Source organism: Antennarius striatus, chromosome 13 (assembly GCF_040054535.1).
Source record: "Antennarius striatus isolate MH-2024 chromosome 13, ASM4005453v1, whole genome shotgun sequence".
In the NCBI taxonomy this organism is placed as follows: domain Eukaryota; kingdom Metazoa; phylum Chordata; class Actinopteri; order Lophiiformes; family Antennariidae; genus Antennarius; species Antennarius striatus.
Window position 1 is genome coordinate 14,185,123 of NC_090788.1, and position 72,089 is coordinate 14,257,211.

The 72,089-nt window shown below is 41.8% G+C and overlaps 1 long non-coding RNA gene across 2 annotated transcripts; it reads right to left on the reverse strand.

Annotated features, from left to right (window-relative positions):
- Window positions 1-18,775: 18,775 nt before the first annotated feature.
- Window positions 18,776-36,895, reverse strand: LOC137606574 (uncharacterized). 2 transcript variants are annotated; one of them, XR_011037865.1, is made up of 7 exons: window positions 36,864-36,895; window positions 36,660-36,724; window positions 36,480-36,561; window positions 24,005-24,184; window positions 23,081-23,150; window positions 21,041-21,748; window positions 18,776-19,212 (listed from the first exon to the last, which is right to left on the reverse strand). It is a non-coding gene; the product is annotated as an uncharacterized lncRNA (long non-coding RNA). The 2 variants fall into 2 exon arrangements; XR_011037864.1 differs by having other exon boundaries at window positions 20,844-21,748.
- Between the last annotated feature and the right edge of the window lie 35,194 nt (window positions 36,896-72,089).

Genomic DNA, 72,089 nt, shown 5'->3' on the forward strand with positions numbered 1-72,089 from the left:
ATCGATCATTGACGCACTCCATGTGTTCATCACCCCGTCACCTATGGAAACCGACCTGAAGGGCGTCAAAACTCTTCATCAATCATCAGCTCGACAAGACGTTATGACCTCATAGGTGCAGTTCCACACGATTCCACCAACCCTGAAGTTAGACAATCGTATGGCACCCGATCTGAACTTCCGTCCTCCACAGCAAACAAGTCTCTAATTTTATTGTGGCTTTCGAAGCTTTGTTTGTTCTTTAACGATTCAAACAAAGGCCATCCTCGGGCTTTTACCGCTGTGTCCCACCAGGACGGAAAATGTCGGACATTAACAGTCGAACAAATAATTTATGTGTACAAATAGACTGTCAGCCAATCACCAAAGACCCATAATTTACCAATTCAATATTGGATCTGACATCTTCACAAAACTTTTTCGCCGAATAGACTGTCTTTTAAAACCTCAACCTTCACCTTTTATTTTTGTTTTCTAAAGTTTATTGATAGTCACCCATTTAATAAGAGAAAAGAGTAGACAAATATTTTCATGCAAAGCAAACAGATATTAAGCAGACAAACAACATATATTCAGACAAATACTCAACCCACGATGACCCACACATGTAGTTTTGGGAAGACTAACTAAACAAATTTATTTTAAAATTATGTTTAGAAAACAGATCTCACCAGAATCCATAGCATCTCTTCCAGGCAGACAGTAATGCAATTTTTAAGCCAAAAAGCTTCCTTCATATGTGCGCACAGTGCAGTCTGTCTGCCTAGAGGAGGGGCAAATGGGCGGCGGATGGAGTCTTGAAACCCTCGCTGTTCGTGACGCCACTTTGTGGTGGGGGTTTCGTTTTTCTTAAGGACAGGAGACAGTGTAAAATACAAGATATTTATTTGTCAATTCAAATCATGTTTAGGTTGAGTAGCAGTACAATAATATCATCAATAGGTTGAGTATGAGTCCAATAATATCATCAATGATATTGACAGACAGACAGACAGGTTCAACAAACAGACAAGTTCAAAAAATACTTATCTAAGCATGATGAGAGCTCTGGGGACGATGGAAAAGTCCTCTGGTGTATTGTTGCAGAGTACTCTGCGTACAGGAAAAACTTCAAGTACAAACTAAAAAATGGATCACATCTCTTTTTATACTGTAAAGGTGTGACTAGGGGGAGGTATTAACCTCGGCCCATCTGCTTTCAACCAGTTCTTAGTGGGCTTTCAGTTGGTACGTCATGACCTCCAGAAGTTACCAAAAATATCAAGTCAACAGTTTCACAAAACTATTTGATGACATAATATAATCAGTCACGTGAACCCTGTGAGGATCTGCTGCAGACTTTCTCTGGATGACCCTGTGCAGAAACATACATGCTAATTTCAGGTACAGTGTATGAAATGATCTGGCTAGCTGCTCTGTCAGTGTCTAACTTCTTCCAATGATACCCACAGTCATGCAAGCATTTCCAAATATGGTCTAACAGGAATTATTTTCATGCAGCGTCTTCATGACCTCGAGACATCGTGGGGCCACCTTCACAAGAGCTGAATAATATGACACACACAACAATCCAGGTCTTTGGTTCACTTAGATGATATTGTTTTACTATATTATTTTATTGTATAAAAAACTTTCCACCACAGTACCACACACCCCTCCTGTACCCAGTTTCTCTCCAATTTACTGTCTGCGTTCTCTTTTCAACATGAATTTGTACAAGTGTGTAGGTGTGCCAAAGAGAGAAAAAAGGTTAAGTGATCAATAAAAAGAGTGTGCATGTGAAAAAATGTTAAGAATATTTATTTTAAGCCAATTTACCAATTCTTGAATCTCTCTTAAGAAGGTTCTTTATGAATGTATAAAAAGTAATTTACTTGGTTGAAGATATCTTGCTTTTTCATTTCAATTTCTGAATGATGCAAAATGCTGTGGCAATATAGACAAAGTTTTATTTAAGACTATAAAAGTGACTTGTTATTGATCACTGAAAAAATAAATAGCGAGAAATACATATTTTCATTTATCCTCTACAATACCGAAAAGGGGCGGCACGGTGGCGCAGTGGGTAGCGCTGTCGCCTCACAACACGGCAGGTCCAAGTTCGAGTCCCGCTCTGTGCGGAGTTCGCATGCTCTCCTCGTGTCTGCATGGGTTCTCTCCGGGTTCTCTGGCTTCCTCCCACCTCCAAAAGCATGCGCTTCAGGTTGATTGGCCGGTCCCAAATTGACCGTAGGAGTGAGTGTGTGTGTGAGTGATTGTTTGTCTCTATGTGGCTCCGCGGTACACTGGCGTCATGCCCGGAGTGTCCCCCGCCTCACGCCCTGAGACTGCTGGGATAGGCACCGGCTCCCCCGCGACCTGTGTAAGCAGATTAAGCGGGTTAAGAAAATGACTGACTGAATACTGAAAAGAAGCTCACTGCACCTTCATGTTGCATCATGTACTGTGTGTTTCTGTCCAGGCTAAAAGATATGAAAATGTAGTGGTGACAACAACACAAAAGTTCATTTTCACAATTTATTTTCTTAAAGAAAAATGACTAATTATGTCATCTTCAGCTGCTTATCCAAAGTTACAGGTCACGCGGCAGCGGGAGCCTATCTCAGCTATCTATGGGCCAGAGGCAGGGTACACCAAAATGTGACACCAGTTTATTGTAGTGCAACAAAAAAGATAAACAGCCATTCATACTCACGATACCGACGATTAATTCACCCAAATTAAATGCAATTGGTGTTGAGCCGGAGAGAACCAATGCAAACACAGGGATAATATGTAAACTCTGCACAGAAAATCCCCAGGTAGAATCCAACCTGGGATCTTTTTGCTGTGAGGCAACAGCACTACCATGCTGCCAACACATTAGGATGCCCTGGCCCACCGACTTGTCGGGGGCGAATTTGCTACCCTGCCCTGGTTTGATGTGGGGGCCACGGTGGGCATGGGCATGCAGACCGGATGTCGACGCCGCTGTAACCCCGGGTATGGGCTTGGCGGCTCACCTTGCATCGGCCTGGTTTTCTGTGGGTCTGGGGGTCTGGGGTACTAGCTGTACGGATACGGCAGGGATTCTGGTCGGGCCATGTTGCTGTTCGCAGTGGGTGGTCGTCTGGATGCTCCTGGGGTTGGCGCGCTGCCGACTGGTGAGGCTGGCTTAGGGTCGGGCTCTGTTGGTGGTCCGCCGTCTTCACTCAGCTCGTGGGGCTGCTTTGCTGGGCCTACGCCTGGCCTCTGGTTTGGATGATGGACCATTTTGGATGGGCTTAGTAGTACCTCAGTGCGGCAGGGATGGACTGGCTGCTTGCTGTGGACCGCTGGTGGCCAGTTGGCTGTGGTTGTTGGGTGCATGCTGCAGTGCCGGGGTGCCCAGACGGATGTGGTGAGCTTGCTGGCAGGCGGTGTGGTGCCGGGTGTTGGATCGGGGGTCATTCGTGGGGGGGGGGGGGGGCTTGCTGTTTGACGGCTGCCACCCCTGAATGGTTTGATGGCTTTGGGCTGCTGGCTGGCCTCGGTGCTGTTGGCCTGGCCCCCTGTGGCCCGATGGCCGGACCTGGTAGACTGGGCTACGCGTCGCCTTCCTTCCCCGCTGTGCTGCCGTGACGGTGCATCTCTGGGTCGGGCTGATGGCTTGGACCGGTTGCCGGTGGTCATTGATCGGTGGTCGTCGATTACATTGGTGATCACTCTAGCCGGGCTGGGGCCCTGGTGGTCATGGCCGGGCCGGGTTGTGGGCTCGGACTGATTGGCCGGCTGTGATTCTGGTCCCCCATACAGCCCTATCCATGCGGGCCGGATCCACAACAGATTGCTCTCTAAGGTTCACCTCACGTATCTGCACTGCACTGCATATAGAAACTTATAGGCACAAAAAGGGACTGTTACGGCCCCCACTGTGCACTCGTTGTTTAACCCTCTGTACATTGTTTGAATTGTGCGAAATGCAGTGTGTCACCCCCAGCTCGTGATTGGATCCAGCTGAAGGGGCGTGGATCTCGGTTTCCCGCTCTGGCAGAGTTCTGGCCTGCTGAATGGTCTCGTCCAGCATCCGTCCGCCAATTGTTGGAATGCAGCCGGAGCCTCAGCTTTAAAAGCCACAGTTAGGGCAGCTACCACTTCTGATACACAGCTTGCCACGTGCCTCTCGACCTAGTACAACTGCCTTTTGTTTTGTGATAACTGAGACACTTTAGATTTATGTGAGGAGACGGGCCAGGGTTACAAGATCGAAAACTGATATCGCAACGGACACTAGTAGGTAATCCTTCATTCGCAAACACTAGGCTAAGGGGTGCTGATTCTTCTTGTATTGTTTTTTTTTAGTACAGATTAAATAATAATTAAGAGTTCTATGTTTTGTCCACCTTGGTCATTTTTATTCTTAAGAAAGTATCCGCTCCATCGTGAGTCTCCTTTTGTTAGTTTTTATCTTTGTTTTGAGCACCATTGGTCCGTCTATCTTAGTTTATTTTTTACACCTCGTGTTTTTTTCGTTTGTCAATTTAACTACAGTACATTGTATTAAATAAATAATGTAGCCGCAAGAGGACACAAGCCAGTGTCTTATTGTGCCGGTCCCAAGCCCGGATAAATACAGAGGGTTGCGTCAGGAAGGACATCCGGCGTAAAACTTTTGCCAAATCAAAGATGCGAATCAAACCTATGACTTCCATACCGGATCGGTCGAGGCCCGGGTTAACAACGACCGCCATCGGCGCTGTTGACCTACAGGGCGCCGGTGGAAATTGGATTACTGTTGGTCGAAGAAGGAGAGGAGGAAAGTGCGTTCGCTCGAAGAAAGAGAAGAGGAACACCAAGAGTATAGGACTAAGAGTAGGGACGTTGAATGTTGGAACTATGACAGGAAAAGTTAGAGAGTTGGTTGACATGATGCAGAGAAGGAAGGTAGACACACTGTGTGTCCAGGAGACCAGGTGGAAAGGTACCTAGGCTAGAAGTTTAGGAGCAGGGTTCAAGTTGTTCTATCATGGTATAGATGGGAAGAGAAATGGAGTAGGAGTTATCTTGAAGGAGGAGTTTGTTAGGAATGTCCTGGAGGTAAAAAGAGTGTCGGATAGAGTGATGAGTCTGATAGAGTGAGAAGATGCCTGAGGAATGGAGGAGACGTGTGCTGGTGCCCATTTTTAAGAACAAGGGAGATGTGCAAAGTTGTGGCAACTACAGAGGAATAAAGCTGATGAGCCATACAATGAAGTTATGGGAGAGAGTAGTGGAAGCTAGACTAAGGGCAGAAGTGAACATTTGTGAGCAGCAGTATGGTTTCATGCCAAAAAAGAGTACTACAGATGCAGTATTTGCTTTGAGGATGTTGATAGAGAAGTACAGAGAAGGCCAGAGGGAGCTGCATTGTGTCTTTGCAGATATGGAGAAAGCTTACGACAGGGTGCCCAGAGAGGAACTGTGGTATTGTATGAGGAAGTCTGGAGTGGCAGAGAAGTATGTTAGAGCGGTGCAGGACATGTATGAGGACTGTAAGACAGTGGTGAGGTGTGCTGTAGGTGTGACAGAGGAGTTCAAGGTGGAGGTGGGACTGCATCAGGGATCAGCTCTGAGCCCCTTCTTGTTCGCTATGGTGATGGACAGGCTGACAGACGAGGTTAGACAGGAATCTCCATGGACTATGATGTTTGCAGATGACATTGTGATCTGTAGTGAGAGCAGGGAACAGGTGGAGAAGAAGCTAGAGAGGTGGAGGTTTGTCCTGGAAAGGAGAGGAATGAAGGTTAGCCGCAGTAAGACAGAGGGCATGTGTGTGAATGAGAGGGACCCAAGTGGAAGAGTGAGGTTACAAGGAGAAGAGATCAAGAAGGTGGAGGATTTTAAGTACTTAGGGTCAACAGTCCAGAGCAATGGAGAGTGTGGAAAAGAGGTGAAGAAGCGTGTACAGGCAGGATGGAACGGGTGGAGGAAAGTGTCAGGTGTGATGTGTGATAGAAGAGTTTCAGCTAAAATGAAAGGAAAGGTGTACAAAACTGTGGTGAGACCAGCGATGTTGTTTGGTCTAGAGACAGTGTCACTGGAGAAAAGACAGGAGACAGAGCTGGAGGTAGCAGAGATGAAGATGCTGAGGTTCTCTCTGGGAGTGACCAGGAAGGATAGGATCAGGAATGAGTACATCAGAGGGACAGCACATGTTAGAGGTTTTGGAGATAAAGTCAGAGAGGCCAGACTGAGATGGTTTGGACATGTCCAGAGGAGAGATGGTGAATATATTGGTAGAAGGATGCTGAGTTTTGAACTGCCAGGCAGGAGGCCTAGAGGAAGACCAAAGAGGAGGTTTATGGATGTAATGAGGGAAGACATGAAGGTAGTTGGTGTGAGAGAAGAGGATTCAAAGGACAGGGCTAGGTGGAGGAAATTGATTCGCTGTGGCGACCCCTGAAGGGAAAAGCCGAAAGGAAAAGAAGAAGACATTGTATTAAATAAATATCTTTACTTGAAACACCTCCTTACCCCATGTCCCCTAGGCTTGCCCTGGTGGTGGCGGCCGCTGCCTCCTCTGGTCTCTGGGTCTACGTGGTTCTCGGCTCCCCCAGATGGCTTCTGGACGCTTCTGGATTCTCCTGGCTGCCGGGGTTGGGGGTACTCAGCTAGTGTGGCCCTTCTGAGTTCTGGTAGCCTCTCTGGGCATTGGTTTCCATCACACATGCATGTTGGTTCAGGGCCTACCAGCTTCTGTCAAGTTGAGAACCGTTGGGTCCTGTCAGAACGTGATGTCTCTCTCTTCAGACATCACACCTATCTCAGATCCTCTATCTTCCTTCTGCACTGTTTTCCTCTGGTTGCCTACTCTATACTGTCAGGCCCTCCACTAATCTGGTGCTCTACAGTATAATATTGGTATTACGGTATCAGTTGTGATGAAACAGCTCAAATCTCTTCCACTTCAACAGCACTCCTTGTTTGTGTTTTCTCTCTCTGTCTGGTTTCCTTAGTAACACACAAAGGTGCAGCACTTCCTTCTCTGGCTCTCAAAAGGAAATTCTAATAAAGACTGTCAATTTAGTTCCCAGAGAGGACCGGTGATGGTCACATGCACGCATTAAAATATATAAAACATTTTGCTGCAAGACTAAAACGAGTATTGATCTCATAAAAAGTTTACCCCCTTTTATGAGAATACATGCAGTCAAAAAAAACAAAAGTCATTGAGTTGACAGTGTGTTCATCACACATTATTGTCTTTTACCACAGATAATTACTCCCATTAGCCACCCTTTATTCTGGCCTCAAGGTGATGGATGCCTCTTTCCTCCTACTGATAGCAGCCTTGTTTGCTTTCTTATGCTAGTAATGCTCTGAAATCCAGAATGTTGTATTTGCAATAGAAGCTTTGGAAATCGTTTAGTCTGCAGCCAGATTTGTAATTGAGAACGTATCAAAGACATTGAGTAAAAAATGTTTGAGAGCTGCTCTCTCATTTAGTCCTCTCCATTTAACTATATAATGCACATTAAATATGTAAATAAATGCTATGTGCATGTAAAGCTCAGTGACACCATTTGCCTCTAGAGCTTGCACCTTCATCCAGCCTTCCGTCCATCTTCAACTGCTTATCCTGGGCCGACCGGGGGCAACGGTCTCAGGAGGGGTGCCCATACTTTCCTCTCCCCAGACACCTCCTCCAGTTCCTCTGGGGGGATCCTGAGGCGTTTCCAGGCCAGCCGAGAGACAAAATCCCCCCAGCGTGTCCTAGGACTTCCTCGAGGTCTCCTGCCGGTAGGACATGTAAGGCACCATCATTACAGAAGCAAAAGGCACAAAGTGCTTTTCTGTCCAAGTATGATCTACAGCCATGCTTTCTAGTGCTCCAGTGTTCATATTTGTGTATTTGGGAGGAAGTATATGCATGTGTGAAATTATGCGTGTGTCTGATTATTTATGTGAGTGTGTTGGCAAAATTGCTTGGCAGCTGTGTGTTATGCTGTGATACATCATGGACACAAATCTTTCAAATTCTACTCATTTTACAGACTTCAAAAATTATAGAAACCATCTGTCCTACATCCCTTTTCCTTAAGAAACCATGTTTTACCAAACCCACTGTAGTGTGCCTCTAAGCATCTTAAATCATGCAGATTTTAATTCAGCAATAGTTCACATCAGGCGGTGATATATTGTGATCCTATCACACCAAAGGAGCACTCCTTACACTGAGGAGAATTGTACTGAAAGAAAGAAAGTGGATGTCATTTTATTATACTCTGGCTAACAACAAAATCAATTTCATAATTTGAATTTTTATGTCCAAAATCCAAGCCTTCATGAAATTGGTGCTCGATCAATATTTAGGGTATTTTATTGCAGTAATGCAGCAGACAGAATCTGACAATTGAAGTATCCACAGAGGAAAGGGTTTGCAACAGTAACAAACATTTGGACAGCAGTAGCTCAGTCCACTAAGCCTGGGACTGGGGACTGGAAGTTGCTGGTTCAAGATCTGGAGGGCCAAAAATATTAGGATTGTGAACTGGCAGTGGGAGGTGCCACTGCACCTCCTGAGCACTGCCAAGGTGCCCCTGAGCAAAGGCACCATCCCCTTACAAGCTGCTTATGGTACACCCCATGCAAGAGCTGCCCACCACCCCACCTCCCATCATCATCATGCCCATAGGCATCATTTGTGTGTGTATGGGCTTACACTTTATATAAATGTGTGCATGCGAATATTTGGAGTGGAGAAAAAAAGGATTTATTTATTTGTATACTATTATTATTATACTAATAATAATTCCAGTACATCTCAAATATACGTCCTCTGTATCTGAATACTGACTAAAATATCTTCCTAAGCAAAGATACAACAAAGAAGAAAAATGTCACCCAGTGAATGCTTTCAAATGTGCAGGGATCTAAGGAAATATAGAACCAAACAAAACAGGAAGAGTCAAGTACTCGGAAGCAAAATGGAGGATGTCTGATGCCAGAAGTCTCAAAACTCTTTTCATATGATGCACTGTGCAGAAACAAAAAACTAGAAAATACAAAAAAAGGCAGAGTAGATGTTTCAGTCACTCCACACAGTCCTTTTTATACTTTCTACTTTCTTGTGTGAAATGAAATGACATAGGAAATAAAATGAAATTAAATCTAACCTGAAGATTTATATTTTGTGTTAGTCTCTTCTTTGTGCCACAGTCAGCAAATTGAGCCACAAACAAGTGAAATCTGCATTGCAGTTTATCACAGATGCACATATTCTACAGTTCCAGTTGGCACAAAAATACAAGTAATAAATCAAAATCCACACATATGTACTGGTAACTGGTAACTAATCACATATCCAGTCAGCAGCTGTGTCTTTCCTCCCCTTCACACCCTCAGCAAACCCACCCCCCTACCTGTTGAGGTAATGGACAGAACGGATTATTCAAAGGTAAAGTTCAAACCTGGAAATTGACTATCTACTCAGATATGCAGAGGCTGCAAGTTTTCATTGATCTTCAATTGTATGCACCTTCAGTTTAGTAGTATAGAAAATATTTTCACCCCTAAAAAAGTGAAATTAATGTGTTTTAAAATAAGTTTATGGTCCAAAAACTTGAATTCCACCCACTAGCTACATTGAACAATTTTCTGTTTGGTTTAGTTTATTTTGGTGCATTGTTTTTTGTTTTGCTTTTTATTTTACAATTTAACACAAAGTTTCTTGATGTTTTGCAATTGTTGCAATGCTTTGCTTTTGTAAACCAAAGAACTTCATCTCATTTCCCATCTGCAATATTTCATGGCTACAATTTGCTTTTAAGGTACACTGTTGTTTTAAAAACGTAAATTTTGCTATGCAGTACATAAAACCCACTCAGTAAAGACAATCATTAACATTGTTTTTCTTGCCAGCAGATTTGAATGTATTCATCATTATCAAATGCCAGCAAAGTCTTGCCAACACAATATCTTCAGACTGCTGATCCAGGTGAAGCACAGCAGTTAGAATAGCAAACACTTAATTTCCTAAGTCTGAAAGGTGCACTAATGAACAGTCAATGTGGAGGACTTTCACATATGATATAAACTCAATTGTTCCGTGGCCAGGCCTTCTGTGCTGCATAATAATTCTTCAGACTGCAGTGAATTGCCTCAGCCCCAGCTGGTCCATATCTCCCTGATGAGTCTCCAGGTGCTTCCCATTGCTCCAGAGTATTTCAGGCATCCTCTCCAACCACTCTTCATTAAGATGCTCTAATGGTCTAACCATATGCTGGAAGTTTAGATTTTCTTAGAAGTTGTAGTGACTTCCACAATGTATAATCAGAAGCCTGTTTTCTCAGCACTGTTGGAATCCTATCTTTATCTTTCAGTTTCCACCTCATACTCTGCAGTTACCTGCCAGCTCTCTGCTGTGCTGTACCCTCTTGTTTGCCATCCTCCAGTCAGCATTTCTTACTGCAGTCTGCCTGCTGCTTCAAGTCTGCAATTTTATCCTAATGACTTCTGTCTTAAACTTATTTCTCTATTGTTGGGGTCAAATGTTCCACATTCAAACCAAGTTTCTGCTACAGGAGTTTTGAAATCATGACTGATTTTGAAACAAAGTCTTTCAAAATTGGTCATGATTTTGAAACATTTGCTGGGGGGTGGGGGGAAAGCAGATGTGCATGTCTCACATCTCAAACATTCAAACATGCACATGCTTACAATTAAAAAGAATATGCTGAGTCACCCCCCCCCCAGGATTCCATTTATTTTTTTGTGTCCGAGTGAGAGAAGATTGCATCGCTTCACACGAGCTCAAGGAAAGCATCTGGGTAATATAGACAAAATGAATAACGTCAATCCTCTGGTGTGAGCCATTCTTCAGTTTCAGCAGTTCTTTTTCAAATTGACATTTGAAACTTTGAGTAGATTAAAATGAGGTTTGTGTGATTTCTTACAATTACAGAGATTGCAATCTGTAATCCATAGGTCAGGCTTCCTAGAGAGTTCACAATGCATACAATTTATAAAAGTCAGTCTGCAATCTTGGGTTTTAACATGTCAATCAGGTCCAAACTTATTTTCTTTCAGCCAGACTAATTTTTGATAGGTTAAATTTAAGACAGTGCTTCTCGATTATTGTCTGTTGCTGCCACACACACACACCCCAGCAAGAAGAAAACAACCCCCCCCCCACACACACACACACACACACACACTTTAGCAACTATAAATGATATCAATTGTCTATAAAATACACCTTTGCATAACATTGTATCCTTATTAACATTTAAGAAAACAAAAAAGAAAAAAAAGAAATATAGTTCAATTTATAACAAAGAGTAATTTTATTAACATTACTTTTAGACTATAACAGAAAGGTTTTATGTGCATCAATTTGCCTTAAATTAAAAAACCTTGTTTAAACTTTAAACATTTTTGACCAAATTATTGCACCATTTGATACTGAAAAATAAAATTAAATAAAACCAATAAATAATAACAAAAATTCAAATTCAGTTCAGCATTATTAACTGAGGAGCACAGTATATAAAATACCCTGATATACAAAATAAAAATGAATAACAAAATTTGTGGTGAATTTTTTTTTCTTTTTTTATCAAAATGAGGACGACAGGCACCAGAGACCTTGTGACCACAGCTCCGAGCAGCCGCTTCAACAATGGATGTGGAAAACATGGTCCACTCATACTCAATGTTCCCAGCCTCCTTAGAGGCTTAGAGAAGCTCACTGACAGTTGAAGTGACAGAGGGTTCTACCAGATGTTCCCAACAGACTCTCAAAACACGTTTGAGCCTGCCGAGTCTGTCCCTCTGCTCTGCCAGTGGATCCAGCTCACCACCAGATGGTGATTGGTTGACAGCTCTGGCCTCTCTTTACCTGACTGTCCAACACACATGGTCTGAGGTTTGATGATACGACAACAAAGTCGATAATCAACCTAGGGTGTCCTGGTGCCATGTGCACTTATGGATATCCCTGTGGTTGAACAAGGTATTCGTTAAGGACAAACTGTGACTAGCACAGAAGTCCAATAACAAGACACCACTCGTGTTCAGATCGGGGCCGTTCATCCTAATCACCCCTTTCCAGGTCTCACTGTCATTGCCCACATGAGCATTGAAGTCCCCAAGGAGAACAATGGAGTCTCCAGTCACAACACTATTCAGTACCCCTAGCAGGGACTAGAAGCCGGGTATTCCGCACTGCTGTTTGGCCTGTAGTCCGAAACAACAGTGAGGCACCTGTCCCCAACCCAAAGGCGCAGGGATGCGACCCTCTCATTCATTGGGTTGAATTCCAACATATGACGGCTGAGCTGTGGGGCTATAAACAAGCCCACACCAGCCCACCACCTCACAATTTGGGCAAAATCAGAAAAATGGAGAGTCCAGCCCCTGTCAAAGGTTGGATTCCAGAACCCAAGCTGTGGGTGGAGGTGAACCCGACTATATCTAGTCGATATGTCTCAACCTCTCTCACCAGCTCCGGCTCATTTCCCCCCACAGAGGTGACATTCCATGTCCCTAGAGCTAGACTCTTTGTCTGGGGATTGGGTCGTCGAGCCCCATGGTGATGACTGCCACCTATTCCACACTGCATCCGTGTCCTACGGTTTTCTCGGCGGGTAGAGAGTCCACTGGAGGTTGGGCCCACATCGTCCTTTTGGATTGAGCCCAGCCGGGCACAGTGGGAAGAGGCCCCGCCACCAGGTGCTCGCATACGAGCCCAAACCCTGGGCCTGGCTTCAGGATGGGGCCCCGGTTGTGCCATACCGATCGATGTCACGGTCCTTGATGTCTTATTTGCCATAGGGGTTTTGTTACTGCTCTTAGTCTGGCCCGTCACCCAGGCACTGTTTGCCAGGGAAGTTTGCAAAAAGTCCCTTACAACGTAGTTCCTGGGATCATTCAGGGACTCAAACTCCCCCTCCACGATAAGGTGGCAGCTCTCAAGGGAGTATTAACTATTTATTAATTAGTTGTCAACTGCTTTAATGGATGCCTCTTTTACCATCTCTCCATCTTGGAAGGACTTCTTGATGTTAACAATGAGGTAACTCACCCGGAATGATGATTCGGTGGCAGCTATTGCTTTTGAAGTTGGCTGTCAGAAAAATGACTGCTGTACGGACATCTAGTTGTTGTTTTTTTAACATTTTATTGAAGTTTTTTGATTTTCCATTAACAAACAATACAGAAAGTAAATAATAAAGAAAACAAACACATAACTCAAAATGCTGGTATTACCCCACAATTACATCAGTATTTTTTTATACTTGACTCGTTTGATCCCTAAGTCACTGTTCCAGATAGCCAGGAAGTAAAAGGACCCCAGGTGAAATATACTGGTCAAGTTAGTTAAGTCGAGAGTAAGTTACTCTTTCATAAGCAACCAGCTGAGTCATTGTTGTAGCCCATTATTCATAAGGGGATGTTTTTTTTCCTCCAATATCTCTGAAGCATCCGTTTAGCTGTTGTAAAAGCCAAAACAATCCATCTGTTAAAAGAGGAAAAGTCAGAGTCTAAGTTCTATAGTTGAACCCAAAATGGGCAGTGAAGCCGAGACTTGAAAGCTCTTCTTCAGTACCTCAAACATAACCGGCTTGATGTTCTGCCACCATTCCTTAAGAACTGTTCATGTCCATAGTGTGTGCCAGATAGAAGCGCCTTCTCCATCACGTCTCTAGCAACAATCAGATGATAACAGTTTCCATTTATACAATTGCTGTGGTGTTCGATGCCATCTATTATTTCCGGTTGAACCAATCTAATTACAATTTCCTTGTACAATATTTTACGCCCTCCTCTGATGGTCAGGCCACCAGCAAGGGTGTGAATGAAGGAGGCAGGACAACCAATGTTACTATTAACAATGATTTTTTAAAAAACAACAACTCCCTTCTCCACAGGACACAGATCACAGACACACATAAGACCCCAACCCCCTAAGCTATGCATTGGTCACTCAAAAAAAGCGCCCTAAAAGAAACTAAACCTTTACTCTCAAAATAACCCCAAATCTAACCCTAAAGAAACAGGCACCATAGTGTCCCCAAAAATACAAGGGTTAGTGCCAGCACTCTAACTGATTTATCTAACAGGGTTGACTAAGTGAGGTGGGAAACACGATGTATACCTGCAGGTGTCTAGCTAAGTTCCCTGCCTCTTGGCTCTGGCCCAAACATACATAACATACCTCCACCTGTAACAAATATGATTCCCAGTCTTCAGGAGATAGTTCCACTGCCATATCCCCCTCCCACTGTTTCTTAACTTTGATCAGAGGGTCACTTAACTGTTCCTGCAGCAGCTGATACATTTTTGAAGTACAGTAATATTTTTACTTGGCGATGACTCGGTTAGCAAAACTTCAACTGGGCTGCGTGTAGGACAGGTTAGAAGGCTTCATAACCATTTAGACAAGGTACTCTGCATTTGGACATATCTCCAGAACTGGTTATTTGGCAGTTTGTATTTATTTACAATATTGTTGAAACTCAAGAATTGCTTTGTAATATCATCAAATAAATATGAAAGATAAAGTAACCCCTCTTTCCGCCACAGTGTCCAATTAACCATTTTATCTCCGATTAAGATTCAAATATTATTCCATAAAGGTGCTTGAGGAGATTTAGAAAAATCCCAACGTCCATCTCCTCTATTTTTAATGGTGATTCTGAAAAATTTCTATCATAATCGGAGAGTCGTGGGAGGTCAAGATCAGCAAAAAATTCATCCAACTTTTGTTCATCTAAATGATGTTTGTTTTTTTAATCTTATATGCTGTTTTTAATCCCTGCAGAGAAATTAGTGTCACACTCTACTTAGTTTTGAATCAAGCATATAATCATGTATATAATCATGTATATGTGTGTACAGGCCCTGAATACACACACACACAGGGGCCTTGCTGCATGCAGAGGAGGTAGAGTGGTGGGTAGCTCCTTCGTCGTGCGCCCAAATGAGAAGCTTGTAAGGGGGACGGCGCCTTGCTCAAGGGTGCCTCGGCAGTGCTCCGGTGGTGAGTCGACACCTTCCACTGTCAGCTCACCATCAGGTGTTGTTTTGGGCGGGAGCGGGAATCGCACCGCTGATCTTGAAACATTGGACGACCTGCAGTGGCTCATCAAGCTGTCGAATTCCTGCCATTTGATTCATGCTCTTCTGTTGTTTTCGGCTGTAAGCCTAAAGACACCTAGTTGCTACAGGCCCCTGTGCGTGTGTGTGTATGAGTGTTACTGGCCTGTACCCACATATACTTACGTGTGTAACAACAACTACTGTACTAGAGTGGAGTAATAATTTCCCCTATGAGGGATTAATAAAATTGATTTAATTTCCTTCCATGTCTGTGCATGTGCTGTGACCTAAGTTCAAGAAAAAGTAAGATGTCTTCTGATTGGCCGTCCTGTGTGTCAATCAGGTGAAGGAATGGCTGATAGGCATACATCTATTTTAAAGACATGCGACCTACGAAATTGTTGACTAGCTTGTCGGTGTTACTGGGCCTGGCATATTGTTTGCGCATTTTCTAACTTCTATTATTTAATGTCAGACAATCTACTCAAACTACCGTCGATCTACCAGAACTACAGCAGAGAGACTGGTCTATCGTGATCGATGTATTGAGAATTTTGATATTGAGATTTAAAGTATAAAATCGTTTTAACATGCAACCACTTTGAACCTTGGACACAATACCAGTTAAAAAGACTCAGAAAACTCAAAGGTTATGAAAACATCTTCCACAACATTACAAATCTATTAAATATAGGCCCCTAATGTATGCATCTGGGTGTATGTTTGTGCAAGAATGAGTAGTTAATATTCCATGAATGACTGAGGGGTGGAGGTACTCTTTAAAGAGCAGCAGCTTGAGTGGGAGAAGAGAACTTGGAAGAAATTGAAAATGAAATTAATTTTTTTTTAATGGTAACCATGCTCAGATTATTTAAGCACTTGAGCATAATCTATTTGACACTAACGGTGTAATCTCATATTCATACCTTTCAGCTGCCAAAAAGAGAGCAATATGAGCCATGCTCACTTAGCCTGAAGAAATGGTTTTGGAAATTAACATGGATAGACATGTAATCTATGGAATAAATGGGAGGGGCAATGGCTGATCTTTGCCACCACTGAGGTAGGGCTGCATAAAAGGTGGGTTAAGAACATTTAAATTAATACAGAGCACCTAAAATTCATCAGCTAAAGCAATTTTGCAGTAGTGATGGAAAGTTGTGGGAATCTTTTGGAGCCACCAGAAATCACCCAGAACCCTGTTGGGATTTCTTACACCTTAAAGTCCTGGTTTATTGCTGATCTTCTTTTCCTTTTGGCTTTTCCCTTAAGGGGTCGCCACAGCGAATCAATTGCCTCCATCTACCCCTGTCTTCTGCATCCTCTTCTCTCACACCAACTCCCTTCATGTCCTCCTTCACTACATCCATAAACCTCCTCTTTGGTCTTCCTGTAGGCCTTCTGCAAGGCAGTTCAGAACTCAGCATCCTTCTACCAATATATTCACTATCTCTCCTCTGGACATGTCCAAACCATCTCAGTCTGGCCTCTCTCACTTTATCTCCAAAACCTCTAATATGTGCCCTCTGATGTACTCATTCCTGATCCTATCCATCCTGGTTACTCTCAAAGAGAACCTCAGGATTATCATCTCTGCTACCTCCAGCTCTGTCTCCTGTCTTTTCCTCAGTGACATTGTCTCTAGATCAAACAACATCGCTGGTCTCACCATAGTTTTGTACAGCTTTCCTTTCATTTTAGGTGTAACTCTTCTATCACACCTGAGACTTTTCTCCACCTGTTCCATCCTGCCTGTACATGCTGTTCCACCTCTTCTACACACTCTCCATTGCTCTAGACTGTTGACCATAAGTACTTAAAAACCTTCCACCTTCTTGATCTCTTCTCCCTATAACCTCACTCTTCCGCTTGGGTCCCTCTCATTCATACACATGTACTCTGTCTTACTCACTTTCCTCTTCTCCTTCTTTGACCAACAGTAATCCAACTTCCACTGGCACCCTGTAAGTGAACAGCACCGATGGCAGTCGTTGTTAACCCAGGCCAAGACCAATCCGGTATGGAAATCATAGGTTTGATTCTCATCTTTGATTTGACAAAAGTTTTACGTTGGATGCCCTTTCTGATACAACCGTCTGTATTTATCCGGGTTTGGGACAGGCTCAATAAGACATTGGCTTGTGCCCTCTTGCGGCTACATTCCCTAGTTTATTGTTGATATTTGATGGTTATTGAAGTTTAATTAGTCTTTTCGGAATGATGGCACACCTACACAGGGTAAAAAATAAGAAAGCCTGAGGTCAGCAATTATTACACATTATAACGTTAAGCCTCATTTGTGTGGTGAGTTACTCCTTTTTTTCTGAGATCACTATGAGCTGCAGGACTCAGACTGGGATGACAGATGACAAAAAGATATATGTAAAATCATAGTAATAGCAGTGACCTGCGGTTAGGGGAGGCAGGTGAGGCACAGCCTCACCTGCCATCATGAAAGAAAAAAATGTAATAATTAAATGCTAATATTTATCCAGCGATGTGTATTATAAATTTACTTTCCGTTTGACGTCACCTATTTTAGGTTATTTTTCTCAATTGCTGAATTTTCACATTTACTGCTGTAATGCGGAGCAGAGACCTGGCACCAGCCAGCTGTGCCTCACCAGGGATTACGCAATAGCTCAGACAGCTGTGCTGGTATGCTATATAGTGAGACCGTATTGCTGTCTCTCTATACACTATGTCGCTATTAAAATGTTCAAACACGTTTGCTCTATAAACTAAATTCCCATAATTTAGCTAATGTATATAATGTACAATGTCTTTTTTGTCAACAGCTGCATGTGTGTAACGTCTTTCTTGAGTTGAGCGGTCCTGAAACCGCTGTGCAAAGGCACTGGGTGAGGCACAAAAATACCTGGCCTCATGGATAAGGGGCGCTGGTGATCCCAGGGATTCGTCTTGGGACTCCTCAGCCAAAGAATAATTGAATGCAGGCTACGATCTACATCAAGTCAAGTGCAGCAATTTTTTTTTCTGCTCGCCTATTCAAATGGAGGATTACATATTAAAAACTGAAGGAAAATACGGACAATTTCTACAAACAAGTTATTGACGCGTTTGTTCAGAGGGAGCGGCGCATGGACTTCATTTACAAGTAAACCTGACATATTAACAGGTAGGTAACAACATTACTTTTTTTTTATCAAATATGCTTATTTGTGTGTTTGTATATGTAAACAATTCTGCAATGAGACTTGAACATAACCCACTCACTGTTGCTAATTAAATGGTGAATAAGCTACACTGTAGGTTCATATTTTTGTAAATCTGATCACGTGATCATGATGACGTCGGTGCCTCACCAGCCATGAACCTCACCGCACGTCACTGAGTAATAGTAAGTAGTAGTAATAATAGTAATAGTATTAAATAATAATATAGTATTGAAAAAAGTTGTTCCTATGGAATGCAGAATATGTCTAGACAAATATAAATGTTTCATGGAACAAATTGATGAATATGACACAGTCCGGAGATCGCTGAAGCAGAAATCCACCATCGGGAGTACCATAAAAATAAAAATAAAAATCATATATTACTTAAAAGGGAGTGTAATGAATTGCTCCCCAAAACATTTAAGTGTACATGTACATGTATCTTTTCACCCTCCCCATGTCAATATTGTTAAACTGACTCATCTCTCCCATCCTTTTTCAACAATCGTTTATGGCCACAATGTCTCACATCACATTGTTATTAGACAGTCACGGGGGTTGCTGGAGTAAAATAAAAAAAAATGAACTGATCTTTTCAGGTCCTGCCACAGTATTCCAAGGATGCTCAGGTCCAGAATTTCATTACAACCTTCCAACATAACAATATTATACATTTGAGGTCATTCAGGGGTTACTAACTCATTGTCTCACTGACCACATCTTGCTATATAATCCAGTGGAAATTTGAACTAACAGAATGATGACTTGACATTATTCATGTCAATCTCATGACATCTCAAATATGGTAAGTTGGCAACACAAACTGATCAGGGAGTGTTTGAGTCATGGGGTGTAGAATGGTCACTGTGGAGGCTGTTGGGGAGGGGGAGGGAGCTCTGAACAAACTGTTTTCCATCATGGATAACCGCGATCACTCTCTCCACCACACACTGGAGAGATAGTGGAGCTCCTTCTTCAACAGACTGTTACAGCTCTGCAGACGAAAGAACAGATACAGGAAGTCATTCCTACCGCAATCCATCGCGCTGTACAGCTCGAACATATCAGAGTCCCACCACAGTCTGATGTGCAGATATTTTGGCAAAAAATCCTGTATATCCCACATTCCATATTTATTAGTACAGTATTTTCTGCACTATAAGGCGCACTGGATTATAAGGTGCACCCTCAATAATTTGTTCTATATTTATTTCATATATAAGGCGCACCGGATTATAAGGCGCGCAAAATAAAAAATAAAATTTATTTGATTAACTGCAGCGGCTGTAGTTGCACAATCCGTCCACTAGATAGGGCCACGCTGCTCAGGCTTCCATGACTTCCTTGAGTGCCTTTGAATGGCCCCTATTGTTATGTCAATAAGCCATTCTGAGCCTCATGAAGGAAACCTGATCACTTGATCACTTTGTCATCTTAGAAAAAAGTCAACCCTCGTATTAAAAAACCTGAATTAAAAACTGGTTAAATTCATTACGAGTGCAGTCAGTGCGAACAGAGCGGATTATTTCCTGATCTGAAGTTCGAAGCAGATATTTAAGCTCCGACGTTCATCTTCGTTTATTAATTAAATATTGTTTCGATGGATTGGTAGTTCAGTCGGAGATGAGGTGCAGCTATTTTCTGCTGTGTGTCCTAAACAAATTTTAACTAGTTTTTAATGTTAGGCTGCTAATTTACTGGCAAATATGACACTGTTTTACTCCTAGAACTGACTTTAACATCGGTGTATCACCGCCATGAATCTCACAGCACGTGGCTGCAGACAGAATACACAAGCCTGAATACGCCCCTCCGACGCCCCCCCAGAGCAATCAACTACATTTGCAAATCAATTGCAGCACATCAGACACGTTTGTCTGGCAGTGACTGCTCTAGAAATTTCAGAAAAGGCCGGAAGATCAGCTTTGAGGGTCTTTAATTCACCTTTATGCCAGTTTCTCCGTGTGTTTCCACAGACTAATAGAATGGACCGTCACTAGATTCCAGATGACAGCACAACGGCATTTTTTAGACCAATTAAGTTTAAAGTAGGTTATTTCCGACGCCAAATAGTTAGGAAATACTGAGATCAGTCAGTCAGTCAAACTTTATTAATAGAATTGTTGAAAGTTCGTGGTCCTACAGTTGGTTCTACCGTCTGAGAGCAGCTCAGTCAGAGCCGGAACTTCGGTGACGCCCCTTGACTACTGTTGTTAGGGGGCGTGGGCCCGAGTGCCTTGTGAGGGTGGCCCTCTGGTGGCGGAGTGTGGCATGACTGGCGGCCAGACTGCCGGCTTTTTTTCAGCGATCATGTTTTTAACCAAAATTAATATGAATATTAATCCATATACAAGACGCACCGGATTATAAGGTGCAGTAGGGGTTTATCAGAAACTTTTAGGTGCGCCTAGTGCGGAAAATACAGTAACCTCTATCTGACATTTTACTGTGCATACTTGTATATTTGTAATGTATAATGTATATCTTCCTCCTATTTAATATGAACCTTTAGAACAGAATGGAATAGAACAGAATAGAACTTTACTGATGATAATTTCTACTGCTACACCTATCATTGAATTTAATTGTAAATAAAAATACATAAATTAAAAAAGCCTCTCTCACAGGAGTCACATGGTCGAAGAAAGACTGGACGGACGCACAGACAGGTGACTGCCGCTCCCACTTGGCAGTCTCACAGTCTTGGGCTCACCCCGTGAGTAGGGAGACGATGTACGCCACATGGGCTCGCTCTGTAGGAAAAGCCAAGGGTTGCTGCTCGAAGATAAGGGAGCACTGAACCAGGAAGGGACGACAGGTACCTGGGGCCCCAGAACAGCATTCTGGTGGTGGAATCTGTGCCTCAGACCCAGCCGCCAACCGAGCAGGAGGTTCGGGAACAGCAATGGGTCCTGGACGGTTCAGGAGTGGCGCCGAAAATGCAGCAAGCTGTTCCCAGAGGATGTTCATGATGTGCTCCTGGCTGGCGGTAGTGGACTGAATAAGAACTGAAGGTAATGGTCGTAGCGCTGGGTCAAGCTGGCTCCTATTGGTGAGTTCTACTGAGTCAGGTCACTGTCGCCTGGGTTTGCTTTAGCCAGATTGTTCTGTCAGGACTCAAACCCGACTGGCAGGAGGAACCCAAAAGAAAGACAGGGAAGCAGGCCAGTCAAGTCTCAAAAAGGGCTCAATCAGACAGGCAGGGGTCAGGTATTGGGTAATCAGTCCAACAGGCAGGAGAATCAGACAAACGATAGGCAACAGGCAGAATCCAGAAACCAGGTGGGATTGTACACAAGAGAAAATCCAAAACAAGGCAGACAGATAAGACAAGGTGTTGGTAGGAAACAAGAGTCTGGAAAACAGGCAGAGTCAATCACAAAAACAGAACGACAAGCAGGATACTAAGGCTCGAAAGTCAGGGCGAACACTAAACAATCTGGTATGGAGCAGGCTGACTGGCGAGTGACTGCAGGTGTGTGGAGAAAAGGCAAGTGAAGGGAATGAGCTGAGTGCTGATGAGACAGGATCTGGAATGACACGATATGTTAGAAAAAACAATGACAAATGTAAACTTAATTGCTCGGGGACATGACATGTCATTGTGAATTGACATTTATTATTGTTTAATTTTCTTTCATTCATTTTCTGCCGCTGTATCCGCCGCAGCGGGTCACACTCTGGACATGACGCCAGTGCACCGCGGAGCCACATACAGACAGACAAACACACACACACTCACTCACTCTTATGGGCGATTTGGGACCGGCCAATTAACCTGAAGAACATGATTTTGGAGGTGGGAGGAAGCCGGAGAACTTGGAGTGAACCCACGCAGACACAGGGAGAGCATGCAAACTCCGCACAGAACGGGACTCGAACCCGTTGTTTTGAGACAACAGCGCTACCCACTGCGCCACTGTGCCGCCCTGTTTAATTTCTTGTTTAAATATAAGGGTTTGTTTTCGTTACCCGGAGGAGGCCTCAGGGAAGACTTAGGACATGCTGGAGGGACTATGGCTATGTTCTGACTGGCAGCCAAAATCTGATTTTTAGCTCATCTAAACTAAAAGCGAATGGCTCTTTTGCGGTATGAACAATAACATACCACATAAAATCAGATTTTTGCAAGGCGGATTGAAACCACTTTCAGGAGGTAGTTTCAAATCACATTTGCTCCAAACATACCGATCGGTTTAAATGCCCGTGATGTCACTACATGCGCGCTACGAAGCGTGCACGACACCTCCACTCTGAAGTTGTAGCTACAGCAACCTGTCAGATTGGGCAATAATGTGGCCCAGTCTGAACAGGGCAAGATCTCATTTGGATAGAGTGTGGACAGTCAGCCCTAAAAATCGGATATGAAAGGGGATCTGATTGGAATTTGATTTGCCTGCAGTCTGAAGGTAGCCTATGTCTCTCGGCTTCCCTGAGAACCTTGGGATTGCCCCGGAAGAACTGCAAGGGGTTACTCTGGAGAGGGAAGTATGGGCTAACATTGTTGCCTCCGCGACACAGCCGCTTATAAGTGGTTGAAGATGGATGGTTGTAGAGTGAGATGATTTTAAGTTTGTTTGAAAAAAAAAAAAAAACAGCAATACAGAACAACCCCATCCTCCATCCCCCAAGAAACTATAGTACACCAGAGGGAAGAGTGTGTGTGAAAAGTGAGTGGAGGAAAGAGAGAAAGAGAAAATGTCTTCAGAATAGTTTAGCAGCAGGGTAAGACAGAAGCAGCCTTCTGAAACTAAATGTATTCTCCATCTTGGATGCCCTCAGTGCCCACTGCGACACCCCATGCAATGTCTGCCTGGTCAACCATAGGATGCTCCTCTGGACATACACATAACCACACTTACACAAGTGCACACAGACTCAGAATGATTCCCTTGCTTCTCTCACTGGCTTCATGTCAGCTCCAGCCTCCACCTTCATGAAGACAAATGCAAGTTTTGCTCAGACCCAGTGGAATAAAGCTCCTCTCGCTCACTCTTCCTCTCTACTTTCTATCTCTACTATTTTTTCTGTCATTCCCATGTGAAATACATCTACAGTAAGTTATTACCATTCAGATTTGTTCTGATTCTCAGTGAATTTCTCCCCCACTGTTATGCTAACTGAACTTGAGGGACATAATTTACAAACACAAATGTATTTTCTTCCATAATAGTAAATACAAGGACATGTAGCAACCCAGCAAACACATGAAAGGATGAAAGTTGTAATTCTGACTGAACCTTTTTGATGCAATGGCGCAAAAATGATTAATAAAGTTTTATGATGTTATTAAGTGCTGGTCTTCACACATGTCATTCCCTTAAATTGGGTCTTTAAATATTATGGGGCACAGATTGTAGTTTTAGCACAGTTTTATTTTGGTTTTTTTTGTATTTAGTTCCATTGCCTTCTTGTATTATCAGTTATGTGTTTGTGTTGTAAATTATGCACTGTGCTGTGGACAATGTGTCATAATAATTCGTGTCTGACATTTCTAATGATATTTTGCTTATAAGGTTACAGTATTAAGTCTCTTGTCTACAGTACAGATGTATGAAACAAGTTCTGCCTTTTCTTACAGAGCCACGACCACATTTTTCAAAAGGAATCAAAAACAATTTTACATGTCTACCAGCAGTGGCTGGTAGACTCCCTTTTGTATTGGAATTAATGCAATTTATATCCCCACATGGGTGAGGTCTGCCCCTGAAAGAAATGTGAAAAGGTCATTGCATATCAGCAGTGTGGTTATCAACTTCCTAATTAGACTCATTGATTACACACACCTCATTCAGCTGGCCCACAGATAACTGTCTAAGCCAAAATTCCGTCAATCCAAAGGCTTCCATTATGTAGGCCCAGGTAAAGGCATGGCCTACCAGAGAGGAGCTGGTGGTGTAGCTGCATTTCTTTGTCATGGGAGATTCATTATCCAAATCTCTCTTTGATCACGAAGCTTTCAGTCTCTGAAGACAACAAAAAGAGTATCGCAACAGTTGTTAAAAGGTGGAAACTCATGTTCTACTTCCCACCAGAAAATATAAAAAGCCACAACTAAATTAAATCATCATAGACAAAATGAAGAATAAACTTGTGCTGGCTGTGGGTCATATTCTCCAAATTAAATAACAGAATAGATCATTTGTCATAGCTGACTGAAACAAGAGTCGCATACACTCAGTTTCCAGCTTTTTCTGGTACACCAAGACTACTGCAGTTCAATCCAACTACAATATGTTTTTAATATTTTTTTTGGTTCACTCAGAGAGAAATGTTGATTGTGTTGCTGTAAAGGTGTATTTTATCAGAACAGAAGAAAATCCTGGTCCTGCCTGTTAATTCAAAACAAACCAATTTACTCTTAGGTAGCTTCAAATGTAGTGTCAGTGTTAAAACATAAATAACATGGAAAGCATTATTTGCCCAGCAGTTGTCTCCAATGTCCATAAAATAAGGTTTATGATGACAATGGCACAAAATTTTTTCGAATCAACTTCTTCTTTTCCTTCCGGCTTTTCCCTTCAGGGGTCGCCACAGCGAATCAATTTCCTTCATCTAGCCCTGTCCTTTGAATCCTCTTCTCTCACACCAACTACCTTCATGTCTTCCCTCATTACATCCATAAACCTCCTCTTTGGTCTTCCTCTAGGCCTCCTCCCTGGCAATTCAAAGCTCAGCATTCTTCTACCAATATATTCACTATCTCTCCTCTGGACATGTCCAAAGCATCTCAGTCTGGCCTCTCTCACTTTATCTCCAAAACCTCTAACATGTGCTGTCCCTCTGATGTACTCATTCTTGATCCTATCCTTCCTGGGCACTCCCAGAGAGAACCTCAGCATCTTCATCTCTGCTACCTCTAGCTCTGTCTCCTGTCATTTCTTCAGTGACACTGTCTCTAGACCAAACAACATCGCTGGTCTCACCACAGTTTTGTACACCTTTCCTTTCATTTTAGCTGAAACTCTTCTATCGCACATCACACCTGACACTTTTCTCCACCCGTTCCATCCTGCCTGTACACGCTTCTTCACCTCTTTTCCACACTCTCCATTGCTCTGGACTGTTGACCCTAAGTACTTAAAATTATCCACCTTCTTGATCTCTTCTCCCTGTAACCTCACTCTTCCACTTGGGTCCCTCTCATTCACACACATGCCCTCTGTCTTACTGCGGCTAACCTTCATTCCTCTCCTTTCCAGGACAAACCTCCACCTCTCTAGCTTCTCCTCCACCTGTTCCCTGCTCTCACTGCAGATCACAATGTCATCTGCAAACATCATAGCCCATGGAGATTCCTGTCTAACCTCGTCTGTCAGCCTGTCCATCACCATAGCGAACAAGAAGGGGCTCAGAACTGATCCCTGATGCAGGCCCACCTCCACCTTGAACTCCTCTGTCACACCTACAGCACACCTCACCACTGTCCTACAGTCCTCATACATGTCCTGCACCGCTCTAACATACTTCTCTGCCACTCCAGACTTCCTCATACAATACCACAGTTCCTCTCTGTGCACCCTGTCATAAGCTTTCTCCAGATCTACAAAAACGCAATGCAGCTCCCTCTGGCCTTCTCTGTACTTCTCTATCAACATCCTCAAAGCAAATACTGCATCTGTAGTACTCTTTTTTGGCATGAAACCATACTGCTGCTCACAAATGTTCACTTCTGCCCTTAGTCTAGCTTCCACTACTCTTTCCCATAACTTCATTGTATGGCTCATCAGCTTTATTCCTCTGTAGTTGCTACAACTCTGCACATCTCCCTTGTTCTTAAAAATGGGCACCAGCACACTTCTCCTCCATTCCTCAGGCATCTTCTCACTATCTAAGATCCTGTTGAACAACCCAGTGAGAAACTCTACTGCCACCTCTCCTAGACACTTCCAAACCTCTACAGGTATATCATCAGGACCGACTGCCTTTCCACTCTTCATCCTCTTCAATGCCCTCTTCACTTCATCCTGACTAATCTTTGCTACATCCTGGTCCACAACAGTCACCTCTTCTAGTCTTTGTTCTCTCTCATTTTCCACGTTCATCAGCTCTTCAAAGTACTCTTTCCATCTTCCCATCACACTACTGGCACTACTGGTCAATAGACTTCTATCCCTATCCTTAATCACCCTAACCTGCTGCACGTCCTTCCCATCTCTATCTCTCTGTCTTGCCAACCGGTATAGATCAGTCTCTCCCTCCTTACTGTCCAACCTAACATACAAGTCATCATAAGCTTCTTGTTTGGCCTTTGCTACCTCTACCTTCACCTTACGCTGCATCTCCCTGTACTCCTGTCTACTCTCCTCAGTCCTCTCAGTGTCCCACTTCCTCTTGGCTAACCTCTTTCTCTGTATACACTCCTGTACCTCCTCATTCCACCACCAAGTCTCCTTATCTACTTTCCTTCCAGATGACACACCAAGTACTCTCCTACCTGTCTCCCTGATCACATTAGTTGTAGTTGTCCAGTCATCTGGAAGCACCTCCTGACCACCCAGAGCCTGTCTTAACTCCTTCCTAAAAGTCATGCAACACTCTTCCTTTTTCAGCTTCCACCATTTCGTCTTCTGCTCTGCCTTTGCCCTCTTGATCTTCCTCACCACCAAAGTCATCCTACACACCACCATCCTATGCTGTTTGGCTACACTCTCACCTACCACTACTTTGCAGTCACGGATCTCTTTCAGGTTACACTGTCTACACAAGATGTAGTCTACCTGTGTGCTCCTACCGCCACTCTTATAGGTCACTCTATGTTCCTGCCTCTTCTGGAAGAAAGTATTCACTACAGCCATTTCCATCCTTTTTGCAAAGTCAACTACCATCTGTCCTTCTGTGTTCCTCTCCTGGATGCCAAACCTGCCCATCACCTCCTCATCACCTCTGTTTCCTGCACCAACATGTCCATTGAAGTCTGCTCCAATGACAACTCTCTCATTTCTAGGCATGCTCTGCATCACTTAATCAAAGTCCGACCAGAATTTCTCCTTCTCCTCCAGCTCACATCCTACCTGTGGAGCATACCCGCTAACAACATTGAACATCACACCTTCTATTTCTAGCTTCAGACTCATCACTCTATCCGACACTCTTTTTACCTCCAGGACATTCCTAACAAACTCCTCCTTCAAGATAATTCCTACTCCATTTCTCTTCCCATCTATACCATGATAGAACAACTTGAACCCTGCTCCTAAACTTCTAGCCTTGGTACCTTTCCACCTGGTCTCCTGGACACACAGTATGTCTACCTTCCTTCTCTGCATCATGTCAACCAACTCTCTAACTTTTCCTGTCATAGTTCCAACATTCAACGTCCCTACTCTTAGTCCTATACTCTTGGTGTTCCTCTTCTCTTTCTTCGATCAAACGCACTTTCCTCCTCTCCTTCTTCGACCAACAGTAATCCAATTTCCACCGGCGCCCTGTAGGTCAACAGCGCCGATGGATGTAGTTGTTAACCCGGGCCTCGACCGATCCGGTATGGAAGTCATAGGTTTGATTCGCATCTTTGATTTGGCAAAAGTTTTACGCCGGATGCCCTTCCTGACGCAACCCTCTATATTTATCCAGGCTTGGGACCGGCACAATAAGACACTGGCTTGTGTCCTCTTGCGGCTACATTAAAAAAATTTCGAATCAACATGACTCATAATTCAGATGTGCTCATACTGAATTATTATCAACTACTAAGATGGTGGACATCTATGAATTTGTTCAATGGAAAAGGAAGTTCTGCTGTAACAAATGAATGCGGATTCTGAGGCTTTCATACTGATTTCTGGGAAACGTAGCAATGTTATTACATCACTAGGTGGCTAGTCCACTACCCAAATGCCAGAGATTTACAGCAGAAAAGAAATGCCTCAGTAAAACAAATCATTGTTATGTTCAGACTGATTAGTGCCATCGGGAAAAATAAGACTTTGTTCATTTCACTGCATTTCGACAACGGTCTCATTTTGGCAGAGAAAATAGACTGGCTGCTCTCCAATTCTCTGACATTTAGGTTTGCAGCGCCTGCAGAAAGTCTTTGGCAAGTACTTCCTGTTTTGTTCACAGATCCAGCATTATAGGTATTTAGTTTAACCTAAGCTGCAAGGTAAAGTACAGACTGTCAATAAGAGATCAGTAAGTAAATGTAGCTTAAGACTATTTGTTGTTGGCCCTGCGATGAGCTGGCATCTTGTTCAGAGTGTCCCCTGACTTTTGCCCATAGCCAGCAGGGATAGGCGTCCACAGACCAGTGACCAACAAAGCAGAAAAGCAGCTGTACACAAGATGATAGTGATGGTCTCGTACACAAAAAATGAATGGATGGACTATTTACTGTATTTTATGCATGAACCATCTAATTTAAACTTTGTACAACTTTGTAAATAGTTCAGCACCAGGAATAGCTGTGGACACACCTATTTCAGATAGTGGAAAGTTGATGGGAAGGTGTTTCTAACCTTTGACTGTTGCTGTTACTGTTACTATCTTCTATTTATTTTTATTTTATTTATTTAGTTAGTTTATTTTCTTTTTTCCAGACATGTTATTACATCAGATTTTACTTTGATCAGTGTTGAGACATCAGCAACATCCGAAAAGAAAGGGCTGACGGGTAGAAGCCATTGGCTTGTAAGGTTCCCGTCCCCTAAATCAACAACATCTCTCTCATTGCAGCACCTTTGTCTATAAACAAAGGTTGAGCTAAGATTCAAATCTGAAATATAACTAGCTATTCACATGCACTCACTTAAACAAATGATAACAATATAGACCTGACTATGAGAGAGTAAAAATGTTTTTGTTTTTTTTGTGAGTCATAGTACTCAAGAGGGTGCTTGTATTTGTTTTTCAAATAGCTTGTCTCTTAGAATTGATCAGCAATCTATAACAAGACTCTTGTGGACAGCCTCCAGAATAACCACAGACTGAGCTCCAGAAAGTTTCAGAGTACGTTCCATGAACTTTGGATCCATGAGGTATCCAATAGCACATCTACCTTTTGTCTTCTCTAGTCCTCTTTCCTCTCGTTGTATAGTTTTGTTTTATTTTCTAAGTCTATGCAAAGCAATTACTTATGGTAATCACTTATATTTAACATAATATGTGTTTCTTGTTGTATTGCATTGTGCATAAATTGCATTAGCAATATTACACTGCTTCATCACATTATATTGCTCTGGCACAACAGTTTCCTCATCCTCACAGTCATCTCATTATGAAAGCTAAATTAACCATGGAGCATACCTTTAGAGCGTGCTGCAGTTTTACAGCACCATCGGTCTCGCCTCACAAATACTTCATCGTGTAATTGAATATCGAGTCTACCAGGGCCCTTCATAACTGACTGACCCTCTGCATTCACATAATTACACAAAGATGAATAAGTGGAAGTCGCAGTGATTGTGCAGTGTCCTGTTCAGATGGTTGTCGCTGCGTTAAACACCAACTCGAGGTGGTGCGAATGGTGTTTCTCGCTTTAAACACAAAAAAGCTAATACTTCAGACAACTTGTCAAATATCAAAAGCTGGTAGGACAGAAAGAGACTTTCAGGCAGTTTTACATTACTGGGTGAAATCATATTACCAACACAGCTGGGCAATTATCATTATCATCAATGAAATATGTCAAATCAAACGTAAAAATATAGAAAACTTTGAGTCAAATAATGGAAGCGCAGAGTGCATCTCTTAATTTCACCACAGATTAGAGAGGAGTAGAAAGAAAGAAAATATGAAATATCGATTCCCTGCCTGGTACTTATCTTTTAGTATGCAGAAGAATTAGGAGTGGATTTGATTTTCAAACATATTTGCAATCCCAGAATGTGAATAGATCTAAACATCTGACATGCACATCTTTATGTATACTATACCTTCTGTCTGTAAAGACACAGAAACAGATTTTAACTATTGATTTGTTGTGGTGTTGTTTTCTCGATTAAAATTTGTTCACTTCTTAAATTTCTCTTTTCTGATGTTGGTCTTTTAAAAATATCTTTATCTTATCACAAATTGCAATCCATTTTGCCATTAGCTGTATATTTTTTTCCATGGTTAAGGAATTTAGGCCATCATATCTGCCCCAATTCCCAAACAGCTCTATGCCTTCCAGATGCCTCCTGCTGCCCCCTATGTTCATTATACAGTAATACAGTCTGTACAGTCAGCTGTGGTGTAATTAATTTCTCATTAGCATGGGCAATAATGACTATCTCACAATCTTTCTTGTATCACCACCACCACACACACGCTCCTACACACACATACATGCATACACATTATCTCCCCATTGCCAGCAAAGCCCTGCTAAAGCAGAGTATACACATCCCCAAAAGAAAGAAAACAAACAACAATTAGCTTCCTGTAGACCTGGAGAATGGTAGACTCATCTCGTGCAAATTATCCCTCACTGAGGAATGGGCAACTGAGGCTTGAACTTCAGGTGTTCTTTAATGAACTGTCAGCATCGAAACAAATCATTTACTTCCCATGTACCAGTAGTTTCCACGGAAACCACTGACACACATGAAGCATGCAAGACATAGCAGTATCAGCAGCATTTCAGTTAGATGTAACGAAGACCACGGTTACTCACAAGAAGTCTGTCTTGCAAAAACTGAAATTATAAGATATTGGTCAAGCCTTTGTGTTCATACCAGCAGTAGATAGTGTGCATGGCTAGGCTTACCATGCAAAAGAAAGCATTTTGTCACTGCCCCGGTTCCAGCTTCCCCCCCTGTCCTCAGTATACCAAATTCACTCAAACTCAATCTACTCATTCCTGTCATATGTGTTGCTATAGCCACCTGCATCCCAGCTCCAGTCAGGCGCCACCCTACTTAGCCTCTGATTTAAAGCTCAGTTCACATCCTGATTGTAGTGACTGATTTTACTCTTCAGCAGTTTTGGATTACTGTGTGATTTTTGCCTGTTTCCTGGATTTTACCTCTTTGTCCATTCCCTGCCTGATCTCCTGACTACTTGGTTTTGGGATTCCGCTTGTATTAAAACCTTGACCTCTCCTCTGATTTACTACTTTTGGGTCCAAACGACATTTATTTCAATCAATATCTATTTAAGGACAGTTCAGCGATAAATCTTGAAATAACTTTTATTTCGTATGAAGAGACACCATATCCTTCCATCTGGCAAAAATTTTGCAGTCAATTACAAGTTCTTCTTGTACAGTTTTCTCATGAACATATGAGGGTACCCAGATGAAATTAAAGAGAAATCTTGCTTCCTGCCATGCTAAAGGTGATTTTAGAACCATTGGAGAAATGCATATGTGACCGGTAGAAAATGTCCCTCCTGGGCCACCAGAGTTGGGTAGCAGCCAGCTCCTCCTACCAATCAGCCAGAAATTGGTATAAGGTGTCACTATGCTTCCTTTCTGGTCAGGAGTTGACTGCTACACATGCTGCTGTAAGTTGTCTTCTGGTTGTTTTTTTTATGTTTATGTGCTTTGTATGTGTTTTTAGATTTATTTTTGTCATATGTTAGGTTTTGTTCAGTGGCTTCCCTCATGCCCACACAGGTGGATTCCTGGAGAAGAATGTTCCACAGGAGATAAAAGGACAATTCCTTTAGTGTACAAATTGGTTTATTTGGCAGAGGTATTTAACCTGTCTTCTTTTATTTTAGACAGACTGCCACTGCTGTTTTGTTTTTATAGTTTGGTTTCATTGTTTGGTTTTAATTGTTTTATTTGATTTGATTTTATTGGTTAGGCTTTCTTGCCCTTGTATACTCCTTGATTTTATTCTAGGGTTGTATTTTCCCCCAAGACAACAAACAGTACCGTTGCAGCAGTCCTGCCAGCTTTTAACATGTTTTTAATTGTTCTTTCTATTGCATGAGCCCTGCGGGGCCAGTGCCAGGGAGCTGCTTTGGACGGTGGAGCCATCAGTGGTCGCGGTCCCTCACTTCAGCTCCACACTCCCCTTAATTTGTGTGTGTAGTGGTTTTTACACAGCCTTCACGTTTTACCCTTTACCCCTTGTCTTTTTGGTTGTTTGCTGGGTGTGTGTCGGCCACGGAGCTGGGTGAGTGCTCTGGCCTCGATTGGCTCCCTAATTACAGTCATTCCGGATGTCCTGCAGTGCTCATGCAGACCTGATAGGTCTGATAGGTCTTTTGGCATTCTTGTTCGTTTTACTCTTTTCATAAAGTTTTCAGTCTTGGGGGAAGAACTTTGTCTCTGCCCATTATTGGACCGTGGCTTGTCCAATTTTTTTTAAATATCTGTGGCCTGTTCACCAACTTAAACATATCTTACAATTTGTTTATTTACTGTTCCTGAACTTTCTGAGTTCTCAGTTGTAGGCTGCGGCTACACATAGCTCTTACACCATGACATCTGAAGCACAAGGGCATAAAACCCTCCTCATCCTGTGTTTCATGAGCTAATGTGCCTCTCACTGACGACACCACATCCATCTACTGCATATTTTATTTCTTATTCTCCATCCTCACTTTGCCTCACTCCATTCTCTTATCCACACTGGTAAGAGCGCTACACTCTAAGGCTCCAGATGCAGCAACGTTTCAGATGAAAGCTGGACTTTGATTGCACCTTAAATTGGAGCCCCTCTCCGCTCCTCATTTCTCATCTAATACATTTACAATATAAGGCTGAAGCAGTCTTCTAGATCAGAGCTTTTTTCTAACTGTTTGTTATATCACTAAGTTGATGCTATTGTGGCTCCTTCTCTGGGTACCAGTTTATTATATGCAACTTTTGTCCAGTGACATGTTTCATTTTGAACTATACTTGCAATACTGTTTTTGCTTTAAACTGCATTAAATATTTATATTTAGCAACATTGTCTCAATTCATGTCCCAGAAACATTCTAAGTTACATAAATGGATGGTATTCAATGTGATTATGAAAAATAAAGTGATTTACACAGTTCTGATTAATGAGCAGACTTTGAAATAAGATGGACTTGAATGTAGGCTAAATTTCGCTGTTTGCCAAACAGGATTTTGTTTGAAGTACATTGCCAAGACTAGTTAAGCCAAGTTAGATTATTATAAAGTGGTTTTTGTATATCTGTAAGTAACAAACATCTCTGCCAGTATCATGACTCACAACATTCTGAAGACCTCTGTCATGTTTAGCCATAAAGTAGGCCGATAGTAGCACTACACACTACGATGTCTAAGTAGCATACTTATAGGGTCACTGTTTTCTGAAAAAATAGATTTTCCATTGCTTGGCTCTTTTATTGACAAAGTAGTGTTGCTGGAAACACACAAGCTACATTTTCCCCAAGAATTCTCCACCTCCTCCTTTTCTCGTCTGTCTGACTGATGTAGAGTCAGATGTTTTAAAACTTTACGTATATTCCTTGATGAATTCCTGGTCATTTTCCTTTAAATTTCATCACATCATTTCTAAAGTATTCTCAACGCCTCAAATCCTGGACGCAATGTCACAATCCCAGTTGAGAGTGATAAAAATTATAGGTAACCGGCAGGCTAACTTCTTGTTCTTGGTATTGTTGGCTTGGTGTTCTTACCTGTCTGCATATGCGCATATAGGTCCTCAGTTCAAGATAAAATCAGATGTCATCTGATTGGCTGCCCAATCAGGGGTGTCAATCAATGCTGACATCTATTTTAATATCATGGGATTCGGTCAATCGCGAACTTGCTTGTTAAGATTGCTGCCCTAGCAACATTATCATCGGCCAGTCAATTGCGATTGACGTATTGAGCACCCCTGCTCTAAATGCATATATTATACAGTTTCAGGAGAGTTTTGAAGGCCCCCTTCTTGCGGTATACCTAAGCTCTCTCTGATGATCCCTGACCTATAGTCATACTTCAGCATCGTAATATGGTCCTTTGCGGAACTCTAAAAATGGAGAGGGAAAAAAACAACCACCAACCAAGCATTATTGAAAATGATGCCAAATATATTTCATATTCATATTTCCAGTTAGTGCTGTACATTGCCCCAAAATCCACCCTTGATAGACCCTATATATTTATCTATGTAATTTGTCTCCATGGTTATAAGATTTTTTGATCTATAATGCAATCGTTGTTACTGGCAATTTTGAAATTACAAACACTTCTTAAATTACGATTAACCCATTATTGGCTGAACATCTGTTAAAAAGAATGGTAATCAGAGTTGGATGTATTTCAATGTGATCCAAAAGGCCAAAAAGTGTACAAAGTCATTACAAAAAACTAAAAGCATACCTTTTATTGAATCTTTTGCAGCAGATGCCACTTTATCATCCTCGTTGACATCATCCCTTCTAAAAGGATTAAAAAAAATTGGTATACTTATAATAGATGAAATCCCAGAAGCACTGAGTACCAGAGTTGCACCAAGATGCTCAAAAAGATGAAGAACATCTATTCATCAGCAGAGAAAGAATGAGACACATTTACTTCTTTGTTGTGTCCCAGGTCATGACTGGCTCAGATGAGGTTCCTTCAAGGATACTTTCAGCCACTGAATTCCCAGTGATCTGGCTAGCTCTCCTGTCTCCTCAGAAAGCAAACTCCGGACACAGCAAGACTTGAACCAGGGACTGTCTTGCTTTGTCTCGAAAGCGCTACCCACTCTGCCACTGTGAAGCCTAAATTAAACTGATAAAAGTTTAAACTCACAAAGTTGAAGTAGCTAAATAATTTAACACCACTCTGTCTCTACTATGATTCATAATGTCAATTAAATGCAAATCCAAACTTTCTTATACAACGGAGCCTCTGACTTACAGAGAGACACTTTCCCTCACTGAGTGAGCTCCCAATTGGGTAAAAAACAGGGTTTAATACAAGAGAGATCAAGTTATTTGAGGAACTGAGAAGCTGAGACCTTTACTGTTGTTTTGCTGCAAACACTTATTAAAATAATTAAACTAAATCGTGCATGGAATTCAAGTGGTGTTAATTTTAGAAAAGTAATAACTTGAGGACGTGTTGTCAAATTGCACACTGACGCTGAACAAGTAAAGAGATAAATACAGTGCTTGGTCTGTTTTTGCATGGTGTGTGTACAACCATGAATTAGGTGGTCATTTTTGGAATGTTGCCATTTGAATGCAGAAGTTGTGTTAACAGTGCCTAAAGTTTATCAAAAATATAAATGACAATATTCATAAATCATTGGGTCATTTTGCAGGTAAACATTGTAAAATGTGTGTTTACTGAATAACTATCCAACCCAGCTGTTCAACCCATTGAAGTTCAACAAAAATCACATTTAACATGATAAAAAAACACTGTTGACTAAAAATAACGTAGAAACAAAAAGCCAAAAAGTGCATTTTGAATTCTCCACTGCTTTTGAGATTGCTTTTTACTATAGATAATAATATGTCTTACATGTGCAAAGAAGTGCCTTCAGTCATTTAGTGCCCTTAAGTATTTTCAGCTGGAATATTCTCATGGAAATACAGTACATGAACAGATTTATAATTTAGGGCATTATAATTTTCTATACAGATTTATCAATAAAGAGTGGCAACATAACATAAATGTTGGTTAGTTGTTGTAAGAAGTCTCTTAAGGGAACATAGTTACAGTATGTTTTTGCTAAAATGGAAAAATAAATTAGAAGATTATAAGAAGACCCATTGTACCTTCAGTGTTAATCAGGTCTACAGTTCCCATAATACTCACAATCTCTATTTAAAGCTTGTGAAACAACAAACACGGACATTATGCTCTAGCTAAGCAACCATAGAAGTGTGGAAATATTTCAGTCAAAAGAAAATATATATAAATATAAATAGATTTTTTTATTTTATTTTATATACTGATATAATCCCCGCAGGGAAATTAGAGGCACACTCTAGTTAGTTGAATCATGCATATGTGGCCTGGTTTAAAGTGATAGGGACCAGACACAGCAAAAATAACTTTTATGTGGGTCTTTATTTCCCGACTGTACATAGCACAGCATTAATGTAATGAGCTGAGGTTGTTGGTTATTAACTAAAACAATAACAACGACAAAAAATAGAAATCTTGTTTCTCTTACTAATCTAGAAAAGTCTACGGGAAACTATACAAATCCACGGGAAAACTAGACAAAACTACAGAAAACAAGACAACAGTAGTGGTTCTCTCTGGATAAAGAAAAACAAAATAAAATACATACATTTGTTGAGCCACATAACTCAATTGAATCTCAGTGAAATGCGTTACTACAATGAAAACTGTACATTTTTAACAAATACATTTTCTGAGAAGAATTCGAAATACAGTTTTCACAGAAAGAATCATGAACTCACTTCTCACTCCAGTGTGTATCCTGCGCACCAAGACACAAACAACCAGAAGTGAAACAGGAATCAACGTGACTCAATCTCCCCTCTATTGCTCGACAGAAACATAAAATTAACATGAAAGTATGTGGAAATACATATTATAATATGACTCTTAGTCTACTAGTGTACAATATCAGCACTTACCCTGTACTGCTCTTCAGTGTGGCCCTCGGCATGGAGATATTGCACGTACACACCGCTCTACAGATCTACAAACATTGTCAGGAATACGCAATCATTACACATTTAACTTACGTAATAATCATTGCTACACTCTTATCTGCTGACACAGGTAATACCTTTTCTGTGTTATGAGTGTTTTAAGGATATTGTCTCAGAACTACACACCTGAACAGACCGCAGCTTCCCACTACAGCAGCTCCCTCGTTAATGTGGTCTCACGTGAGTTCAGCTCTATCGCGAGCTCTGTGGCTACACTACTCTTAAAGTGACAACGTCATTTTACCAAAAACACAGTTACAACAACACTAATTCAGGGGTGCATGCAAACAACGCTGTGTGGACAGCCGAAAACACCCTCTGTCTTTAGTCCACCTGGCTACATCCTCCCCTGCTCTAAGTCAAAGTCCTCGGTGACTTTCTACTCATCTATTGTTCCCTGAATTGTGAAGTGTAGAGAACCACACCCGCTAACACTTGGGAAAGTACATCTGGGCTCAGGGTCACTGTGTTGCACGCTGATCTAGGTAAGTGAAACGGGTTTCTGTGTGTCACTGCTGTTGTTCTCTCACTTCGGCGTGGAGAGGTAATGGGTGTATTTACGCTGAAACCATCCTCCTTTCTCCTTCTGGAAGCAGGTACAGGTCTCACATCTGTTTTCTCAGCAGGTGAGCCAATACCCTCCAATGCGGAGTGAGAGCAGGGCCTTGGCTCCGCCTCTGAGTCATTCTCAGGTACATCACTTACCTCCTGCTCTATCGCATCCTCACTCTCCAGCACACTCTCAGCCACCTCTCCTAGAGGGCTTTGTGTCTCGTCAGTCATCAGATGCAAAGTTTCAGGTTCCAGTGTTGCCACGTACTCAACCACTGGATACCTGACTTCCTCCACCAGCACAAAGTCAAGGTCCATGGACTCAACTTCCGACTCCAGACAGATTCACTCCCTCATGGTAAGTTTATCTACAGGAGAAGCTGCACAGCGCTGCCGCCTCGGCATTGGCATGGGCTCCACACATGGCCACAAGCTGGACCTATGCACTCTCTTCACCGGCCCTCCCTCCAGGGGCTCCACAGTGTACATAGTCCCTTGGACATCAATAACCTTATACACAGTTGCTGCCCAGGCATCCTGGATCGTATTCCTTCCTGATGGCCTATAACGAAGATACACCAGTTGTCCAAAATCAACAGGCGGACAGTATGTTCTCTCTTGTTGCTGGGCTACTCCCTCTGTGGCCTTACACTCAGCAAACTATCTTGCTCTTGCATGGGCATCTTGGAGGCGCTCCTGGTGTGCAGCCAACCAATTAGCCTTGTGATCCTTCACCTGTTCTTGTCCTAGCAGTGCATCGACTGGTAAATGCAGTTGAACTCCAAACACCAAGTAGAAGGGAGAATACCCTGTAGTTGAGTGCGGTGTGACATTATATGCAGTATCTTAGCTGTTCCTAGGACTGTGCTTTTCTGTACTGAGGATTCAGATGTTCCAGGAATCTGCTGGAGCCACTCTTCCAGTTTGGGGGTCACTGCCCCAAGTGCTCCTACTACCACGATGACCACATTAACCTTGATCTTCCACATGTTTTCCAACTGTTCTTTCAACCTTTGATACTTCTCAATCTTTTCGTGTTCCTTCTTCCTGATGTTGGCACCAGCTGGAATTGCCACATCTATCACCACTGCTCTCTTCTGCTCTTTATTCACCACCACTATGTCCGGTTGGTTAGCCAGCAGCTGTTTGTCAGTCTGGAAACTGTCTCACAAGTCTCACAGGATCTTAGCCTTGTCGTTCTCAACCACCTTTGGTGGTATGTCCCATTTGGATTTGGGTACTTCTAGTCCATACTAGGTACAGATGTTCCTGTACACTCTCATAGCAACTTGGTTGTGCCTCTCCATGTATGCTGAGCTGGCAAGCATCTTACACCCTGCAAACACATGATGGACTGTCTCTGGGGCTTCTTTACATAGCCTGCACCTTGTGTCAGATCCACTGTGGTAGATATTGGCCTCTATTGCTCTTGTACTTAGGGCCTGTTCTTGGGCTGTGATGGTCAGTGCGCCTCTGTGCTATCTGTCAGTCCAGCTTTATCCAGCCATCGGTAGGTCTTCTTGATATCAGCCACTTCCACTATCTGTCGGTGGTACATGCCGTGTAGAGGCTTGTCCCTCCATATTGTCTCCTCCTCCTCCTCTTCAGGTTTCTGCTGTCTTAGGCATTCACAGACCAGTTCATCTGTTGGGGCCATCTTGCTGATGTACTGTTGGATTTTCACTGTTTCATCCTGGACAGTGGCCCTGATGCTCACTAGTCCTCGGCCTCCCTCTTTCTGCTTAGTGTACAGCCTCAGGGTGCTGGACTTGGAGTGAAACCCTCCATGCATGGTGAGCAGCTTTCTAGTCTTAATATCTGTAGCTTCTATCTCCTCCTTCGGCCAGCTTATGATCCCAGCAGGGTATTTGATGACTGGAAGTGCATACATATTGATGGCACAGACCTTGTTCTTGCCATTCAGCTGACTTCTCAGGACTTGCCTTACTCTCTGGAGGTATTTGGCTGTGGATAACTTCCCTGCAGCCCCCTCATGATTGCCATTAGCCTGTGGGATTCCAAGGTATTTGTAGCTGTCCTTGATGTCTTCTATCCTGCCCCCTAGTAGGTCGACCCTTCAGTTCTGATCATCTTGCCTCTTCTTGATACCATCCGGCCACATTTGTCTAATCTGAATGACATCCCTATGTCGTCGCTGTAGATCCTGGTGGTGTGGATCAGTGAGTTGATTTCTCGCTCATTCCTGGCATACAACTTGATATCATCCATGTAGAGGAGATGGCTGATTGTTGTCCCGCTTTGGAATCGGTATCCGTAGCCACTTTTTGTGATGTTGTGACTGAGGGTGATCAGGCTTATGCAAAACAGAAGTGGTGATAGTGCATCCCCTTGGTATATACCGCACTTGATGTTAACATGGGCAATTGGCTTGGTGTTAGTCTCCAGGGTTGTCTTCCACATTCCCATTGAGTTCTTGGTGAAGGCTCTTAGTATCCTGTTGATCTTATACAGTTCCAGACATTCCAGTATCCATGTGTGTGGCATTGAATCGTAGGCTTTCTGGTAGTCTATCCAGGCGGTGCACAGGTTGGTCTGCCTGTTCGTAGTCTCTGTGTACTGCTCTGTCCACCAGTAGCTGGTGCTTGGCTCCCCTGGTGTTACTAGCAACTCCTTTCTGTGCCCTGCTGATATATTGATCCATGTGCCTACTCATCTTAGCCACCGTGATGCCTGACAGGAGCTTCCATGTTGTACATAGACAGCTTATTGGCCGATAGTTGGATGGGGCAGATCCCTTCTGTGGGTCTTTCATGATCAGGACTGTCCTGCCTTCAGTCAACCATTCTTGGTGCATCCCATCCCTTAGCAGCTGGTTCATCTGTCCTGCTAAACGCTCATGGAGTGCTGTCAGCTTCTTTAGCCAGTATGTATGGATTATATCAGGGCCCGGTGCTGACCAACTCTTAATCTTTGACACTCTTTCTTGGATGTCTACCATTGAGATGGTTACTGGTTCTTGTTCTGGGAGGCAGCTGTGGTCAGTCCTCAGGTCCACTAGCCACTGGGCATCGGTGTTGTGTGATGCTTCTCTTTCCCATATGCCTAGTATTTCTCCACCTCAGCTCTTGGTGGGTCTGACTGGCTGCTATTTCCCTGTCACTGAGAGTACACCTTTGCTAGTTGAATGGAGAAGGTCTTGTTTATTCTCCTGGCCTCTATCTCCTTGGTGTATCTCTTCAGTCGGGTAGCCAGAGCCGTTAGTCTCTGTTTGGCAGTTTCAAGTGCTTCAGGTATGAAGAGCTTGCTGTATTTCCTGGGTACCCCTTTATTCACCATGTTCCCCTTCTGCAGCTCGGCTAGCTGGCTGACTTCTCTCCGTGTCGTCTTTATCTTGGCCTCTAACCATCTCTTCCATGGAGCGTATTGTTTGTTATGTCCTGTGTTGATCTTATATCCCAGCATCTCAAGGATTACTGTTGCTATATTCTGAATCCGTTTGTTAGTCTCAGTTATGTTCCCTGTGGGGATGGTTCTTATCGCAGCATTCACATCTTCTAGCAGATCTTCTGGAGGTACTTGACAACTTAGCTTCAGTATTTGTCAGAGGCTCCAGGTTTCCATTTGGGTCACGATCCTCCTTCTCAGGTCAGCAGCTCTTGTATTGAGGCTGTTTATGTCTCTTGGGGCTTGGTACCCAATCTCAGATTGTGGGGGGGATGGTGAAATCCCCCCGCTGACCTGGCGTCCTGGCTCCTCCATCGATCTCTAGTTGTGATAGCAGTTTTCGGTTACGGATGTTGGAACACTAGGCTTTGTTAGCCTTGAATTTATATATATATATATATATATATATGATTTATTTTTGTGTATATAAAGATATGACTGAAATATTTAGGAGCAAGAAATGGCAAATGGCAAACAAATGGCATCCTATCGCAGTTCCACGCTGGAATTCACTGAGCTCCTGACAGCAACCTATTCTTTAAAAAATGTTTGTAAAAGCAGCATGCATGCCTCGATGCTTGATTTCATTCACCTGTGGCCATGGAAATGATTGGAACATTTGATTCTGATTATTTGGGTGGGTGAGCTGATTAATTTGGAAATATATTGTATAAGATAGCAAAGATATATCCGCTGTTGTTTTATAAATCTCCCATAGTAGACGATTCCCAAGAGTCATGACCCCAAATGGACAGACATTCATTTGTGAATTGATGATCGAGTCAGAAAAAAAGTCAACCAATGTCATTTAACATCACCAAAATCCCCACAGTGAAAAGGTAAAAGACATGACTGTTCTGTTCTTCAGGCTCATACCGAAATACACTTTATTGTCATTCAGACCACTTTGCATGATTTGATTGAAACACTGTTTTCTGGGCCTCAATACGCTTTTCACTAGGTGTAATAAAGTAAGAAAAAACAGTACGAATACAGTGTGCCCTCGTTCTTTACGGTAAATTCATTCCAAGAACAACACACGATTAATGAATTCCACGATAGAGCGACAAACTATTTGTCTTATTATTTATGGTAATGTAAACATTTATGACGTATGGTATCACGTGACTACCAAAAAGCTGCGATGAGGTGACGTCACGAGCTTTGATGCGCAAATGCTGTAGAATAGTTTGAAAGTGTAATAGAATAGAATAAAACAATGAGGTAAAGTTTTTTTAAAAATGCAACCAAAGAAAAGAAAAAAGAGATGGAAATGTTAAAATTAAACAATTGCACTTCCAATTATTAAACAAAAGCTACATCCAAATGGTCATTACTTCAGATGTAGCAACATAATTCAGCAGCAAAAAATATGGGGCGGAGAATCAGACATGTTTAAAGATGCTCTATGCATGTGAATTATTTGATGGTCTAATTGCATCCACGTACAAGCTATTTTTTTAAGTCTAGATGTTTTAGCCCTGATGCAGCGCAGCCTCCTTCCATACGACACATGGTGAAAAGTCCAGTTGCAGGGTGGGTGGGGTCACTGGATGCATGTAACTCTTGCCCCGCATCTTGTTGTACTGCCATTCCTTCAGAGCCAGAGGCTCTCCAGGGATTGAGCTTCACGGTTATGGTCATATAGTTCAAAGATTAGCAGTGCTTGTAGGAGTTTATTAAGGGTACATAGATGAAGCAGCATGAATCTCAGCCGAGAGTAAGTTCCAGATGGCCTGCCACACTGAAAGTCAGGTTACTACATGATCTTCAGTTGGTGTGAATGATTTAAAGCAAGCACATATCTGACAACCAGATAGTATTAATATCCAGAAATAAAGAAGTCTCTTGAATGAGATTTGAAATCACGGACTACCTAACAGAGAGATCCCAGTACGTCCGTATGGGCGACGGACTTCAAGCACAACTCAGATACATGCCACATACAGAAGTACTCCGATGATACTGCAATTGTGGTGTGTATCCGGGAGGGTGATGAGGGGGAGTACAGTGCATTAGTGGCTGACTTCGTGGAGTGGTGCCAACAGAACCAGCTCCAGCTCAACATATCCAAGACGAAGGAAATGGTGCTGGATTTCCGGCAGGCACCCCCCTCTCCACAGCCAGTGATCATCGAGGGCAGTGAGGTGGAGGTAACTAGAAGGTAACTAGAAGTACCTGGGACTGCAGACTAGACTGGTCACTCAACTCGGACTGTGTGTACAAGAAGGGGCAGAGCAGAATGTACTTCTGAGGAGGCTGGCCTCCTTCAACATCTGTCATAAGCTCCTTCTCATGTTCTATCAGTCCGTAGTCTCCAGTGTGCTGTCATATGCCATTGTGTGTTGGGGTGGCGGGGCCAGGAAAAGAGATATGGACCGTCTTAAGACTCATCCGCACAGCGGGCTCAGTGGTCGGGCTGAGCCTGGACTCTGTGGAGACACTTCTGCAGAGCATAACCATGTCTAAAGTCAGGGCTATCATGAATAACACCAGCCACCCCCTGCACACCACCTTCTCCCAGCAGAGAAGCACCTTCAGCGGCAGACTGCTGTCACACAACGCCCCCACAGAGAGGCTGAGGTCCTCCTTCATGCCCCGTGCCAGGGGTCAGGGGGTACAATGACTCTCTCAAGAGGAGCAGGGGGGAGGTGACAAGGTCTGCACGCAGTTAAATGGAGGGGAGGAGATGTCAGCCTGTGCTGCAGTGTAGTGGGGCCAAAGTGTTGTGATGTTTTGACTTTAGATAGTGATGCCTTATATTTTTGACCATTGTGAGATAGATATTAGATAGATATTAGATGTTGTGATATTAGATAGTGATGCCTTACATTGTAAGAAGGGTGTACCTTACCCACCATGTGGGCCTCCTGCTAATTTTCACTTGCACTTTTTATTTTTATTTGTTATTTTATTTTTATTTTATACTGTTTATATTTTAGCGATAATTTTGTATATGTCCTGTTAATGCTACATGTGTCTGCTAGTGTAGTGTATGTCTTGTGTTATGTCCTTTGGTGTCAGTGTTTCTTTTTTTTTATCCAGTATTTATTCATTATGTAATGCCTGAGCAGTGGATCTGTGCAATTTCCTCCGGGATTAATAAAGTATCTATCTAAATGTCTTTGACCAACTTCAAGCAAGTTAGAAGCTGGATATGGGTGGAGGTCACGTGGTGTCAGGACTGGATGTAATTGAGAAAGTGTTTAGATGTGTTTTGGGCAAACTGTAACCCTGAACAGAACTCGACTGTAGTAGGTTGAATAGGGGTAATGAATGTGTGGATGAAAGTTTCTGCAACAGATTCAGAGAAGGTAAGACTCAGTTGTTATATCCACCGAAGTGAATATTTTCCCAAAGTACCAACAATCTCAATACGGCTCATTTTTCATTTTGTTATGTTTCCTTCTCCTGTATCAAGGCTCACCCTAATAGGTGGGTGCAAAAAATGAATATATGACTATGAATGTAGATACATTTATTCATATACATTCATCTTTATTTGAATGTGAGCCCAGATGTTAAAGCACTCTTCAGCCAGAATTGGCCTCACAGATTGTGCGACTCACCCAGCTCATGTAATTTAGTTTATCCACGTTATTCATTTTCTTGGAGATGAGATTAGCATAATCATCTCATCTCCAGCTGCTTATCTCGTAGGTCACAGGTGTAGCTGGAGCCTATCCCAGGGTGAGAGGCATGGTACACCCTGGATGCGTTGCCAGTGCATTGCAGGGCCACATGAAAGACAAACAACCACTCGCACACACACTCACAACTTTGGATAATATGGAGTGACTAGTTAAACCAGTGCTTCTCAATTATTTTTTTCTGTACCCCCCCTAGCAAGAATAAAACAATTTGCGCCCCACCACTCTGCCACGACTATAATATCAATTGTCGATAAAATTGTTAAGTACCTCTGCATTAACATTAAAGGTCCCATATTATGCTTTTTTTAATTCATGTAATATAGCTGCCAGATGTCCAACTGCACTCTATTTGAAATGTCTTGCGCCAAAGTGATCGTGGTCCTCAATATCTTTGATTGAATATTGATCAATTATCTCTGCACCCAAACGTTCTGTTTTAATGGGGCATAGCTATCAGCTCCCTCTCTCCACCCCTCCCCCTCTCTGAGCCTTCCCTATCTCCCTCCTACTTCTCAGCTGACCAATCAACACCACCCTACCCCGCGTGTTCACATGCGTTTGTTTACTTGTGCCACTCGAATGCGCCAGCATTACAGATCAAATGATCGCCATTGTCTGGAGCTTTTTTAAATTTCAGTAACTTCGCTACTATGTATTTTGCTCTAATTCTTCTCGTGTTTTGCACTCTTGTTTTTCATGATGTAATGGTTGATTTTTCGGCACTGAGCGTGCTGCCTAATGCTCCTCAGTCTTTGCTGAACAAAGACTCGTAAACATGATCAGACCAGCCGGTGAGATAATTACATCCCGCTTCAAAGTGATGTATTGTGATTGTTAAAGCTGGTTTTTCTGAAAATCGTCATGGACAATGACAGACCGTGGATAACACGGGAGCTAAGCTGATGCAAACTAATGAAACATGAAACATTTTACTGGTAAGACCAAGTTTTTCTCTTGTATTCTTGTGTGTGTGTGTGTGTGTGTGTGTGTGTGTGTGTGTGTGTGTGTGTGTGTGTGTGTGTGTATACACCTCTCCAATCACTTAGAAGAGCTAACTCTGCTTTCATTCACCAAAAACAGACAATTGTTCTGCATAAGTAGTTACAGGTAGTCATCGACTTACGACCGCGATTGGTCCCGACAGATCGGTCGTAACTCGTCTTGGTCGTAAATCGACTCTTAAGTAAAAATTCAATCCAGCATCGCTGGTGCTTGGCTGTGGGTCATCCGGATCATCAGCTGGGGCAGCGCGTGGGTTGGTGGGAGCAGGAGACGATCTTTTCATAATCATTGTGAGCTTTGTCTGAATTGTTCGTTTCTTTTTCTCCTCATAAATTTCACGATATGGACGGAAAGCGTTGTTTGCCATCCGTTCAATCCTAGCAAATCTTTCTATGTTCTATGTCCATTTCTTCAAAGTGTGCACAGAGTTTATTTAACAGGGAAAAGCCTTCTGACAAGCCTTTGGTGGTGAACATTTTTTCTGTTTCCTCCTCTTCTTTCTCTGCTTCTCTTCTCTCTTCTTCTTCCACTCTTTCTTCTTCCAGCGCAATCAGTTCTTCATACAGCGCGATCATTCGTGAGTTCTCCAAGGAGAGGTTTTTTGCCAGTTTCACTATTTTCTCCCAAATCTGATCAAGTTCTTCATCACTTTCAAATCCAGCAGAAGAGTTCACGTAACGCTTGACAGCTTTTCCATACGCCATTCATACATTTCTCCGTCACAGCCTCCCAAGCAGCCCAGCCCATCAGTAGTGGGCTGGGCTATTGATCTCACGGTGTGACTGAACAGCGTGTGTGCGGCGTGGTGACTGAAGAGAGCGCGGGAGTCTCAGAGCTTGAGTACTGTGGCTGGAGGGAATGCCCGCGTTACCTGGACATTGTGGTCGTAAAGTCGGTCGGTCGTAAGTTGCATAGGTCATAAGTCGACGACTACCTGTAATGTGCAACTGGTTATGTGCTCGCTATGATGCTGGGGGTAGCCTCAGGCGGACACACACATACAAACATACACATACACACTTGATTGAAGCAGCGCTAACTAGTTAGCCAAATGCTAGCTGAATTCACAGCTTCTGAGGAACTTTCAGTGTGTAGCTCTGAGCTAGGACATTACTGCACAAGTAGCCTGAACGAACTCCCCACTCAGGGATTCCCAAGCCTTTGGGCATGTCAACCAATCAATATAGTCAATCACTCTGTCAAATCACAGAGCACCATTTGTGACGTAATGTATGTCACAAATGGCCATTCTTGCAAAATCCAATAATTTTGATTCGGTTCGGGCCATGAATTTCTAAAACTCCAAATATCTATTGATGCAGGAAGCATTTGTTTACCAGATTCTAGGAGTTGGTCGGGTTAGGGGGGACCACTATGTATACTGTATGTTGAGACCTGAAAAAACTGATTTTCAAAATATCACTCCTTTAAAGAAACCAAAAAAGAAAAAAAAAAGAAATATAGTTCAATTTATAAGACTAATTTTATTAACATTATTTTTTAATCTGTAACAGAAAAGTTTTAAGTGCATAAATTTGCATTTAATTTTTTTAAAAACCCATTGTTTATACTATTAGCATTTTGACCAACTTCTTGCACCATTTGATACTGAAAAATAAAATTAAATAAAACCAATAAATAATTTTTAAAAATTAAAATTCAGTTCAGCAACATTAACCGAGGAGCACAATATTTAAAAACTCCTTAATCTACGAAACAAAAATTAATAACACAGTTTGTGGTGATTTTTTTTTTCTTTTTATCAAAGTGAAGTCAGGATTAAGGGTTACAATGAGCTCGTTTAGGCAGTGATACTGAACTTTCAGCTCTTGCTCAATGTTTCAGCTCGTTTGCTATGGTAGGGGGGTTTCTTACACTGAGCACTTTGGTACGCCACCTTTTATGATGATAACAGAGCCCGCAGGTTTACTAAAGTAGCATTCACAAAGCGGGATGATTATTGGCAATATTTGGCACATTTTCGCTGAATAAACTCCAGTGGCTTACCAGCGTTCTTGGGTAGTAATGTCTTTAAGTTCTGCCTTAATTCATTTTGCTTCATGCTGTCTGCTGCCAGCGTTTTTAGACACAGTAAACACACCGTGGATTCAAACCTGAAACCTTCTTGTTGGGAGGTGCTTCCCACTCTTCCACCATGCCACCCATAATGTAGTGTATCTTTCTGCAAATCAAGTAATCTGTTGTGAGGTCCTTGATATGAATTATCAATTGTTAGAGAACATGTTCTGCTCTCAGCAGATTTCTGATGCCTGCTCTTACAATAACTAGCACCATAACTCTCACTCCCCGGTGGGTAATGGAACAAATAAATGATGCATTAAAAAGCAGAGAAAATAGAAAGAGAAGTGGATGGAAGCAAAGAATGGGAGATAGGCAAAGACAGATAGTAGGTGAGTGTAGTCTCTGGCCTACGTGGATGGTGATGGAGGATGGGGAGAGCAACATAATGAGTGCTTGATCAATATCTCAGGGAAACTTAACAGAATAAGAGAGTCAACTGATCACAGAGCCACACTCCAGAGGGTATAGCTGCCTATTGGAATAAATATGTTTCCAAATAGAGAGTGGACCAAGTGTTCTGAAACACTAAGGCGCCATGAACTTATTATCCAAACCCTTAAAGAGGTTAGGTAAGTAGATGTAAGTGGATTGTGCTGGGTCAGAAAAAGCTGACGTAGAATATAAAAGATAACTAAGAACTGTTCGAAGAGACAGGCAGTACACATTGTTCCTCAATCTAAAGCTTACTGAAGATAGAGCTTCTGCATGACATTGACAGTATGATGAGTAATCATTCATTTCCTTTATGTTCATTTCCTAAACTAGAACACAAATTAACCTAAAGAAAGGGGTTCACGTTTGTGACATCTTATGGCTGCAGGAGACTTAAGCTCATAAAGCTGAAGGTACACTAATTCTAGATGATTAGATCTGGACAATGATGTAATATGAACTCCGTCCTTGAGGTGTCAAATAATAATTAGTACATGTAAATTATTATTATTAATGTAGACTTTGATGAAGTGATGCAAAGCATACCCAGAAGTGAGACAATTTTCATTGGTGCAGACTTCAATGGACATGTTGGTGCAGGAAACAGAGGTGATGAGGAGGTGATGGGCAAGTTTTGTATCCAGGAGAGGAATGCAGAAGGACAGATGGTGGTTGACTTCGCAAAAAGGATGGAAATGGCTATAGTGAATACTTTCTTCCAGAAGAGGCAGGAACATAGGGTGACCTATTAGAGTGGAGGGAGGAGCACACAGACTTGTATGCTAGGTTGGACAGTAAGGAGGGGGAGACTGATCTGTAAAGGTTGGCGTGACAGAGAAACAGAGATGGGAAGGACGTGCAGAAGGTAAGGGTGATTAAGGATAGGGATGGAAGTCTATTGACAGGTTCCAGTAGTGTGATGGGAAGATGGAAAGAGTACTTTGAAGAGTTGATGAACAAGGAAAATGAGAGAGAACAAAGACTAGAAGAGGTGGCTGTTGTGGACCAGGACATAGCAAAAATTAGTCAGGATGAAGTGAGGAGGGCATTGAAGAGGATGAAGAGTGGAAAGGCACTCAGTCCCGATGATATACCTGTGGAGGTACGGAGGAGAAGTGTGCTGGTGCCAATTTTTAAGAACAAGGGAGACGTGCAGAGTTGTGGCAACTACAGAGGAATAAAGCTAATGAGCCATACAATGAAGTTATGGGAAAGAGTAGTTGAAGGTAGACTAAGGGCAGAAGTGAGCATTTGTGAGCAGCAGTATGGTTTCATGCCAGAAAAGAGTACTACAGATGCAGTATTTGCTCTGAGGATGTTGATAGAGAAGTACAGAGAAGGCCAGAGGGAGCTGCATTGTGTTTTTGTAGAACTGGAGAAAGCTGATGACAGGGTACCCAGAGAGGAACTGTGGTATTGTATGAAGAAGTCTGAAGTGGCAGAGAAGTATGTTAGAGCAGTGCAGGACATGTATGAGGACTGTAAAACAGTGGTGAGGTGTGCTGTAGGTGTGACAGAGGGGTTCAAGGTGGAGGTGGGACTGCATCAGAGATCAGCTCTGAGCCCCTTCTTGTTCGCTATGGTGATGGACGGACTGACAGACAAGGTTATACAGTAATCTCCATGGACTATGATGTTTGCAGATGACATTGTGATCTGCAGGGAGAGCAGGGAACAGGTGGAGGAGAAGCAATAAGGTTTGTCCTGGAAAGGAGAGGAATGAAGGTTAGCCGCAGTAAGACAGAGGGCATGTGTGTGAATGAGACGGACCCAAGTGGAGGTTCTCTTTGGGAGTGACCAGGATGCTTAGGATCAGGAATGGTTACATCAGAGGGACAGCACATGTTAGAGGTTTTTGAGATAAAGTCAGACTGAGATGGTTTGGACATGTCCGGGGGAGAGATAGTGAATATATTGACAGAAGGATGCTGAGTTTTGAACTGCCAGGCAGGAGGCGTAGAGGAAGACCAAAGAGGTGGTTTGTGGATGTAGTGAAGGAGGAAATGAAGGTAGTTGGTGTGAGAGAAGAGGATACAGTAGATAGGATTAGATGGAGGCAATTGATTCGCTGTGGCAACCCCTGACGGGAAAAGTGGAAGGGAAAAGAAGAAAGGAAAAGATGTAAATACACTGATGTAAAGGGATTGTGGATATGTATAGTACATAGAATCTTTTAAGACAGTGGAGACCAGTAATAAAAGTGGACGCGGGCTATTTCTGCCTAACAAGATTTGAAACTTTTGACAGGTCTTGATGAGCATTACATGTAAAAAAAAATATTGCTATGCCTAATTTTGTCCTAGAAATCATGTGGTGGTTGAAATGGTGCATCCCCAGGTATAACACTCAAATGATGTTGGCAAGGTAATATTTCATTTATTCTGGCCTTCACTGTGGGTCTAGTTTACATAATGCTTATTAAAATACCGACCAGTCATGATCCTTAAGTATATTTTTATCATTCAATTTTTGTTTTAAAAATGTGAATGTGGCAATTATGTCAAAGTAAAAACACTGATCAAACAATAATTTTCCCCTCCAAAAATGTATTATATTATAATTTATGCTAATAATGCTTTTTTTTTTTGTCTCAAAATATAACTATGATTATTCAACCTAAGACACTGACTGAATTAGATCCATGTAGTTCCAGCTAACATTGGTGGATTTGTCTTTTTGTAATTGCCTCCATCATATGGAATGGAAAATGTTATTTGCAACAGCCAATGAATTTAAAAATAACATAGTAGCTGTGTAATTAACAATGATTTGAATGAATGTGGGAGTGGGAGTATGCAAGAACTAAACCATCTATTCACAATACTTACATTTAATTTGTTTAATTTATTTATGGACAAAATAGCTGGTGACTGTAATGCAAAAACTGCATTCTATATAGGCTTAAAAATGTAGCATTATGTGTAACTCATTGGTATAGGCGCGTGCGCACACACACACACACACACACACACACACGTGCTCGTTCAATGCCAATTGTCAGATTTGAACACACACCTTTACTTCAGTATATTCTCCTCATGATTTCATAAACACTCGTTAATCACCGGTGTTCCTGGCTGCGGTCTCCCCATCCTCTCTACTGTCACTTGATTCACACAGAGGCCTGCATTAAAGGGAAGAGACAGGAAATGGGAATCTGTTCAACCAAGGCGTATGAATAAATTACAGTCTCTTCCATCTCTGCAGATACAGGCTGACATGTTCATTGATGAAAATGGGTTTTAATTGAAAGAAGAATATTGGCCTGAAGATGCAGAGAAAAGGGTCAATTTAATGGAATCAAAAGGTCTGTTTTATTCCTTGAGCTATATTTTCGTTTGATTTGGTCACAAATAAGGGTTAGAAAATTAAATTTACCGAACATTGCTTGCATCATATATCTAAAAAATACATTACCTGCCGTGCTGTCACTCACAAGATTCAATCTATCAGTGATGTAAATTACATTTGCTCCTCTAGCATTTATCAATTCCAACGTCCCCTTACTGTCCAGACCTGTGAGTTATATATGCTCGTCATTCTCATAACACACATCCATTCAGGCTCACCATAGAAGATGTCTTTGAGGCAAAATCTTTTGTCAAACCACAGAAATCTTTTTTCTTTGTGCAGACATATAAATTAAAAGAAATAGTAATTTCAAATAAGATGAACTAGCTACCTGCAAGACAAAAGCTTGTGATCAAAATCCTGTTATACTGAGGCCATTAAACTGTAAAAGGTACAACCTACAGAGATAAATACATTTCACATCCAGCCATAAAGTGAAGATAGACATTTCTACTGAGATTCCTGTGTCACTTCTAGAAGCAAAGGGTGATATATATTGGTATCATCCTGTTGTTAAGGGTTTGAGACTGTGTGATATCCAGGGACTTCAGGGCCCTAAGCACTGATCGAATATAAATTACAGCACTTGAAATGGAAGCCTTTCACATGTTTATACACAAATAACACACAGAGAAATAGTAATACCCTACACCGCTCCTTTAGATCACCTTCTATTGTGGAAAGCTGTCCCCCTGGTGGTCGTTTATGTTACAGCCCTCCTACTTTAAACTCACATGTTAAATATGTTTATAAGTTTATGGACATGGAAGTATCTCTGGAACAGATATTTGGTTGCTAATTGCGTCTTGTAGGCAGATCGCCCCAACCATCGGTGGATCGAAGCCCACTCCCGCCAGGAAGTCACCAGGAGTGTGAGCTAACGGTGGGAGGCGTCAGCTTACCTCCCAGCCACTGCCAAGGTGCCCTTGAGCAAGGCACCGTCCCCCCTACAAGCTGCGCAATTGAGGCGCGTTCCAGAAGCCCCTGCCCGTCACTCTGCCTCCCTGATGTGTGTTATTTGATATGTACTAACTGCATGCTTGCAGGCCCCCTTGTGTGCTGTGTTTCAGGGGGCCTGTGTATACATTGATTGTTAAAAACTAACACAACAACATGTACACCTGAGTGACTGTGTAATTTCCCTGCAGGGATAAATAAAGTATACTTCTTCCTCTTCTACTTTCCCCCCTTTTTTTTGTTGTAGCATCTCGGCATCTCTTCATAGTCAACCTGGTCATATTTTTTAGTAACACAAAAGTCACATGTCAGAAAAGAGTTATAAAGACATTACTTGATTTTGTTGCATTGATTTTCCTCACAGTGTCTAAACGGCTAAAAAATCTCACTGGTTGGCATGATAGCATAAAATGACCTTGTGTGCTCCTTGGGAAACGACATCAACTTGCCTCTTACAAGACCAGATGGAGCTGCACCTCGTCCAGTGCCTTAAGCCGCTTCTAGGCCAATTGGTGTGAATGAGGTGAGGCTATTCTAATCAGCTCATAAAACCAGACACCTGAGCCCAACTCTCCAGTTACAATCAATGTCACAAATTCATTCATATATTTATCCAGGTGTGCTTGCAATACTAAGGCATAGACAATATTTCAGTCACAATTTGTTATCTTTCACAATCTTTCTGTAGATATACAGAAAGGTGATTTTTCAAGAAAAGGTACTCTGTTTGCTGCCTCAGTAAGTTTCCCCAGGCAAACAGGTTGTTAGATACTACTTCACTGTTCCTTACTGCATGGTCTGTTATTTTTTAGTCACCAAAACATGTGCATGTGATGCAGCCAAATTTTCATATAGCAGTAAGTATAGGTAGTCCTCAAGATGCAAACATTCAATTTACAAACATTCGGACATACGAACAACTGCGCGCCTGTCCAACACTCATCTCCCCTTCTTGTTTTATCTTGTCTCTGAGTCTCTCAGCATCTCTTCTCTTCATGGATTAATTTATGAGGAGCAAAATCTTACTGTGTGCACACTAATAATAATTCAAAACAGTTGTGTGACTCACAAGCGACACTTCATGGTAGATATTGTAACTATATGAATGTATTATAAGCTTTATTCTTATTTATTGCAGAATAAGATGAAATTGTTACAACCTGTCTTAATGTAACTGCTATTGTGATATTGCCCAGTGCCGTAGGCTGACTCTGTATAAAGCTGTAGGAATTTGCAATACAGTACTTGGAAACAGAGAATGAGAGTTAGTTATGAGCGGGAGTTGTGTCTGTTTGGAGTTCCTGTGTAAAGAGATGAATTAAGCCTGTGTCTTTGAGTTTTATCTTTATTGAAGGTAATTAATACCTGGCATGTTACAATATTGTATGATTCTTTTTAGTTTTCTAGTGATTTTTTTTGTCAAGGTCTTTATTTTGTTTTCACAGTTTACAATTCAAATTAATTTTCTAGTGATTTTACACATCCAATATTTGTACAGGACAAACATTAGTCGAGTAAAGCACTTTTGTGTCTTACGTAAGTCTGGGACTGACGGAACCGAGGGCACTTCCGGCTGCCGTCAACCAATAGAATGCGCAGACCGTGTCACATGACTGCCTACTAAAAACCTGCGATGAGGTAAAGTCGTGAGCTTTGATGGGCGAATGCGCGAGGGCGTGCTGTAATGGAGAATGACTTACCGTAACTCAAAATGACCTGTACCAGTATTTTATTTCTTTATGTGTTGTTGTTTTTTTTGTTCTGCAATTGTCTCTGGTAAGTTTTAGGGAAAAGTACTTTTGTACTTATAGTACTAATGGCTTTAAAAAGGGCATTTAAATTACCTCAAATGGTGATTATACATTGAAATTTAACATGTAACGGCTTACGAACAATTCACCGTATGAACAACCTCTCAACAAATGTATTCATAGGTTAAGGACTACCTGTATACATGATTTAGACAAGTAGGACAACATGCAATTGACTAAAGGATTTACTGTATAACTTCATACACAAAAAAGTACAGATTAATTAATGTGGAACTTCATGAACTTTTAATAATTTTCATGCATGAATAATCTCTCATGCCTGATTTACTGAAAAGAAACATGGCTTCCGTATTATTTAGATGATGGGTTTTTTTCAGATTTGAAACTCAATTTTTTGAGGCAGAGTGTGTAGCGCTGTCACCGCACATCAAGGCGGTTCCGAGTCCCGCTCCGTTTGCATGTTCTCTTCCTGTGTCTGCGTGGGTTCTCTCCAGGTTCTCTGGCTTCCTCCCATTCAACAACATGCACTCCAGGTCAATTGGTTGTTTCAAATTGCCCGAAGGAGTGACTGTGTGCATGCATGGTAATCTGTCTTTGTGTGGCTCCGCGATGCACTGGTGTTGTGCCCAGAGTTTCCCCCTGCCTCAAACCCTAAACCAGCTGGGATAGGCCCGTGACAGTGGATAAAGCGGTGTAGGAAAATGGATGGATAATTTTATGACAAACATCACAAGCAAGTCCAGCAGTAAAAACCTAGCCTTTGACTAATACTTAGAAACGTCACTCTCTGCATACAATGAATTGGACAAATCACAATGCATCATGTGTCATTACTGGTGTAGTTATTAGATAGGATAATTCTTCACTTAGCTGGATGATGGCTCTTTGTCATTTTGCATTTTTGCTGGTCTTTCTGTGCTGCTCCCTTCACAGGTTCTCCCTGCCTGTCTCTTTCCCACCTCGTCAGGGCAATTCATCTGTGGTCTCGTCTATATTACCCTGGCCTTTCTGTGGCTCTCTTTGAATGGATGGTTTCTCCAGACTATCAACTGTAGTTTTATTTATTTTGTTTGTCTTTTATTCTGTGTCACTTAAATTCTCTTGTTTAAATAGATTTATAGTTAATTAAATGTGGGTCTCCCTCCTTGGTTGTGCTTTTGAATGAGGTAGGCATAACAAATTGGGGGTTGGCCAATTTGGAACTTGGGAGTTTCAATGTTTGGCACTTGCATGGTAGTAAAATTGTGGAGCTTTAACTTACACTGCGTGTGGCTGTGGGGAGGTTGCTGGCTGTGTTTGTTGAGGTTTTGGAAGTGGATCAGACCACAGCCAGAGTAGTGTTTGTAGCAAAAATTAAATGAAAAATCCACCATTTTTTTAACAGGTAGCAGGTGTTAGGGGGTGGCTAGATGCCCACCAGTCTTTAATGCTGCAATGTATTTTCACAGGTAAGACCCACAGCTTCTTCTTCCCTCATTTCTGTTGTCAAAGAAATGACAAAATTAAAGATTCAGTTCTCAAAGCATGTGAACTTTTGCCAGAAGCTTACAGGCAGAGTTTTAGAAGCTGGATGACAAAAGACCAGCAAACCCATGTTGAGTTTGTTAAGGATATTTCAACTCATCCAGTCAATGGTGTTTAGCATCCAATGTGCAGTTCTATGATGATGTGACCTAATTGTTTAGGAACAATTCAAAGTTCCGAGCTGACCACCTACAGTATTATATTATTGAAAAGAAGGTTAAAATGCCAGCTGCAGTGTTGGAGGATGAATATGTTTCAGTGCATGGCAGTGGCTCAGCTTGTGGTCAGGGCCAGAGAGAGACAACAGAGGGATAATTTTGGACTTAGGCCTAATAGGCCTCTTGTAGCTTAGGTGGGTGCTCTTGCTTTGCCAGAATCTTTTGTGGTCATTATACAGTGCAAGTACCATGCAAAAAAATCTCGTCCGCACAGCCAACTAGTGAGTAGTGTTTGAGAGACGATTTATAAGTAATCAAACTTTATCCAGTGTCAGGGTCATCTCAAGATATCCAAGGATCCGAGCGATGGTGTGGCTGAGCCTGTAGAGATCTGGACCTGGTCTGATCACCCCTCCATGCCCTCTCTGGCTGGAGGCTCCACTATCCTCAAATCCGTATACAGACACATTAAAATAACATTTGGAAAAATTTTGATTGTTCAGATTATTGTTCATGTGTACTTGATGGTTTGTGAATCCAAATAGCTTCTCATCATTTATTACTATCCCTGATATTCTGTATATATAGACCTACAAAAATACATGATGTTATACCTAAAAAAAAATGTAGACGCAAGAGGGCACAAGCCAGTGTCTTATTGTGCCGGTCCCAAGCCTGGGTAAATACAGAGGGTTGTGTCAGGAAGGGTATCCGACGTAAAACTTTTGCCAAATTGAACATGGCAATAAAATCTATGACTTTCATCCCGGGATCGGTCGAGAACCAGGTTAACAACTACATCCATCGGTACTGTTCACCTACAGGGTGCTGATGGAAATTGGACTACTGTCTGTCGAAGAAGGAGAGAAGGAAAGTGTGTTCCTAGGAAGAAAGAGAAGAGGAACGCCAAGAGTATAGGACTGACAGTATGGACGTTGAATGTTGGAACTATGACAGGAAAAGGGAGAGAATTAGTTGACATGATGGCGAAGAGGAAGGTAGACATACTGTGCGTCCAGGAGACGAGGTGGAAAGGTAGCAAGGTTAGAAGTTTAGGAGCAGGGTTCAAGTTGTTCTATCATGGTGTAGATAGGAGTAGGAGTTATCTTGAAGGAAGAGTTTGTGATGAATTTCCTGGAGGTAAAAAGAGTTAGGTAGAGTGATGAGTCTGGAGCTAGAAACTGAAAGTGTGATGTTCAATGTTATTAGTGGGTATGCTCCATACGAAGGAATAGAAAAATTCTTGTTGGACTTTGATGAAGTGATGCAGAGCATACCTGGAAGTGAGAGTTGTCATTGGTGCAGACTTCAATGGACATTTTGGTGCAGGAAACAGGTGATGAGGAGGTGATGGGCAGGTTTGGTATCCAGGAGAGAATTGCAGAAGGACAGATGGTGGTTGACTTCGCAAAAAGGATGGAAACGGCTGTAGTGAATACTTTCTTACGGAAGAGGCAGGAACATAGGATGACCTATAAGAGTGGAGGTAGGAGCACACTGGTAGACAACATCTTGTGTAGATGGTGTAACCTGAAGGAGATTACCAACCACTACTGCAAAGTAGTGGTTGGTGAGAGTGTAGCCAAACAGCATAGGATAGTGGTGTGTAATGACTGGTGGTGAGGAAAATGAACAGGGCAAGAGCAGAGGACGAAATGTGGGGAGCTAAATAAGGAGGAGTGTTGCAAGACCTTTAGGAAGGAGTTAAGACAGGCTCTGGCTGGTCAGGAGGTGCTTCCAGATGACTGGACAACTACAGCTAATGTGATCAGGGAGACAGGTAGGAGAGTACTTGGTGTGTCATCTGGAAGGAAAATAGATTAGGACACTTGGTGGTGGAATGAGGAGGTACAGGAGTGTATACAGAGAAAGAGGTTAGCTAAGAAGAAGTGGGATACTGAAAGGACTGAGGAGAGTAGACAGGAGTACAGGGAGATGCTTGTAAGGTGAAAGTAGAGGTAGCAAAGGCCAAACATGGGGCTTATGATGACTTGTATACTAGCTTGGACAGTAAAGTCAAAGTCAGCTTTACAATAAACTTTCGGCTTTCAATGAGAGCAGGCATCTTTTCTTCTGTCTCTCGTTGTTGCTATCTCTCTCGAACTCTTATTGGATAAATACAGTATTTTCCGCACTATAAGGCGCACTGGACTATAAGGTGCACCCTCAATAATTTGTTTTACAATTTATTTCATATATAAGGCGTACTGGATTATAAGGCGCACACAATAAAAAATAAAATTTTTGATTAACTGCAGCGGCTGTAGTTGCACAATCTGTCCACTAGATAGAGCCGCGCTGCTCAGGCAGTCATGATTGCATTTATGACTTCCTGACTACCTTTGAATGGCCCCTATTGTTATGTCAATAAGCCATTCTGAGCCTCATCAAGGAAACCTGATCACTTGATCACTTTGCCATCTTAGAAAGAAGTCAACCCGCATATTAAAAAACCTGACATTAAAAACTGGTTAAATTCATTACGAGTGCAGTCAGTGCGAACAGAGCGGATTATTTCCTGATCTGAAGTTCGAAGCAGATATTTAAGCACCGGCGTTCGTCTTCGTTTATTAATTAAATATTGTTTCGATCGATTGGTAGTCCAGTCGGAGGTGAGGCGCAGCTTTTTGCTGCTGTGTGTCCTAAACAATTTTTTAACTCGTTTTTAATGTCAGGCTGCTAATTTACTGGCAAATATGACAATGTTTTACTCCTAGAACTGACTTTAACGTCAGTGTCTCAGCGCCGTGAATCTCACCGCACGTCACTGCAGACAGAATACACAAGCCTGAATGCGCCCCTCCGCCGCCCGCCCAGAGCTATCAGCTACATTTGTAAATCAATTGCAGCACACCCGTTGGCACCTTTGTCTACCAGTGACTGCTCTTGAAATTTCAGAAAGTTCAGCTTTGAGAGTCTTTCATTCACCTTTATGCCAGTTTCTCCGTGTGTTTCCACAGACTAATAGAATGGACCGTCACTAGATTCCAGATGACAGCACAATGGCATTTTTAAGACCAATTAAGTTTAAAGTGGTTTATTTCCGACGCCAAATAGTCAGGAAATACTGAGATCAGTCATTCAGTCAAACTTTATTAATAGAATTGTTGAAAGTTCCTTGTTTTGCTACGTAATCACCGGTGCTCCTACAGTCTGCTCTATCGTCTGAGAGCAGGTCAGTCAGAGCCGGGACTTCGGTGACGCCCCTTGACTACCGTTGTTAGGGGGTGTGGGCCCGAGTGCCTTGTGAGGGTGCTCCTCTGGTGGCGGAGTGCAGCATGACTGGTGGCCAGACTGCCGGCTTTTTTTCAGCGATCATGTTTTTAACCAATATTAATATGAATATTAATCCATATATAAGACGCACCAGATTATAAGGCGCCCTAGGGGTTTATGAGAAAATTTTAGGCTTTTGGGTGTGCCTTATAGTGCGGAAAATACGGTACTCATTAACTCTCACTGATTCCCTCAAAATGCCCAAAGGAAGAGGGAAATCCGAGGAGTCTGAGAATAAAAATGAGAATAAAAACCCTTGAACAGCTGGCCTCTGGGTTGGATGCGCCAACCCGCACTGTGGATAAGCTAAGGAGCAACTTCGATGAGTTCAACAGTGAATTTGATAAGAGGCAGGAAGACAAGCTGAAACCGTTAATTAACCACATGCAAAAAGTGGAGGATGACATGGAAAAAATGCAGAAAAACGCAGAGCAAGGACAACAACGAATGGAGGAATTCGAACAAAGCATTCGAATAATTGATGTGATCATCATCGGCATCAAACTTAAGCCGAGAAATTATGCTCATGCCGTGACCAGAGGAGAGGAGGTTGTACAAAGCACTGATTACGAGTCAGTGGAACAACAGGTGATTATTCAACTGAGGGACCTGGAGATTACATCAAGCCGAACCAGATTGAGACATGTCACCCACTACCATATGGAGGCAGGAGACCACCTACAGTGTTGATTAAGTTCTACAACCGCAAGTTCAAAATTGCTCTTCTGAAACAAGCCCCTAAGCTGAAAGGAAAAGATGTCAATTTCTACAATGACACGATGAGAAAGAATGGATATCACACCCAGGAGCAATACAACAAAAAGTTTAAATTGGATGGTAAGTTTTCACTAATTCACTTCAACAGTAGAAGTCTATATATAAATTTTGGACGCATTAAGGATTACCTAAACCAGTTTGATAATCCATTTAAAATCTTTGCTGTGACAGAAACTTGGATTAATGAAAACAAAGGCATGGATTTTTATTTGGAGGGATACAACATGACGTGTGTGAACAGGAGGAATAAAGGAGGGGGGGGGGGGGTTGCCCTGTTTATCAAAAACAACATCAAGTTTGAGACTCTAAAAAATATGTTGATATCTGTTGAGGGGGGCATTGAAGAGGATGAAGAGTGGAAAGGCAGTCGGTCCTGATGATATACCTGTAGAGGTATGGAAGTGTCTAGGAGAGGTGGCAGTAGAGTTTCTGACTCGGTTGTTCAACAGGATCTTAGATAGTGAGAAGATGCCTTACGAAAGGAGGAGAAGTGTGCTGCTAAGAACAAGGGGGATGTGCAGAGTTGTGGAAACTACAGAGGAATAAAGCTGATGAGGCATACAATGAAGTTATGGGAAAGAGTAGTTGAAGCTAGACTAAGTGCAAAAGTAAGCATTTGTGAGCAGCAGTATGGTTTCATGCCAGAAAAGAGTACTACAGATGCAGTATTTGCTTTGAGGATGTTGATAGAGAAGTACAGAGAAGGCCAGAGGGAGCTGCATTGTGTTTTTGTAGATCTAGAGAAAGTCTATGACAGGGTGCCCAGAGAGGAACTGTGGTATTGTATAAGGAAGTCCGGAGTGGCAGAGAAGTATGTTAGAGCAGTGCAGGACATGTATGAGGACTGTAAGACAGTGGTGAGGTATACTGTAGGTGTGACAGAGGAGTTCAAGGTGGAGGTGGGACTGTATCAGGGATCAGTTCTGAGCCGAGTCTTGTTCGCTATGGTGATGGACAGGCCTACAGACGAGGTTAGACAGGAATCTCTATGGTCTATGATGTTTGCAGATGACATTGTGATCTGTAGTGAGAGCAAGAAACATGTGGAGGAGAAGCTAAACAGGCGGAGGTTTGTCCTGGAGAGGAATGAAGGTTAGCTGCAGTAAGACACATGTGTTTGAATGAGACAGACTCAAGTGGAGGTTCTCTTTGAGAGTGACCAGGATGCTTAGCATCAGGAATGAGTACATCAGAGGGACAGCACATGTTAGAAGTTTTGGAGATAAAGTCAGAGAGGCCAGACTGAGATGGTTTGGACATGTCCAGGGGAGAGATAGTGAATATTTTGGTAGCAGGATGCTGAGTTTTGAACTGCCAGGCAGAAGACCAAAGAGGAGGTTTATGGATGTAGTTACAGAGAACATGAAGATAGATGGTGTGAGAGAAGATGCAGAAGACAGGGTTAGATGGAGGCAATTGATTCGCTGAAGTGACCCCTGAAGGGAAAAGCCGAAAGGAAAAGAAGAAGTTATACCTATTTAAAATGGGTTAATAAGCTTTACAATATGGGAATAAACAAAACAAAAGATGTAAATATTCATGTTTGGTTTGGCTTAACACTCATCAATCATGATTTATCATTTCGGACATGGTCATCTGAAGGGCTTTTCTGTGCATGCCGCTGATTCTGCACAAGACATTGTTAATGATGTTTTCTTTAGAGGTAGGAGGTGTGATGGCCTTGAACATTTTGTTTTTGCAGGTCTTACTGTTCTCTCTTCGCAGGTTCTCTATGCTTGTCTCCCTCCCACCTCGTCAGTGAGATTCAGCCTACCTGTGACCTTGACTTTTAAGGCATGACCTTTGCATGATGGCTACCTCTACCTCCTGAATGACCAGTTCTTCCAGAGTCCCCAGTGTGTTTGTTTGGTTTGTTTGTGTTATGGTCTGTGTCTCTTAAATTCAGTTTAAATAGATTCATGGTTAATTGTGGGTCCTCCTCCATGGTTGTTATGTTGAATTAACTGGGCATAACAGTTCCACTTATGTTTGCCAGAGTCATTTTTCACCTTTTCATCTCACTGAAGTGAAATATTTTTTAATATAAGTATTTTTGATAGTACATCAAAAATGTCCTCGAAGCCTTTTTTTTTCAGATTACGCTTTTGCAAAATGTTTTGCCAGAAAAAAATGTTAAAAATAGATTTGAACTACATTTTGTGTATTTACACAAGTGATTCTATATTGCTTTTTGAATAAAATATTGCCTGTTCAAGTTTTGCATGAATTTCAGACAATATTATCAAACTCATTCGCTGCAAAGGAAATCTGTTAGCTACTGTATAACTTGGGAGGTTAAGGGAATATATGAGGAGAAGTGTCAAAATCTGTGTTCAAAGGAGGATTTTTTTCCGATCTGTCTTCAGTCCTTCCATGTACCTTATCTCACTAACACATATTCACAAACTTACATACTCAAGGTCACATGGGTTATGTTACACACCCAACTCAATTACCTCCCAAAGGAGGCATTAGGCAGAAAATTAAGTCAACGGTCCAAGGGATAACTAGTAGTTCTTAATGTAAAGTCAGTGTCACTTCTTTAGATTCACTTTATTCTATTAAATATGTCCTCTAAGTCAATTGGTGGCTGTAAACTGGCAAGCTATATCAGCTTGAAACTTTGCTTCCCATCAAATCAATCTGGGCAATTGACAGGAGATATAATTCACTGGGAAAGTATTCCACAACAAAAAAAATCAGAGAGTAGTTGCAGAGAATGGGAAAAAAATTTGACTGTTTTAAAATCTCATATCAAACTCTTAATAAATTTAACACAGCTGTCAGACGTCCAGCTACATTGTGTACAAAATGCATTGCCCCAAATTGATCCGTGGTCTAAAGGTTTCTGAAATCATCTGTACTCAAAACAAGCTGTTTTAAGACCTCCACCATTAAATGCTAATGAGCTCCACCTGTCAATGCCTGTTACACACCCCTGATTAGAATCAGGGACTTATTCTAATCAGCTCATTTCAAGATTGTATCACATGTTTATGAACTATACAAGCGATACAAGACCCATTTGTTTCCTGGATGCTAGGAGTTGGTAAGGTTAGGGAGGACCATTTAATAAATCAGCCTCGAATATCAACATGGGGATTGTACTGATTTTACTATAATCACCTCTCTCTGTTGCTGGGATATGAAGTAGGAACCAGCCAGTAGCTAAAAAGGAACAGCGGACTCACTGCCAATAAATTAGGAGCAAAAAAAAGTTATAGGTGGCACCAAAAGATTCAGATGGGAAAGAAAGGGGCTAAGATATAGAAAATTACTGTCAGTGGTGGAGGGATTAGATTTGTTGAAATCTTTCCAGTAGTTTTGCATAATCCTGCTAACAAACAAACCAACCAAGCAAAGAGCAAAATCTCCTTGGCAAAAGTAATGACACAATCACAAAGTCACACAGTTGTGCCCCCAATGTTTCTGGAAAATTATTCTCATAAGGCCACTGTCATCCAAAGCAACCATGTGTTTGTATCCAGTTTTTTTTAATGTTATCTATTGTTACAGTTGCCTCTATCATTACAGCATTTCTCTCTGTGTCATCCCTTTCCAGCCTCCCCCAATGCTCTCCTGTCTGTCTAAATCCGAGATAGGTTGGAGAGCTTCCCAACAGGTTGTAATTTGATGCATCACCTTATCTCCTGTTGGTTGGGTCTCAGCCTTCAAATGTAGCATCTTTCCTCTTTCCAGGGCTGTGATGGTTGGATTATAGTGATTATTCTATGGCACCGGCAGCTGGTGGTATATGATTTCCTGCTTGGCGCACTGCCTCATGTTTACACATGTTGCTAGTTATAGGGAATTGTTTTATATGTAAATTTTACCACTGTCACCACAGAATAATTCATTGTTTTTAAGAATATGAATTAGGGCCTCATGATTCCAAACATCTGATCCTGAAAATTCAATCATTAACTGTATGTTTTCACATCAACTTGAGTTGTTTGATTTTAGGCTAGGAAAGAAAAATACCAGGTACTTAATTGAGTTCATGAATAAGAAGTCACAATGTATCCTCAAAAATGCAGTTTATGTTTTGCTTAATGTTATCTGATCTTGTTAATCATGTAGTACAAAGGTTCACCCATCCTTCCCTCTGAAAGGTGCCATTGCAATGTGATAGCCAATGATATTCATTTCACCTGTCAATGGCAATAATATTATGTATATTTGCATGATAGCAATTCAAATCTACACACCCATTATTCTCAGTTGATAATGGGTGTGTAGATCGTCTATCTCAGTTCATGCTTTGCATTAGTATTATATAAATACGTATGTCTCCATATGATATTCATATCCTTTTCCATTCATTCACAAAAGTTGAAATTATTAAAGATGAATAAGATTCATGGTTATGATGGATGCATTACTGTATTTGAAGGATGTATTTCTTCTGGGACTGTAGCATATCTCCTCTACCCAAGCAGTAGCCATCCATCACTGCATCACTGCAGCTGCTGCACTGATCCATCTGTCAATCTCATGCTCCATCCTTCCCTCACTTGTGAACAAGACCCAAGACACTCGAATTCCTCCACTTGGGGCAAAGAGTCCCCAGACCACCTTTTTCCGGTTGAGAACCATGCTAATCCTCATTCCAATCACATCACACTCAGCTGAAAACTACCCCAGCACATGCTGGAAGGTCCAGGTTTGATGAGGCCAACAGGACAACATCATACGCAAAAAGCAGAAATTAAATCCTTTAGTCCCAAAACCAGACTACCTCCGGCCTCTGGCTGCATGTAGATATTCTGTCCATAAAGATTATTAACTGAACTGATGATAAGGGCAGCCCCGCCAAAGTCCGCCATGCACCTGGAAAAAGTTTGACTTAATGCCGACAATGGGAGCAAGCTCTGGCTTCAGTCATACAGGGATAAGATCCAATATAGCTTTAATAGTCCCACAGTGGGGAAATTTGCATGACTGCGGCAGAAGTGGGGAGGGGGGGTTCATACATGCATATATAAATGAATACATACATAACATATAGTATACATATTAACATATAGTGGAAATATTTTTGAAAACAAAAATTTACAATTTACCGCTACAACTACAAACTAGTTTGTTTGTAGCGCGATTGTCTGTATGTGGTAGAGGAGTGCTGAGTGTAGTCTGGCCGTAGGCAGGAAAGACCAGAGATAGCGTTCCTTCCCGAATTTCGGGTGAAGCAACCTATCACTGAAGGAGCTCTCCAGTGATCTTAATGTGCACTGCAGGGGGTGGGAGCTGTTATTCATCAATAATGACAGCTTGGCTGTCATTCTCCTCTGTCCCACCAGCCTTTAAGCAAAGGGCCTTGAACCCCATACTCCCAAAGCACTCCCCACAAGATACCACAAGAGATGCGGTCAGATCCATCTCCACTGTAAACAATGTTGGTGGTGCACTGCTTTCCCCTAATGAGACGCTGTACTGTTTGCCAAAATTTCAAAAAATTTGTTTGAGTCCAACCAATAGTCCTTCTCTATGACCCAATTTTTTTTCTCCATGACCACCTTAACCTGGCACCCACTGCCCGGTTTGGCGGTTGCCACATGTGGTGGCAGCCATGGTCAAAAGGAGTCCACTGCCTGTCACAGTAACGATGGTTTGTATCTTTCTTCAATCAATCCATTCATCCATCTTCCACCGCTAATCCGGAATTGGGTCGCGAGGGCAGCAGCTTCAACAAGGAGCCCCAAACTTCCCTTTCCCCGGCCACATCCACCAGCTCTGACTGGGGGATCCCAAGGCGTTCTCAGGCCAGTGTTGAGATATAATCCCTCCACCTGGTCCTGGGTCTGCCCCGAGGTCTCCTCCCGGCTGGACGTGCCAGAAACACCTTCCTTGGGAGGCGCCCCAGAGGCATCCACACCAGATGCCCAAAACACCTCAGCTGACTCCTTTCCACGTGAAAGAGCAGCGGCTCTACTCTGAGCCCCTCGCGAACAGCAGTGTTTCTCACCTTATCTCTAAGGGAGACACCAGCTATCCGCCTGAGAAAGCGCATTTCAGCCGCTTGTATCTGCAATCTCTTTCTTTCTGTGGGTTCAATCTCTTATTCTAAATGTTTTTACCACAATAAGTCTACATACAGTGAGAAGAACAAAAATGTACGCATAGACAAGGCTGTGCAAGAAACAGCAGGACTGACACTTAAGTCATGCCATTCTGTCTCACGTTGCCTCAAGAACTTACCTTTGAGTTTTAATGTACAAAGAGAAATTGGACAGAGAGATGACAAGGCAATAATGATATAGACTCTTTGAATAATTCCAATTTCATTACATTAAGTTAAAGAAATGACATGGTGTTTATAGTGCTTTTTATGTATTATAGAATAGAGGTCTCAAATCTGTGCTGTAAATGGAAGACAAATCAAGGCCAACACAGATGGAGGTTGTAGACAGGGAAAGAAAAAAAACAGGTAATAGAAAAATCTACATCATCAAGACGTGACAAATGTGAAAAAATGCAGTATGACAGGTGAGTGACTGCAAGCCCCAAATATTCATTAATCAGATGAGCTAAGAGGAGAGACGCGGTATTGGGATATCCTCAGCAGAGTTACAAAACAAACATAAAATCCATTCAGCAAGGGAGATGCTGAGATTATTACCAATGAGCCATTACAACTCTGCAGTCAAACAGTTTCAAACTCATTCGTTTATGGCAATAAGTCATCTTTAGTATGATCTGCACGTACTCTCTGTTACGGATTCCGAAGGAACCAGGAGAGAGAGACAAGGTGTCAATTAATAAGAAACTTTTATTTAGTCCAAGGTCAAGAACAGGCAGGGGTCAAAACCAGAAGTTCAGGATAAAGACAGTACAAAGACGGCAGGCTAAAAAAGTGCTCCAATCAAACAGGTCCAGGGTCATTCACAGGGCATAAAAGACAAAATCGTGGTCACAACAGGCAAAAGTTAAAATCCGGGAAATCACAATTAAGGCAAGGCAAAACTCGAAGGTCGTAAGGGAAATGGTCAAGAATTAACGATTACACATACATGGATCTTTGAAAAAAAAACACAAACTACACTGCGACAGCACTTACAGAAATGAAGGAGCTTAAATAGACCAGGGTGCAAAATTAGGTTCAGGTGGAGCTGATAATTAACTTATTAACTAGGTGTGAACACTGGGAAGAAACTATACCCGGACTGGCTAAAGAGCAAACAGAACAATCAGGGGAGAACAAACCAGGTGCAAAGTGTAACGAACATGGCAGTGACAGAGAACAGAAAGTACATGAACTGAAAACCAATAAACAAAAGACCAAGTCAGGAGCGTATGGAAAAGACAAAACAGAACATAGCAGATGCAGATCATCACACTCTCATACAATACTGCCCGAATCTAAGGTTTTTCTCCTGTTTCACACTTGCTGGGATGACTATTTTCTCTTTCTGGGTCTTCTTACCTAATTTAGTAATGTATGAGCTTGCATTCTGAATTTCTCCATATTTCAGTGTTATGTTTCCTTTGGGTGCTGTTATGTATAGCCCTTTGCATGTTTGTTTGCTCCCTAGTGAATCATATACTGCAGGGGATATTCAGGAGGGAGCACCTTCAGAAGCAAAGCCCATTACACCAAATGAAAGTATCCGATCATTTAGGAGACAATACATCACCAGCAGTTCAAAAATATATAAGGAAGTGCCAGAGCCCCATTCTTTGAGATACATATTGGCTTACACAGTTTTCAACATTTTGTCCATGCATCATTATTAGTAGACGTGTCCATGTCCCTCCAGACTTTTGAAAGATAAATTCAACTTTTAATCTTTTCCAATATGTTTGTACTGATGGAAGTTTATGATTAGAAGGGTGTGGGGCGAACATACTGAAAGAGGGTTACACAGTGAGAGAAAAAAAAAAAACTACAGGTGAACACACCAGAAATCCCATCAGCCATTTCTGTTGTAGATGTTTGATGCTGACACCCATTTCAGCTGATGATTTTTTTTAAATCGCGATTGCTTCACATTGCCAGAGTGAAGAAGGTATTAGATTGTGATTACGCTGGTCTGTGTTTGCTGGGGGAGAGACATTTCACTATCTGGCCTTTGAAACTAAAACTATTAACACTTTGGATTCAGGACACCTGACTGTTTAGCTTGCTCTTTTCCCTCCTTAACTGTTGTCAGAAAACATGCAGTGCCTCCACTTTTTTTAATCAAATAATGGCTATGAATTTAGGTGGTGACATATGCAAATGCTGATACAGGAATATGTCAAAGTACAGAGCATTTTTCATATCCCTTCCATATCCCTTCCAAACAGCACACTGAGATTTAGGGTGGTACCAGAAAGCCCAGTCATACTGCAACATCTTACCCTTTGAGGTTTGTTATTGCTTGTCACAGCAGGACCTTGGTCCTCCAAGGTCTCTGTTTGCTTTGGGTTGCAGGTCCACAGCTGAACAGCATTATCATCAACATCATCAAGTAACTGGGACCTGGCCGGTGTTCCCAGGGTATTTAACCCAGCCTGCCGATTCACTGCGCTCGTCACTTTTCCTCACAAAAGTTTTGGTTGAAGACTTGGATGACGCCGGGACTTTTGATTAGTGCCATGCTGCTATTTGTCTTAATTTATTGGTGTTAAATTGATTGTATTTAATAAACCTGGTTGAACTTTTGGAGCCACCAAACCAATTGGGGTTCAGGACACATGGAGACTGATTTGTAAGTGTTATAGACCAAGTGGACACTGCAGGTGAAGAGGCTGATATTGTACAAAAGATAATGACAGTAAAACAATTGTGAATTAAATTGTGAATCTAAAAAAATTATGTTACACTTTTGTGTCTTGTGGTATATGCAATTTTTTCTTGCATTATGCAAATGAATACAAAATTTGCCAGTCAAGCCTCAAGTGAGAATTAGATTCAGTAAAGGGATATCTGGGTGTGGTTAAAAAGAAATGAGGGGACTTTAATTTGCTCTCTAACTTCTTGAATGTCTATCTGTTTGCAAGTGGGGAGACCGGGAATGGATTGATTCATAAGAAGTTTCCGCAAACTTGGAAGTGGAATCCATCAGTGTAATTTGAAAGTTTCAGCAGTTTGAATGTTTCTTACATGCTGCAGACTGAGGATACTCTTAAGTATTCTGGTTGTTTCCCTATAGAGTTTCCTGAAAATCTCAGTCCACCTTGATACGGTGGATTAATTTGACATGACATAAAGTTCGATTTGATTTCTTGATAGGTTTAAAGTGGCTCTCATCAGGAATTAGTGATTTTAGGTGTTAGCCTCTGCTTATATTACAACAGGAAACATTGTGTCAAATTTATACATTGATGGTGACATTTGATACCGTAGTCTTATCTCCTCATACAATGTGATCTTATAGCATTAATAAGGAAAATGTCGTTGTACAAGCTAAAAAACCTACTGTCACAGCGGAAAAGAACAACATAACTCACATTTCTTCATGCAGTGCTCACTAGATGACACTAAATATTTTATTTCAAATGTTTTAACACCATGTGGAAACTCCAGTACTCAATTGCCCAATTATAATGGAATCATAACTGCAGTACATGAACAGTAGATTATGTTCCTTCATGTAGAACAGGAACTACTAATGATAATATGGACAGATTGGTGTAGTAATGAGATGTAAGGCGATGAAGCATATCACATATGGTCACTTTATCAATTAACAGAGTGGTATACTTTAGTAAAAATTAAAGCCAGAGCTAACCATGCAAGTATGTAGCCCTAAAACTCAAACTTAGTGTTACTAATCAGTTACCTACCTTAACTAAAACTGTTTTTCGACATATTTATTCTATTATAATTCACCATTTCTCTGCAGGGAATGAGGATGAAGTCCAGATAACAAGTCCAGTAAAGCTGTTAGATATGGTGGGATGTTTATCATTTTGCCATATTTTCCATAAGTTGGATAAGGACATGCTGTGACTGAAGCCTGAAACCTCTGCTTGCACTGGCAACTCAATCTTAAGGAAACAAGGATGTGGTAATGTTCCTGAATATTGTTACGGAGCATGACAATCCAATGAAAAGTTGTTCACTCTCGGGGAACCCGCATTTTAGTGCCAACTTACGAACTCAGTGAGGTGAATCACTGAGATTTATCCATTATTATGAATGGAACTTTGTGTTGATGGGCAAAAAGACAAATGATGGCGGAGGTGTGTTAAAAACACGCTGACTGGAGGAAGGTATAATCAATAGCAACCACATACAGAAAGTCAAAACATTCAGATTTAATGCTCACTTCCCTACAATCTGTTAAATATTCCACCATGTGAGTTTATAATTAATTTACACAGTCTGCTCCCAATGTAGCCGCAAGAGGGCACAAGCCAGTGTCTTATTAAGCCGGTCCCAAGCCCGGATAAATACAGAGGGTTGTGTCAGGAAGGGCATCCAACGTTTAATTTACGAGAAGAAAGTGTTCAGCTCTGCACTTTACTTTTAATTCTGGGGTTTGTGTGTGTACTTCAATCTTACATAAAGGCTTTAAATTTATTTGCCTGCGTCTACTTTTATTTGTGGTAAAAGAGCTAGCGGTGGACTCAGTTACATAATATCCTGCATTGAAAATTGATAATAACTGAAAATGTGGACATAAGACACAAAATGTGGCTGTAAGACACAAACTGGACTTTGTTTCGGACCTTTTGGGTTCGGACATTTTAATAATTGGACCTCCGCAACTTTGAATTGAATACCCCTGGCGTAGACGAAGACCAAAGAGGAGGTTTATGGATGTAGTGAAAGAGGACTTGAAGATAGTTGGTGTGAGAGAAGAGGATGCAGAAGACGGTTAGATGGAGGCAACTGATTCGCTGTGGTGACCCCTGAAGGGAAAAACCGAAAGAAGAAGAAGAAGAAGAATACAGTCTGCTCTCACTTTGATTGCTGTGCCATAAATTATAAATGGGCTCTTAGAGATTCCAGATATACCTATAAAATAACAAATTACAACGCTGTGGAGTGTTTCCTTCTATATTCATATGACTGTTCAGTAGCTGAAGACATTAATCAGGTCATTTTTTAATAGCGGAAACCTCTGGGGTTTTTTTAAATATAATAATCATATTCTACTGTATATCACAAGAAGAGTAGATTTATTGTGACTGGGGGCATACCCACTGCAGTACAGTAAACAATCAGCAAGTCAGTCAGTCAGTGAGAGCTTACTGCTTTGAGTTCGTGCTTTGAACAAATTGATTGCTTTGTATTGTCACTCAATAAACACTATCATGGTGAATTCCGTCAAAAGTGATAAGAAGGTTATGTGATTGATTTGGTCTGTTTGTTAGCAGAATTACATTTTCACCAAAGATGGACCCTGGCATATCCTAGAGTTTGATCACAATTGAAGCTGGATATGCAGAGGTTTGGGGTATATATCAGACTGTTACAGAAACTGGAATAGTAATTTGTAATTTAGTCACTGAGTATTCATTATTCTTGTGCAATATGCAAGTAATTTGAAAAGAAAGGTTTCTGAGAAATCCAGGAGGCTGAAAAAGGTATAAATGAAAAAACATCTCCTTTAACATGAAACCATTATTTATTTTGAAACTCTTTCTATCAGACATTGCCAATGAGGATTCCGACAAAAAACTCTACATTTAAACCCATGCTGCTAAAAGGACAGACCCTAATATGTGCTTTAAGTAAGGCTATCAAACATAATAGAACAAATTTATGGGAAAAACTTAGTGAGAGAAGAAGTGATAGTGAAGTGCAATGCTTTGGTCTTCTTGTTTTGGTATGAGTCTGCCCACCATCACATTAGATGATGTGGTCAGTGCTTTCCACTACCAGCACTGATTTTGATTGATCACCTCTGCCTTACAGAATAAAAATAGTGGTGAAAAATGCCATTTCAGCAGCCACTGCAAAATAGCCTTCAGCTCATTGCAGTTCATATCTGATTTCAGAACAGCTAAGCAGATCAGAAAGACTTTCCTACTATAGCGTTTGAAAGTGGAAGACTGATAATTCTGTAGACACCCATTTGAAAACAGTCAAATACACAGGAAAGACAAAACTTTAACACAGTATATCTATATGCATGGTTAATGTTATCAATAACTAATTTTATATCTGATTGAAATAATTTTATGCAGCATGTATGTGGAAGCAGATGTTGCAAAGGAATAAAATGCATGATTGCATGAAACTGTAAGCTCACTGAATGCAGCACTTTTGAAACCGCACAATTACCTTCTATTAATGTATATATTCTTGATTCGCAGTTAACTCATCCTGAAATTGCAATGTATAGAACATTGCAGTTGATCTGAGATTAATAACTAAAATACAATGACAGGAAATAATGTGGCACGTTTCATTTGTCATGATCATGTTTCATGAGAATGTAGAAACATAAATCCCCTGACGCTTTGTAGCAAACATGC